Source organism: Erithacus rubecula (assembly GCF_903797595.1).
Source record: "Erithacus rubecula genome assembly, chromosome: 3".
NCBI lineage: Eukaryota > Metazoa > Chordata > Aves > Passeriformes > Muscicapidae > Erithacus > Erithacus rubecula.
Genome location: NC_136689.1, coordinates 41,076,761 through 41,148,403, shown reverse-complemented (window position 1 = coordinate 41,148,403; position 71,643 = coordinate 41,076,761). Strand labels below are relative to the sequence as shown.

General features: G+C 45.0%; 2 protein-coding genes across 7 annotated transcripts in view; one reads left to right on the top strand and one right to left on the bottom strand.

The window, feature by feature from the left end:
• The window catches only part of GASK1A (golgi associated kinase 1A), a 20,501-nt gene extending 8,568 nt beyond the window's left edge, over window positions 1-11,933 (top strand). The window contains exons 2-5 of the mRNA XM_079301235.1: window positions 2,294-3,112; window positions 7,255-7,377; window positions 7,645-7,748; window positions 9,013-11,933. Of these exons, the coding sequence (XP_079157361.1) occupies window positions 2,294-3,112; window positions 7,255-7,377; window positions 7,645-7,748; window positions 9,013-9,223 (1,257 nt within the window). The 3' untranslated portion in view covers window positions 9,224-11,933. The remainder of the gene's footprint in view (window positions 1-2,293; window positions 3,113-7,254; window positions 7,378-7,644; window positions 7,749-9,012) is intronic.
• A 16,485-nt stretch (window positions 11,934-28,418) lies between these two features.
• Window positions 28,419-59,356, bottom strand: POMGNT2 (protein O-linked mannose N-acetylglucosaminyltransferase 2 (beta 1,4-)). 6 transcript variants are annotated; one of them, XM_079301227.1, is made up of 3 exons: window positions 59,277-59,356; window positions 56,921-57,050; window positions 28,419-30,728 (listed from the first exon to the last, which is right to left on the bottom strand). In XM_079301227.1, exon 3 carries the CDS (start codon window positions 30,634-30,636, stop codon window positions 28,900-28,902), a length of 1,737 nt encoding a protein of 578 aa, XP_079157353.1. In that variant the 5' UTR covers window positions 30,637-30,728; window positions 56,921-57,050; window positions 59,277-59,356; the 3' UTR covers window positions 28,419-28,899. The 6 variants fall into 6 exon arrangements, with proteins under 6 accessions (XP_079157353.1, XP_079157357.1, XP_079157355.1 ...); XM_079301231.1 differs by lacking the exon at window positions 56,921-57,050 and having other exon boundaries at window positions 59,277-59,302; XM_079301229.1 differs by lacking the exons at window positions 56,921-57,050; window positions 59,277-59,356 and adding an exon at window positions 43,931-44,036.
• Window positions 59,357-71,643: the final 12,287 nt, after the last annotated feature.

Sequence of the window (71,643 nt, the reverse complement as noted above, 5' to 3'; positions counted from 1 at the left end):
TCCCCTCCCCAGAAAGATACCTAAGACAATGACTTAGCCATGTAGTTTGATGACTGGGACAGTTAATGCCAAGCCTTGAGTGACCCTGCTGGTGATCTAGGACAGGACATCCCTCTATGGACAGTCTCACCCCAGACTAGGTCCTTTCTGCTCTGGGAAGAGACAAAGCAGGGGTCCCTGGCAGGTCTGGCTGTACCAGACAGCCCCTGGCTCCTGGCAGAGGCTGGTGTAAACCCTGTCTGAAAAAAGCATTCGGCCCAGCAGATATATTTTGCTGCACTACATTGTATTTCTGGGAGAGAAGCAATTAAGTGAGAGCTATAAAGCTGAATCACTCCAAGTGCACCATCAATAGCTCTTGTAAACTGCATTAAATCTGGTCTTGGAAGGTAGGCATGGATGGAACACCCCTAGGGTTGGGACCAGTGGATCAGTGGCTCCTCTTACCCACCTCAGCTGTGTCTTTGCAAAGGATGTGGCTCCTCACCAGGGGGCTGTCTGAAGCAGTCTCCCCAAGCTGAAGACATGAAACTTGATGGATTTTAGGATAATGCTGTGTCAGCTTATAAGCTTATGCACTGGGGCTGCCTGGGGCAGCTGCCTGTGGGGCAGGAGTTGTGCTGGTGGTGGGTCCCTGTGGTCAGTGGGAGCCTGCAGTCCTAAAAGGCCCATGGCTGGAAATGCTTCTGCTTGCCCAGCTGCTTTCTGGAAGTTATTCTGGCTGTTGGCTCTCACCTCCCCAGCTTTTTAGCTGCTTTTTTCAAGCTTCTCCTCTTATAAACAGTCTCTTATCCCTTCTTTGGCAATATATTGTCCTGCTGTGTCTGCCATGGATATGCTCATGCTTCCAAAATAAATAATTGGGAAAAAATTATCTAGTTGACCATCTCCTTGACTTCCAATGTGGGTTTGAGCTGCTTGGAAATGCCTGTTGAAAGAAGAGAAATAGTGCCAAGGTGCTTTTTGTGGCTGCAGCCTCCTGAAGTGTGTAAGGCTGCCCAAACCAGAGTGAATGAGGCATGGGTGCAGCATGGCTCAGGGACTGGATTGGCATGGAGAATGCCACAGTGCTGCCCTACCACTGCCCTCTACCTCAGCCTAAATGGCAATGTGCTGTGCTTAGGGCAGCCCCAGCTGCTTAAAGGCAGTTCCTTAGTGCTGGGAATCAGAATACTTTAGAATTCACATATAGCATAGATTGGATCATGGACTCAGAAGGGTTTGGGTTGGAGGGAGCCTTAATGATGTCTAATTTGAGCCCATCTGTCATGGGCAAGGACACTTTCCACTAAACCAGGTTAGTCTGAGTTTCATCCAGTCTAGCCTTGAACACTGCAGGGATGGGGCCTCCACAGATTAATTGAGCAACCTGTTTCAATGCATCAACACTCTCACAGTTAAGATTTTTTTTCCTAATATCTAATCTAAACCTCTCTTTCCATTTAAAGCTCTTTTCCCTTGTCCTGTCACTCCATATCCTTGTGAAAAACCCCTCTCCAGCACTCTCATTGGCCCCTTTAGGCACAGGAAGGTGCTGTAAGTTCTCCCCAGAGCCTTTTCTTCTGCAGTCTGAACAATCCCAATTCTCTCAGCCTGTCTTCATAGGAGAGGTGCTCCGGCCCTCCAGGAGTTTACACCCTTTTTTCTAACACATAGCCAGTCACAGGTCCTGACTGACACTTGGAGCTGCTGTGCTTTTGCTGGCTACAGTGATGGGCAGAGCTCCAGGGGCCTTGTCTCAGCACACATTGAGATATTCAAGTTATGGGTTCAGTTCAGTGTGCCACCAGAATAGGAGCCAGTGAGGGTGCCCAGAGTAAGGTCTGAAAAATAAAACCTCTTAGGATCTGGGAAGTGTTCACATCTAGATAGGAGTTTGCCCTGGTTTGGTGGGGTTGTTTTTGTTTTTTCATTGGTTTTTTTGGTTTTGTTTTTGTTGTGTTGTTGGGGTTTTTTGTGGTTTTTGTGTTTTGGGGCATTTTTTTTTTTTCATCGAGTCTTTTTAAAGTGAAATATTTGACCATGAAAAGTTCATTGCCCACAAGGTCATGCTGTACCTCGGTGCTGCAGATATGGCAGCCTCTGTGTGGGGAGTGAGCCCTTGCTGTGATTTGCTTCTGACGGGACTGCAGCTGATTTCTGGCACAAATCATGGCACCAGCCATAAGCCCCTGCAGCGGTGCTGTGGAGGCAGCGAGTGCTAGTGGATTCTCTTGCAGGGATCACACACGCAGAGGGGCAAACTCTGCCTGCAGTGTCACTCCAGCATCATTCCACCCTTCTGTCCCCGCAGGCCCAGCGACCGTGGCGAAGGACGGGGATGAAGCCGCCAGCCCCGGCAGCTGTGGGGGTGCTGCTGGCCCTGGCCCTGCTGGCTCTGATCCACCTGCCCCCTCCCCCAGAGCACTCCCTGTTCCCGCTGCCGGCCTCGTCCCCCCCGGCGCCCCCCAGGGAGGCGGCTGCTCCCCTGGCTGCAGGACAAGCCCTCAGGAAAAGGCGCCCCGCGCCCCGCACGGGCCCGCGGCAGGAGCAGGCCCCGGGCCGGAGCAGGAGGCGGCGGGGCATGGAGGGGGACAGTGCCCCGTGGCTCTCTGCTGATGACCTCCAGAAGATGCGGCTGCTGTCCCGTGGGCGGGTGGTGTCCAAAGCCCGCGTCCCTGCCCACGGGCAGGTCATGCGGGTGCGGCTGCTTGCCGTGGGCGAGGCCGAGGGAGATGCCGATGGGGACGTCTCGGCAGCCAGCCCGGGAGGAGAGTGCCAGGACGGGCGCTGCGGGCTCATCAAGCGCCCCGGGGACCTGTACGAGGTGCTGGCCTTCCACCTGGACCGGGTGCTGGGGCTGAACCGCAGCCTGCCCGCCGTGGCCCGGCGCTTCGGCAGCCGCCTCCTGCCCTACAGCTACACCGACGGCGCCCCGCGCCCCGTCATCTGGTGGGCTCCTGACCTCCAGCACCTGGAGGATGCCAACAACGACCAGAACTCCTGTGCCCTGGGATGGCTGCAGTACCAGGAGATGCTGCAGCCCCACAGGCTGGTGGCCAGGGATGCTCCCTGCTCCAGCATCCCACACAGCGAGTGGAGCCGCCTGGCCCTCTTTGACTTTCTTCTCCAGGTAGGGCTGTGGTGATTGAGGCAGCCTGTCCCTTCAGCTGTGGCACCAGTGTTCCCCTGCACCTGTACTGTCTGACCATGGTCTCCTTCTGCAGGATCACACAGCTGTGGTTTCTTGGGGTGTATTTTTGTCAGCTGGTGGGGAGCAGCAGAACTTTGTGCAGAGTATGGTCCATGTTTGGGACTTGCAGGGGAAACAGGCAGGTTGTGGTGAGTCTGTTCTCATGTGGGCAAGCTGTTCATTTTGTGCTGGCAGAGGCTTGGGACATCCCTAGAGACATTCCTAGGGTATCCCTAGGGATAAGCAGCATGTTTTGCATCAGCCCCATCACATCCAAACTCAGGGATATGCTGCTGGCACTGTAAATAAGGAGCCCTGCCTTGGACAGTACTGCCTTCCTCCTCCTCCTCGGCATTAATAGCACTTAATCTTCTGTCTGGAAAATCATACCCTGCTGCTACAAGGGACTACAACAGTATCCCAGAGAGCTATCAGGTCTTGGAGGGCAGCTGTGAGGAGTCAGAAGTGATTTCTGTGGAGAAAAAGAAAGCCTGTTTAGGCACCTGGGGGCTGTTTATCAGACAAACGAAAACTGCCCGAAAGGACAAGTATTAATACAAAAAAAAAAGAAAGAAGGGAAGAAAGAAAAAAACCCAAGCTACTAAAATATGTTTTCCTTATTCTTTCTTCTTTTTTTACAACTGTGACTGGCAGAGGTAGAGCAGTTCTGGCTGGGCTTGAAAATATTTTACCTGAAACAACCAGAGAAATTAGAAGATTAACCAATTCCCTTCCCTAGGCCAAAATACCGCTGAGTGCAGTGGAAAGGCTGAAGCTGCAGGAGAAAGTATCCAGTTCTAAAGAGAGTTCCTCCTCAAGGGCTGAACAGTGCAATGATAAACTCAAGGGCAATCCACAGGTTCTCCTCAATAATTCTGATTGAATCCTCCCATGCAGGAAAATCACACAAAAGTAAAGAGCCTGCAGGATATTATAGAAGTCGAGTAGCATCTTTCAGAAATGGCTTTAGCATCTCACACCCCTGCTGGGGAAGAAGAATTTGTGAGATTTGAACCCTCTGGTACATTGGCATTGAAATCTTGGTAGTTTTCTTCAATTTCTCTTAAAATTTGGCTTCTTCTATGTTGATTTCTCTTGGTATTTGCCATAAGGAAACCCCCTACTATGTGCAAAGTTTTAGTAGGGGCAAAATGCCAAGCCTGGTAGAAAAGGGGCAGCTGCTGATGGCTTTGTCCTGTGTTTTAAAGAGGGCCAAAACCAAATGAACTCTGCAGCCATATCCTGCCATAGGACACCCTCTTCCCATCTAGGGGGAGAACAAGGAAACTTACCCTAGGAGAAGACATCCCAGGCTGAATCATAACTGGAAAAACTATCAGATGCAAGGGGATGCCCCAGGATGGGATAAGAGAGGCTGAAGGTGAGCTCCTAGTAGTGTCTGAGCTTGGATGGGAGGTGTGGCTCATGTATTTATGTTCTAGCAATAATGCCAAAATTCCCATAAATTAGAGATGTTTAGGCTCTGGAAATAAGAAATTAAAAACAAAAAATCAGGGGAGGGCCAGGGGAGGGAGGGCTTGTCAGCATGTTAGGGTACTCTCAGGATCTCCACAGCCATCTGGTCCCTCTCCTGGGGCTCCACTTGGACACCAGATCTGCCTCCATCTCACACCTCTGTGGGTTCAGCACCAATCCACCTCAGTTTCACAGATGCTCCTGGGTGGGTGAGTGGAGTGCTGAGCCTATTTAATATCTCTGTAATTTCTCTCAGGATGTCTTCACCTTCTGTTCAGCCTGCAAAATAACATAGCAGGTGAGAGAAACTGGCGTGCTGAGCTCTCCAGCAGGCAGACTGAGGAGATGTGTGGAGGAAATGTGATATTTTGTTCTGTTTCCATGTGTTTTGTGACAAGATGCTAAAACACTTTTTTTAACTGGACTGTCTCCCAATGAGAAATACTGACCTGAGTTCTTCATAAAACCTCAGAAAACAGAGAGTTTTGTGGGACTAATCCTTCTTCTCAAAGGGTTTTTAATGGAATGGCATGGAGATCACAATTAGAGTTTCCCTGCAACATCTTCTGCAGTGCCTGGATTCAGACTGAACCTATGTGAAAGCACAGCCTGTAATTGGTAATACTATTACACAGCCTGTAATTGTAATTGTGCTAATTACCAGGGTGAAGGGAATAGGCAGCCTCTGTGGGTCACTTGGCTTCTGTCTCATTGTCACCTATAGATTCCTTCAGGATCACTGAGACCTGCTCCAGCCCTCCCAGTGGCTGCAGGAGCCTTTCTGCACCCTGAGCCCTGCCTCCTGGGCTGGCATCAGTAATGCTGAGCAAATCAGTGAGTCGGACATTTTCCTGCTGCAACCAGAAAATGTATTTATTTTATATATATTTATACATATTTCATATATATTTAAAGGAGCATATATGTATATATATATATATGGGATTTTTTTTGTAAACAGGCCTCGAGAGTGGGATGAGGTGAGGCAGCTCCCCTACAGGGTCATGTGTTGACATGACACACAGCCATGGGGAGGTCTGTTGACAGCCAACAGGGTTCTGTCTGCCCCACAAACCACCCCAGAGGATGTACCAGCTGCTTCTGACAAAGCTGAGGAAGCCCCATAAATACTGAGGCCGGGTCTGACAGTTTTATATATATTTTTTTTTTTTTTAAACCCTTCATTCCTCCAAGGGTGTGGTTGAAGCACTGGAAGTTGTCAAGCAACCCCAGGGTTTCTGCAGGGAACTGGGATGGGAAGCAGGAGGTTTGACAATCTGGAGGACATGGAGCCTTAGCAGCACCTGCAAATGATTAAACACAAATGTAGCTAAAACAAGTCACTGTGGCCCAACTTAAATGTCAGGCATGCTCTGCATATGCACAGATTGCTTTTTCCCTTGCCAATACTTTTCCATTCATCTTTCCATTGAGAGCTGCTCAGGTTACCATAGGGATGGATGAAAGGCTGCATATGTGACAGGAACCAGATGAAACTGTCATACAGAGCACCAGGACTTGGAAAAAGAAATTCTTTTTGAGGTTTCAGACTCTAGGTTTCCTTGGGTGCTTTGTTGGTTTTTTTTATTCATTCATCATCATGCACATATTCCCTTCCTTTCAGCTGGAAGCACAACCCCTTTGCTCTGTGCAGCTACAGATTGTGGAGGTACCAGGTATCTGAACCCCATCAGAAAAATCATCACCTTTGTCGTCACCTTCTTCATGCCAAAGGGGTTTTCCATGTGTACTTCCATTCCTCTCACCAGTGTATACAGCTTTTCCATTGCACGTCTGTCTTGGTTTGAAGGACGGGTGTCTGCCAATAAAGGCAGAAGCTTCTTTTTGAAATGGAGAATGTAAACCCCCTCCCTTCAAATTATTATAATTTTGAAATTAAGGGGCTCTCAGGCAAAGATATGGGAATTAGGAATAACAGGTCTTTACTAGGAAAATTAAAATAGAAATACAGTATTACAAAGAAAAATCCCAAAAACGCTGACAAAGTCAGAATACAACCTGACACCAGTCAGGATGTTGGTAGCAGTCCCATTAAATGGTGGCTACAGTCCTCTTGCAGTGACTGATGTTTTTCAGCTGAAGCAGTGATCCTGTAGAAGGGTGCAGTTTTCCTCTGAAGGTCCAGAAAAAGGTCCGGCTTTCCTCTGGAATCCAGTGGAAAGAAAGTAACTTGCTGTCCAAAATCTCAGTTTTCATCTAGGTAGGATAGACTTGGCTCCTCCCCCTGGCTGGAGCATCTCCCAGTGGGATGATGTAATTTTATCAGTCATACAGTGGGACTTAATGGCCTGTTAACAGCAGATGATATCTTCCTGGAGTGAGGATGGGTTGTGGAAAAGACAAAGATGATTGCCCCATCTTGTCTTAAAGATGGCCCATTAGCAGATAATATGTGCCACGGAGGTAAGGATCACTGCCCCACCCGGCTTCAGCAGATGGTGATAGAATACACATTTCTGGCTACATCAACATCACCTGAGGATCCCTAGAAATGTTTTCTTTTCCCCTGTATAAGAACAGCTCACAGTAGGACATCCCCATCCCAGGCACATGTCCCTGCTAAGGTCCCCAAATGTCTCCTGCAGGTTCATGACCGCCTGGACCGCTACTGCTGTGGGTTTCAGCCTGATCCCTCTGAGCCCTGCGTGGAGGAGATGCTCCATGAGAAGTGCCGGAATCCAGCAGAGCTGGTCCTGGTACACATCCTGGTATGTCTCCCTGCTGTCTAAGAGCTACTCTGGGACTAACATGGAGGTTCCTGGGAGGCACTTGCAGGGCTGAGGTGGTAGCAAAGGGAATGTAGGTTCCCATGGTGATGCTGGGTCCCTGGTGGGACCCAGGCATGGAGGGACATAGATATTGACATCTGCTTTCCCCCAAATACTCTCAGGCTTTCTCACTGCATTAAAAAGCTGCCTAAACCCCCACACTAGTGACTGCATGGAGTGAACTTCTCCTTCCCATCCTGCTGGCAGGTCCGGAGGAGTGCTCCATCCCGCTTGGTGTTCATTGACAATGCAGGCAGGCCACAGCACCCTGAGGAGAAGCTCAACTTCAGGCTCCTGCAAGGCATAGAGAGGTAGGAATGTGCATGTGCTGAGCAAGGGCTGAGCTGGCATATAGGGGATGTCCAGCAGCCCTGTGTGTGCTCACCTTACTGCTCCTGGGGCATCCCTCTGAATCAGGACCATCTCCCACCCAGGACAGGGTGGGTGGCTAGGCTCACAAATACACCCACGTGCTCCTGCCCTGAAGCTAACTCTTTATTCTGCTCTGGGTAGATGATGGCAGGCTCCAAAGCCTGCTTCCCCGCTTTAATTGGCAGCTGCACAAAAATAATGAATAATCAGGTATTTCAGCATTTTTTGCGCCATTGCCTATGAGGCATTTTGGCATGCTAGAGTCCTCTTGATTTGGAATTTGTTTGGGTCTCTGTCTGATGGAGCTATCCTGCATGCTTACCATGGGTAGAGTTTTAAGCAGAAGGCTCTTCATCCTGTGTTCCTCTGGATAGGCGTTCATTTCCTCTTGAAGCAGCTGAGTGTCCCACTGCTCCCCTGCTCTCTGCTCTGCCTTCCCTGGATAACCCTGTCTTGGTTTGAAGGACAGGTATCTGCCAATAAAGGCAGAAGCTTCTTTTTGAAATGGAGAATGTAAACCACCTCCCTTCAAATTACTATAATTTTGAAATTAAGGGGCTCTCAGGCAAAGATATGGGAATTAGGAATAACAGGTCTTTACTAGGAAAATTAAAATAGAAATACAGTATTACAAAGAAAAATCCCAACCCTGACAAAGTCAGAATACAACCTGATACCCTGTCAATCAGGGTGTTGGTAGCAGTCCCGTTAAATGGTGTCTACACTCCTCCTGCAGTGGCAGATGTGGCTCAGCTGAAGCAGTGATCCTGTAGAAGGTGCAGTTTTCCTCTGAAGGTCCAGGGATGATGTACAAAGGTCTGGCTTTCCTCTGGAATCCAGTGGAAAGAAAGTAACTTGCTGTCCAAAATCTCAGTTTTTATCTAGGTAGGAAAGGCTTGGTTCCTCCCCCTGGCTGGAGAATCTCCCAGTGGGATGATGTAATTTTATCAGTCATACAATGGGACTTAATGGCCTGTTAACAGCAGATGGTATCTTCCTGGAGTGAGGATGGGTTGTGGAAAAGATAAAGATGATTGCCCCATCTTGTCTTAAAGATGGCCCATTAGCAGATAATATGTGCCACGGAGATAAGGATCACTGCCCCACCCGGCTTCAGCAGATGGTGATAGAATACACATTTCTGGCCACATCAACCCAACACAAACCCCTTCCCTGCCTGTCTCTCCTGCTCCCCCCCTGCAGCTTCCCCGAGGCGGCGGTGGCCACGCTGCGGTCGGGCAGGTTGCAGAGCCTGCTGCTGCGGTCCCTGCGCCTGGACAGGGAGCTCTGGGACAGCCAGGGTGGTGCCCAGGGGCTGAGCCCCCTGCTCCAGATCATCGACAGGCGGGCACAGATCCTGCTCCGCCACATCCAGGAGCACAACCTGACGGTGTTTGAGGACTCACCACCCTGAACTGACCTCCAGCTGGATCACAGTGCTGGCCCTGCACATCCCAGCAGCCATGGATGCACCTCATGCCCTCAGCATGGACATTGTGAGACTCTGTGCTGGTGCTGGCTCTTCATAAGGTGCTTCCCCTCGTCTTGTAAGAAGCAGATGGAATCACAGGGAGCAGGAAAGGTGGGGAGGAGATGTCTTCTAAGATAACCCACAACTGCTTGAGAAAAGCAACAGTGATTAATTTAAGACTGTTATCCATCTCAGCATGGGTTTTCAAAGGAAGGGCACATTTGTGAGGTTTTTTTTGGGTGCCTTCACTCACACGCACACAAATACACACACAGCAACTATGAAAACTGGAGGCTTAGACAGTTGAACAACTGACAGGAACCCTGGAAAGAGTTAAGGAAACAGTGGAAGAAGTCACTGACATTTCCATGACTTGTACTGGGCTTTTTGATGATGCCTTCACTACTTCCAAAACATTCCTGACAGAGAGGCAGGGGGAAAGCAGAGGGGGGCTTTCTAAATGGATTAAACGAAGACAAGACACTAGAGCTGAAACTCTGCCTTTCCCCCTGCAGCAGAGGTGATGTGTGCCTGGGAGTGTGGGTGAGTCACTGCCTGAAGCTGAGACTAGGCAGGATCTTGGAGCTCAGCAGCACTGGGCTGCAGCTGCCCTCACATAGACTATGGTACCATCCCCATGAGAGCCACATGCTCCATGCACGTGCCTTGGTGGGCCTGGGCTGCTGCCAATGCTCTCAGTGTTGGACTTGAAGATTTGAATCTCTCATTCACTCTTTCCCTTCACTGTCAGGGGATTAAAGGTAAAACTACCCCACTTCTGAAAAACACTCCTGGCTGCTCTCTTGGGCATGACTGCATGTAACTCTTCCCCAGGCTTGCAGAAATATGTTTTAACAAAAATGCCAGGCAATTTTAGCAGAAGGCAGTCAAGTGCAAAATGCTTTCTGAGCATGCTGGCACCTCCGGCAGAGCCCATCCTGTTCCTGTCACCCCTCAGGCTCTTGCTCAGCAGCTCACTCTGATGAAGCACAGCAGCATCCCAGCTAGGCAGGTCCTCAGGTGGCAGGACTGAGAGATAATTCAAAACCAAAATGAACAGGAGGAAAAAAGATGCAGAGATGGTCTCCATAATTCCCTGCAGTGTGTTTCCCATCTGAGGCATGCCTGGAGCAGCCAGTTCCTGGCCTGTGGGTTTATGGTTTGCCACCAGAAGGCTTTTTAAAGGTCTCCATTTCTCCAGTGTTACAGTCAGAGCATCCATGCTTCAGGCACTCCAATTCACTTGTGCCTTTGGAAAGTCTCAGTGAGACTGGCATGGGTAACCAGCTGCACCATGCTACAGCTGTACCATTGCAATAAGTTGAGAACAAGGAGAACAAGGCCACCCATGCAGTGGGAGAGGAAAAGCTAGGTATGGATACCTTCCCCTCTCCATCCTTCTCAGCACTGTGTCAGTTTGAGAACCTGCAAGGGGATGCTTTAACACCCATGCTGATAACAGAGGCAATTACCTTTTTTCCCCTTTTGCTTTTTGCTGAAGAGAGTATGAAGTGAGACGTGGGTGACATGAATCAACAAGCAAGCACGAGTGCTCTCAAGAAGCATGAGCACTCAGCATCACAGGCACAGCAGCATCCAAAGTGCCATCAGCTTGTTCCTGGAGTCCTGCCCTCCAATTAACCACAGAGAGCCTTTCTCCCAGCACTCTATCCACCCCGTGAATTATCACCCCATTTGCTGTGCCATGAGATAGATGACGGTCATGGAAACCCTGCTAAAGCCTGAATCATGGGGATTTATTACTGGGAGGTGAGCTTATCTTGTAAGCTTGAAAGAGAACAAAATAACTCACCCTGGGTCCTATGAAAAGCCATATCCAGACATGGCTGTGTATGAGTAAAGGATACTAAATGTAACATAATTAAATCAAAAAAATATGCTGGAAAAAACTGTGAGGCAACAAGAGCATTAGTTATGATGTACAGCATCAATCAGGGTCTTTATTTTTCTCATTAAAGTGAGAAATTTCATTAAAGGAGATGTTTTCTTCCCATGTAAGCCAAGTTCTCAGTGAGAATCAAGAGACACATGGGGGCTCTCAGCAGTGGCCAAAGCTGTGGTCATTGCTGAGCTGGACCAGCAGCTTTTGCCTTGCCTCTGGTTGCATCTGCTTGACCTTCACATTGCACAAGGTAGTGTTTTTTTCTTTTGCATTTCTTTAGATGTAATGTAAGTTTGCTGGCTAAACACATGTGGGAACATCTGGAAGCAGTTATACATATGAATAAAAATCCCTCATGATTTAACAAAGAGTCATGTATGGATAAATGAGAGAAGCAAAAGCCAAGATCTTGCTGAGACTGATCATTAATCTTCTCTAATTAGTCCATTTTTCCATGGGCTTGCCTATGTAAGCAGCACAGGCTCTGTACTGCAGTCATGGCTATTCAGAGGAATCCTGTGGACTGCTTGCATCAGCCTTTACCATGTTGGGTTTGGTTTGCTCCAGCTATCAACGTGTTGTATTTCCCATAACAAACTTACTTTTATGGTTACAACTACTTCATGGTTATAAATATTCATGTGGGGCCATGCTTGACAAACTAGATTTCATCTGTGCAGGGATGCTGTTTTACCAAATTTTACTGCACATCATCACACATTGTGTTAGGGTGTGGTCACAAAAAAAGACGGTCCAGTAGCAACAGCTAAGGGAAAGAGCAGTGGAGAGACAGGGGCTCCTTGACTGGGGGAATCCCTGCAGCACCCTCCTGCTCACCCTGGGCACTTGGAATGTGCTCTGAGAACAGCATTTGGGAGCAGGGCACGCACCTCCGCGGAGCTCCACCAGGAGGGAGCTGCTTCATTCCGCAGAGATGCAAGTGACACGATCCGTGTTTAACAGCTCTGGCTGTGCTCAGCCCTCCAGCTGGCAGAAAACAGGCAGGGGACAGATTGGCTCCAACCTGCTGAGCACACACACTCACACATGCAAACACGGTCTGTGTCACTGCTCCTGATCTTAACCCCCCAAAGCTGGTGATCCCCGGGCACCCCCAGCAGCCTGCTCCAGTGCTTTGCTGGCCTCACCCTCCATAAACTAAATGCCCATTTGCTGCATTTAAGGGCCGCTTCTTGAGCTGGACACAGACCACTAAGTGGTCTTTTCTGCAGCCCCAGCACTCACTGAGCCCTCCCAATGTCCAGGGATGACACCACTGGGGTGGCACTTGGGGGTGAGGTGATGACCCACCCTTGTGCTTCCTTCCCCTTGAGGGTGGGTTGTCACAGGTGCCCCTCAGAGACCCCACAGGGTGCTCTGCAAAGCCCACCCAAGCATCCCCGTGCCTCACAGGGAAGAAGCGTGGGCTGACTGCTACCTGAAAGGCAAGAGCTAGCAAGTAAATCCAAATTCATTGTTAAATCTCTGGATATAAAAATAATCTGGCTTTTAGAAAGCAATTTATTTATGCTTTCAGTACTTACTTAAATATTTATGCGAAAAAGGGGGAAAAAAGGTCTGCTCTGACATAGGGCTATTGTTGTAGCAACAGTCTTTGAGATTAATGGAAGTAAATTAGCCTGATGTTTTATTTACATCCAGAAAAGCAATAGATAAACTCTCCTTGTGATGGATTTTCTTCATTAGCTGGGCGAATGCCTAAGGTACAGCTCTTGACATTGTTTCTTCCATGCAGTTAGACAAACAGTTTATCAAAGGAATATAAAATTGTCAGGAAAAGAAGCAGATTAATGGCCAGTAAACTGAAGATCATTGAATTTATGATATAAGTAGCAGTATCACTGGAGCTCAAGAAATGGCTTATTAGATAAGCACCATGTACACACAGAGGGAAGTGCTGAGCCCCTCCGGATCTGCTGCACTGTCGGCAGCTGCTTCCCAAATCCCAGTGGGGTGGTCTCCACATGGAAAGCCTCACCTCCCTCTTCCTTCCCTCCCTTTAGGTTTGGGTTTGTTCTGTAACTCTCTCATTTGAGCTTATGAACACATTATTTCCTCTCAATTAAAAACCCTTAAGATATCAGAGATGATAACTTTGTCTTCGTATCTGTGCTGCTGTAACCATTTCTGCAACCTATTTTGGTAATTTTGGCTGCTTTTACACCCATGATAATAATGCCAATATCAACAACAATAACATACAGGATTTATGATTATTTGTAAAAAATCCCCCAGCATTAGCAACTTACAGATCCCATATGGCTTCTGCAGCAATTACCTGTGGAAGGATAATTATCTGCCAGATCAGGCAAATGGAAGAAAGGAGATGAGGAACCTGGGAGAAACAAAACATTCCTGGGGATGCCAGAGGGGCTGTGCTTGTAGGTTCCTGAGGTTTCTGCCCTGCCAGACATGGGCTCAGGTTTTCAAGCCTCAGAAGAGGGATTTTGGCTACAAGGACGACTAAAAACCATGAATTTAACTTAGCCATGAATCTTGGTGTCCGAGTGCTGTCTCCAGCAGGTGGCATTGGCTCGACAGGCCTTTTCCCAGTGCTTGCCAAGAGCGTCTTAAAAGTTTCATCTCTGGACTGGCAGATTTCAAGCTGCTAAAGCATCATTAAGTCCCTAATTCCTTTGCAGCCTAATCCGCCCAGCTGTACTTTATATCTCTTCACAAGCATCACCTTTTCCTCCCCCATTACTCTTTTTCCAGCAAAAATCTAGATTTATGGAATCAGTGTTGCTCCATGCTGGGAGCAAGACAGAACAAGTGGCTGCTTGAAGAACAAATTGCCCCCAGACTATCATCGTGTTCCTTGGGAATTTCCCTGGGTTTTTTTGCTTTGCTTCTGACTGAAGGACCTGCCCCACTTTTTCTCCTCTTCTGAGCTGAGCCAGTTTTTATTCCTGTGGACCACACTCAGCATCACTAATCCAAGAGATGACGTGGGTGCAAACGGATTTCTTGCATCTGGCACCCTGGGGGCCCTCCTGGGACCCTCTGCTGCCAGCCACAGGCAGGGTGCTGCTTGTGCCCCCATGCAAGGGCTGGTGAGGCAATGCATGTCCCTCCAACTTCTGACTGTGGCTTGTTTTTGAATACCACATGAGCTTCTTTCCCCTCCTCAGTCCCTGTCCAAGTTCCAGGTTAGGCAATCAGACTCACCATTTTACTTCCTTTCAGGATGGGAAGCTGAAGTTGGTGATATCTCTGCATCACCAGGCAGAAGGGAGGCTCGTGTCAGGAGAGGTGAGGAGAGGCAAGGACTGAGACATCAGCTCTTTTCTTTCAATCTGTGAGCTGTCTGGCCAATACCAGGAACTAATGTGTCAGTCTGCAGAGGCATTAATGCAGGAAAGGGGCTGCCTGGCCCAGCTGTCTGGAGGAGGCAGCATGTGGTGATGCCTTCAGGAAGCACCTGAAAGGGGTGGGTGAAGGTTTTGTCCCACTAGATGCTCAGCACTGGAAAAGCAAAGATAAATTCTCCATGGACAATATTTCAATCCTGTCCCCAGTCCAGAAAAATGAATATGGTGGTGTTTCAAACCAGGTACAGGGAAGAGGCCAAGGAAAACCTGAGTCCTGACTCTGCAGAGAAAAGGAACAGGATGTGCCCATGCAGGGGTATTTCCCTGGAAAGAGGTGAGCATGACTCCATGGTGCTGCTGGCCAGGCTCTCTGCTGCATCAGACTCTTCCAGTCCTGCTTTTTGAGTGAGCCTTGCTGCCTTGGATTTAGTGTTTGGCTGTATCTAAGAAGGGATGGAGGTTTTTATTTGGGATGAGGTGAGTGGATACAGTGGCTCGGGTTACACTGTAAATGTTGTTTGCAGGTTGTTTGGTTTTAATTGCCCATTCCAGACATCTGGGGAAAGTTTGGAGTAAGCAAAGTGTGTTACATCCCAGGGCTCTTTATGTACATAAACAATTGGAGGTTTATTGCCTTGACCTTCTCTAAAATAAGTTCTTGGCTCCTCTGAGTTAAATCTTGGAGGAAAAAAGGGATCTAATAAGCTGAGCTGCAGATTTGGGCTTCTAGTAAGCGCATCTAGGTGCCAACAAGATACCAGGAGGCTGAGATTTGCCACAACTGGGACAAATCTTTTTAAATGGCTTTTGTTCATTTCACCAGGGTCTACCAGCTCTGCTCCTTGCCAACAGTAAATAGCCTGGGAAGAGGGAATTGTGATTATATTAAATTTTAGGCAATTCAACATGGTTTTACTTGATTTGGAGTGTGAAGGAGAAGTGGCACGACATCTATGCACAGAATGGACAGGTTAGGTCAGATGCTTCCTGCTTTATTATCTGAGCATGAAACATGACATCACAGGGAAAGAACCATAATTAGGTGTTCCTAATCCTGCCCATTTGAGTCAAAGTTGTAAACTGTGAGGGCAGAGATCAAAGGCTTCTACTGAAGGCCAGAGCAATTTTCTGAGGAGCTAAACAGGAGGGTAGCACTCAGTGCCCAATGCAGGGGCATCATATCAGCTGCAGCCTCTTCCCTGCCTTTATTTCTACTCCTCTTCCAGAAAAGTGAAACAACCAGTATGTGGGAGATCTCTCTACTTCAGCTGGGCATGGCCTTTTCAAGCCTGATCACAGTTCAACAGCTGGGGGAAAAGCTCCAAAAAGGCACAGCTGTGCTTCTGTGGTGACAGCCCCTGGGCTGGGGCTTCACATCCTGGGGCTCTACTCCAGCCCAGCCCCAAGCTGTGCAGAGAGAAAATCTGCTCAGCCCTTCCCTGCCTCTCCCACCTGGTGATGCTTTTGCACTTACCCTTCTAAAAAATCTCATCTTCCTGAGGCACTTTGATTGCTCTAGGTAGACCCTGCCCTTTGTTGCCTGCAGCATTATCCCTTCCCTGCCCCTGCCTGCTGGAGCTGCTTCTTACATGCTCCACAAAGCAACCAGGCACTGTCCTCTGTTTTAATTGCTTTTGCCACCTCCTGACTTGGACTCACATTAGCTTTAGGGGATGTGGGGCAGGGGAAGGGCTTGGAAATAGGAAACATTTGGGTGCTGAGAGGCAGGGGAAGGAGGGTAAGCAGGTATCCACTGGCTTGCTGGGAGCAGATGTGTCAGTGCAGGCACCTGCATGGATATGGACAATAATTTCTCTGCTTTGCAGAGCTACAGCCTTGAAGTTTGCCTCTTTTATTCTGTAGGGACCACTGACTGCAGAAAACAGATGCCATCTGTCCACCGTGCCTTGTAAATCAGATTTTAATCATCTCAGGGAGAGCTCTGTCTCCAGCTGAGTGCTGCAAACCAGGTCTGCAGGAGTTACTCTGCAAAATTTACATTTCTGAGATAGGTTACTGATTAGGGCTCCAGCTTCATACCAGGGAGGCTGAAATCCAATTTCTCCTCCTCTCACAGATTTCCTGGCTGATGGTGGAAAATATCTTAGGCCATGCCTGAATTTCTCAGGTAAGTGCAGATCTGTTTCTCACCTCCCAGCTGACCTCCCTCCCAGCACACTCATCCTGCAGTGTATCCTATATCTGCATCCAGCTTGGGCAGGGAGGCTCCCATAATGAAGGACACCAGTAAGCCAGGACCAGGAGGGACAGCTCCAAGATCCAGTTTTCCTCCATGAAAACTGAAGCCACAGATTGCAGTGGTGCTGGTGTTGGAGTTTCTGTCTCCTCTGGCACTGCCAGTGCCTGATGCCCAGCAGCATCAGGCTGGATAATGTTTATTCCAAGGGCTGGTGCAGTGGGTTGCAGTGGGCAGTGGGGGAGAGAGGCAGGGAAGGAAATGGCCCAAGATCTGACTCTGTCTGGTCTTGTACAGCCCTTACACAGGTCTATAAGGTGAATGGTGTGTTCCTACAACAATAAAAGTGTGCTGCCAAGGATGCTTACAAGCACAGGTGAACTGTCCTTGTCCCTTTTTTCAAGTCATTATATATTGCAAAATCATTGCAGGTATTATAGGGAGGCTACAAAGCAACCTCTTAGTGAGTAAAGAATCAATAATTTGTTTTCTTCTGCCTTATATGAGAACAATACCATAAAATCATGTTGGTTTATTAAAAAAGCAATACCCTCCAAGCACAAATGGCAAGGCTGATCACAGTCTGTCTGTGGGGAGATATAGCTCTTTTATCCACAGCCTCTGTGGACTTATTTTTCAAGAAAGAGCTTAGCAAAGCCTCTAAAACCAGGGTTATTTATTAGTTGGCATTGCCAAGTTTTGACCCACATCAGAGGAACTTGCAGGGGCAGAGCAGATGGAGCCTAGCATTACCTGCTGGAAGCTTTGAAACAAATCTCTGCCCTTTCTCCTCCATTCTCAAAAAGGAGATTTGCCAGAAAGGATGGCTCCTCACAGAGTTCCCAAGTCACTCACCTCTACCATTTCACACAAAGAAGTGCATCCTCCCAGGCTGTGTATCATCACATCACAAGAGGGTGGTTACAGCAGCCATATCCTGGGACGAATCAAGTCCTGTCAGCTCATCAAAACCCAAATCTAATGGTTATAATGATGCTACCTTTAATTTTTTGAATGTGACACCATTAATCTCTTGCAAGGGTACAGGAGAAGAAAGATGCCTCATGCCAGCATCTTCTGACACACTGCAGAAGCAAACCTGCATCCTTGGTTCACAAAAGTAGGGGTAGCCATCATTCATTCTGCAAAAAATCTTTTTCCCCCACCTCTGAGGTGCAATGGAGATTGCAGCTGGGCTCCACATTAGTGAACTGGATGGGGTGAGGGCACAAAAGCAGCATGGCTTGTGTGGAAACCATTTAATGGGGAATGAGTAAAGGAAATGCCCCCTTGTCCCCCACCTTCCTGCTCCTCATACACCCTCAGAGAGCTGTTCTGTACAATATCTCCATGGAGGTGCTTGGGCTGGAGCTCTCTAAAGGTTTGGGCAGGGCTCATGAGGCTGGTATGAGATGTCTGATGAGCAAAGTCTAGAATTAAGGGCATAAAAGCTTCTTTGTAAGAAATAGGCTAATGAGGGGTAGTGTGGTACCCAGCTAATGGGGAGAGCCCAGGCTTCACTGCATAAGCCCCCCACAGTGCTGGGATTAATTTTAATCAGCACTTAGACAGGAAGAGAAAATATTCCCCAGCTTTTTCCCTTAAAGATTAAATCATTCATTCAGCCAACACCCTAATGAGGCACCAACATATGTGTAATGAATAGATAATTTTAAAATAGTTAACTTAAACATTATAAACACCCCCATCTCTGGTCTGTAGGTGGTGTTTGGGGAACTAGGCTGGAGCGGGAAGAAGGTGGAACACCCCCTTTCCAGAAGAGCAAAGGAGACTAAGATTAAACCAATTCTTGAGTTGGTTTCTAATGAGTCTGCTGCAGCTTTTCCATGTGAATCAAAGAAATTAAAATCCTTGGGCAAAACAAATATTTCAATTCAAGTCCTGTTGTCTTCCTATTCCCTAATATTTCCCCAAAATCCTTATTCCTGACTCAGATGCTCAGCCCAGTTTCAGTTATGAGGATGCTGGGACTGGGGGTCACACCTATTTCCAGGTGGGACTGTGTTGTCTGGAGGATGTTGGAATCATCACCTTAGTGGAGCCCAGGGAGCCCTCAGCAAGGCTGGCTTTGTCCTACATCCCTCCAAGGGATCCTTCACTTGTGGTACTTCTCACAAGCATCATGATTTCTCCTTTCTTTCTTCCTCTGCAAAGGAAGAGAATTTAAAGATTAAATCCCACTGAGAAATTAAAAAATCATAGGTCCCTTAAGACAAAAGGTATACAGCTAAACCAAACTGCACAAGCAGGGCTACAGCTTTTCTACATGTTGGGGGAAGTTTGGTAGGAAAGTATTTCTCAGTTAAACACTCTCCCTCTGGTTTGGATTAATAGCTTGGATCCAACTTCACTATTCCCATAACAAATAAATCTTAAACCATAACTAGCCCAAGAGAAGAAGTATCTGCTGGATGTCTTTTCAATGCCATATTTTTTTCCTCTGTAAAACATTCCTCTTTTAAAAGCTCCCTGGCTCTTCACAGCTTATTTTCCATGGATTTTATAGAGATGTCGGTACCAAACACATGCAGACAACTAAGATTCCAGGTGGGAACATGCACAAGATACATGTGACAAAAAGCATGAGGCAAGATGTTCCCAGGAAAGCAATGTTTAATTTACAGATTGTCAATTATCCATTAGGAGATCCAGACATATTCTTTTTTTACATATTCAGTTATTAGTCAAAATTATTTGACTCTACAAGACCCCACTGCCAGTGTCTGCAGCCCCTCTGCAACCATCTCGGTAACAGGCTTCTCCTGCCCAAGGGGATGGAGGTTTGGAATGGTTTTGGAATCTTCTCCAGCTCCAGAGAGGACCCTACACTGAGATTAAATTACCATTGTGTTGGAGCACTGGGGGAAGATATTAAACAAGAGCAATGTATTGTTTGTACTTCTCTTAAACTAATAAACAATAGATGTTCCCTTCAAAGGTAAAGGAACAGCTAATAAAACACTCACAAGCTCTGTCTTTCAACCCCAATAAAATCCCAGCCTGATGTCAAAGAAATCCTTAAACCCAAGCATAGGACTTGATGTTGAAACATCAGCCCCCTAACGTGAGAGGAATGCCCATTTCCTCAATGTGCATGGGAAAAGCCAGAGTTTGAAGGGCTTAATCTTTTGCCATCAGGTAGAATAAAATGTTTCACCTAAAATCTGGAAGTCATAGATCAGGTCTTTGAATGCCTGCAGAGAAGTCCTCAAGCAGTTCTTGTCTCCAGGTGTGGAATGAGTTTGGACAGATTTTATCTCCATTTTAGCAAAACAGAGCAAAACATGTTCTACTGCACCTTTTTTTTTTTTTTTACAGTCCCCTCAAATGAAACCCTTAATCAGGCCTCTTTTTTATTCATTACACTGTCTCTGAAGATGGGAGGAAAGAAAGGAAATGTGGAGAATAAAGGGGAACACTGAGATCACCCTCTTGCATGGCAGAGGTGCTCTCTCTGGGTAAAGAGCTTGAAACACCTCAAGGAGGAAATAACTCTGATAAATAATGGGGAGCAAGGCCAGCACACCCACAGGTTCTCCACAGTCCTTTGACTTGGCCAGGAAACAGTGGAAGAGGACAGGAAAGCTGCCATCAAATGCAGAGAGGCTTTAATCCCACTTTTGCAAACAGCCCAAGAGCAAACTTCTGAGGTGGGAGGTGACGCATCAGTCCCATCCAGACCTGGCAAAGCCTGGCCTTGCATCACTTGGTCCTTTCCCTGGTTTGCTGCTACTCTGCTGGCACCAGGGGAGTGGTTGATGAGAGCTGGCAGGAGGTTGGGCACGTGTTTGAAAGCCAGAGAGAAACAGGGAAGATGTGGCATTTATTGTGATGGCTTGGTACCAGCTGGAACTTTGAACTGAGCTAACTGAGGAGAAAATGGCTCACAGCTCAGGGACAAGGTGACCTGGGAGGATTGGCAGGGGACACCAGATGAAAACCACCACCATGTGCCAACCCCCTGCTCTCTCCCAGCCTCAGCCCTGGAGCATGACTCTGGTGTCACCACAGATGCAGCCTGGATAATGGGAAAACAGTGATCCCACTGTCAGCAGCATTTTCTTTTGAAGCCCTGCCGTCACACATGGGATCCCACTGTGACAGAGTTTGAGCTGCCTTCCTAGCTAAACTGGGAAATTATTCACCCTGAGCCACATCTCCAGGTGAACAGTGGCAACTTGGTATTGGTGATGCCCAGTCTCAAGCACCTAAATCAAGCTCAGTGAAGCAATCCAGAGCCTCATCACTTGGTGTGCTGTATGACCATGGCTTCCAGTGGGCAGGATGCTGAAAGAAACACTGTACATCAAGGTCTGAAATATCTGGAGCTCTTGGCAGCTGGAGGGCTGGGCTGGGGTAGCAGCAGGTGCACATCAGGTGGATGTACAGGTACTAGTGTGGTTATGTAAGTGCTTTAAATGAAAAGGGACAAAACCTATTAAAATAAATTGCACTGGGTTTATGCCTCTTGTTGCCTCTGCTTCAAGCTGGTAGATCTGCAATTAGTTTGCATTTATGGACAGTTTACATTTTTAAAGCTTCGTTTTTAAAGTTACAAAATGCTTCACCTAAAAACATGCATTTCCAGACTGCTTAGACTTTGTGGAGAGGAACAGGTTCCCCTGTGGGTCAGGCAGCTTCAGAGTTAAACAATAGACAGATCCCTTTCCCAGCCACTGTCATATTTTCCCTCCTGCTGCATATCCATGCAGAGGTAAGCAGGCTCCCAAGGCAGTGCAAGTGGCTGGAGACCCCCACTCTGGCAGAGCCCCAGCAAAGGGGCTGTGCTGGCAGTGCTGCACACGTGTTCCACAGAGCTCTGTGTCTTTGGTCTCTTCCCTGGTAAGCAATGACATTCAAGGGCCTGATTTTTGTTTGTTCCACTGCAACCCATGTGGTTGTTTACATGAAGGAAGGCGAAGAGTGTGAATAAAGCTATCAGACCAGAACAGGGACAAAAAAAGGAAAAGCCCCATGCAGCTACAGCTGGATGCCCTGACTGCACCTGGCTGTGTTCATGCATGTTTGCTTGCTTCTGAAGCTGCTGATCACCTAATGGAGATCTGATTTTCCTACAGATTATGTGGGATTGGCTGTCAGATACTCTTTAACTCCACCAACCCCAAGAGAGGGTTTCCAGGTAAATGGCTTGTTTGGCCTGGAGCAGCACAAACTAAGGTGCACTGCTGTTCCACATGGGTCACTTTGTGGGTCTTTTCCCCTCTGAAATGTTACTGCTTTGAAACAGAGCTGAGAAAGCAGATCCAAAAACCTTGCCTAGAACTGTGCAGTTTATTTGTGTGTGGTGCTTACCTAGGTGGAGCTACTGGTGAGGATGCATCAAACTGGCCACCAATACACTCTTGCTTTTGATGGGATGAGGATTAACTCAGCAGGAACAAAGTAAGAGCAGTAGTGCTCACCTTGGGAAAAACTGCATTGGCAGCTGTGTCCACCACTGTCTGGGGTTACATACCTGCCATCCTTCCCTACACCACTGCTATAGTAAGTGTACTCTGCTGGTCAGAGATTTCCAAAACCTGGGCTGTAAGAAATGAGTTGTTTTGTTTTGTTTTTTTCCTGAGAAGAACACCCAAATTAGGTCCTTGCTCATAAAGGTGATGACACCTAGAAGGGAAATGTGCAATGTAGAGAAGGAAGCTAACTGCTCTTTGATAGTTTTCTCTCGGCCTACCAGCTTTGCAGCACAGTTTTGGGAGGAAAAGGCTGCCCTGAGGTTTCCACTGAAAATTCTGCACTGTAGACAGGGAGTACAAAGCAGCCCCATCAATTTCCCAGCCCTTCCTCTAGCCTGGGAAAAGGGAAATGGTACAAATAAGTCACTGTTTAATCAGAATTCCCCCCTCTAGACCCTAATCAATTGTTGAAAATTGTTTCAGACCCAGTTTTGAATTGAAAGATAGCTCTGGAATTTAGGTATTTAATCAAAAATTCTCCCTAATAGAGTTTGGTTCTTTGGTTTTTTTCTTTTGTTTTTTTCTTTTTTTTTTTTAATTTTTATTTTTTGGTGTGTTTTTTTTTGATTGTTTGTTTTTTTTGTTGTTGTTGTTGGTTGGGTTGCATTGTTTTGTTTTGTTTTGTTTTGTAGAGGAAGGAAAAGTTGTTAGAGAAACAAAATGTTTCTCATAGAAGCAGTTGGGACATGTGACTGTGGTGTTTGGCCCTTTGGAGCTGTAGCAGAAATGTCTCTGTCCCCTTTCTCCAAGGACACAGCATCGTCCAGGCATCAGTATTAACCAGAGGATGTCCTACAGAGTCACCTCCTGCCCAAAATTTAGCAAGTGAGAGGTGGGAAAAGAACAAGAACCCAAAACATCTGAAGCCCTCACTCCCAGAGAACTGAATCCCATTCTTCCCCCTAAGCAAACAGCATTTCAAATTGCTCCTCTGAAGCATCATCACCATCCTGAGGAAGGAATTTGGAAGAAGAAGAAAGGAAAGTGATTTTTCACAGCTGTCTGGCTCTGAAACTGAAAAGTATTCATGTGTGGAGGAAAGCACCTTTCTCTGTCAGAAGGAAATAGATGAAAAATATGTTTATGAAATATGGAGGACAGCACTCAACTTCCATTGTCCTGCAGAAGCCCTGCTGTCAGGGCTTCCTGGCCACAGCTGGAGACACAGCTGTCTTCTCATGAAGCTCTCCCCCTGCTCCCCTCTGCCTAAAGTCCAGCTCAAATTTTTCATCTTCTAATGGCAAAACAGAAGATGGAATCTAGAGAAGAGCAAATAAAAAGGACAAAGTAATGGAGAATGCTGTAAATCCTTGAAACAGAGAAGCAGGATTGGGATGAGGACTGGTACAAACAGCAAATCTTGGAATCCCAAGCTAAGACAAAAGGCTTTGATCTACAGTCCTCTGCTGGTGTCTCACCCCCAAAATTACCACAAAGCAGGAGATCCACTGGAGCCCACACAGCAGCTGCTGCCTCAGTACCTATTTGTGGATAGCAACAGGGACCTGGCAGGTTTTTGCCAGGCAGACTGAAGAAGCAGGAGGAATTGACTCATCACAGAAACATCACAGCACAATGAACATCCACAGGACAACACTGCTGGAAACCCACAGCAGGAAAACAACATCTCTGCTGGGGATGGAATGCCTGCAGACTGTCCCACCTCCATCCACCTTACCCACAGCTGGCTGGCTATTGCTGGAGGCCAGGATATGATTAAAGCAAGGAGAGACAAAGGAGCAGGGAGTCTCTAGTGCAGGGAACAGAGATGTTACCCTGAGTGGATCTGCCTGTGGATGCTACACTATGCACACAGGGACATGGCTAACCCAGAAGGTAAATCAGGCAATTGGAGCAAGCTGTTTGAATACACACCCAACAAAGTGAAACTCAATTAATTTTAAAGGCAGCACATTTGAAAATGGCAGGACTAAGCAGCATTTAAAGGTGGTGATCGTTGCCAAGCTATTTCAAGCAAACAGGAGGCTATTCCATGCATCTGTTTGAACGTGCCAACAATTAATTTAGTAATCAGCATGTTCTGAAGGGACAACTTGAGAGGGTGACAAACAGGGCTGGGCCCTATATCAGTGTTAATTCACCATGGCTCTCTGTGCTGGAGCAGCCCCACATTAGCAGAGGGTTTGGCTGAAAGCCCCTCAGGAGGGACATGCTGGGGGAGGTGACTTCTCTTACATAAGGACGGTGATGTGCCTCACACACGTGCAGATGGTGATGCTTCTCAAACCACCCACTGCACAGATGGACTGTCAGTCATCACATTGAAAGCCATTCCAAGAGTGTCTACCCCAAGTCCAGCAGGGAAAAATTAAGTGCTCTTTTATCCACTAAACCTATCCTGCCTTACACCAGCACAGACATCAAAGCAAAAATATTATAGAAATAAGTCTGCTATTTATTACAGCTCAGCAGAAGAGATACAGTAATAAAGATGCTGAAGTTTCTATTTTGTTCAGTGCAAATTAAATGATGCGCTTATAGAATTTCTTTCACCCAGGGATCCCAGAGAGCAACAACCTCCTTGCTGTGGACTTGGACCAACTCCTGCCCTAAGGAGGCTAAAGACTTGTGTCAGGGCCCTTGCCTAGGAGCCATCTGCACCAACAGCCTACAGGGTGTTGAAATTAATAATACCCTAAGTGTCTTCACTTAATTTGGTCCTGTGAGGTGTTGGTGTCTTGGGACAAGAGACATCCACAGACCCGAGAGCACTGGACATGCAAAGCCCTAAGAGATGGAGGCCATAAAGTGGCTTGAAATGGAAGAAAGAATAAAAACTTTAAAAGTCAATAGACAGTTGTAACAAATAATCATGTCATTCATGTAATAAATTTAGCTCTTAGAGATTGAGGTGGTAAAGCCAAAAAAAGGTACTTTGCAAAGTCCCAAGTTACTGTTTTCAAGAGTTATCATTTACTTAAGAAAAGGATCTGTCACAAAAGAATCAGGAGAGGGGAGAGGAAGGAGACAGAACCATCTCAATTTGAACTCTGCAGACCCAAATATTTTGATTAACAATCTCCAGTCACCTTCTGGAGCTGTAAAACCCACCCTGGGTGACCAGCCTGGGCTGCAACTACCCTATCACTGCCTGCCCCTACCAGCCATGGAGGTATTACCATCAACCTGCAGCTCCTGCTCCAACACCTCACGGCTCCAAGCCCTCCATTCAGTTCCTCTTCATCCTCATACATGTCAGTAAATGCCCTCCCACAGCTGCTGGCTGGTCCTTGCACTTGGGCTATTTAGAAGATCTGAAATGGCAGACAGAGGAAATCCTCCTGGGTAATCCATCTCTTTAAGCACGGACAAACCCAGCAGCAGTGAGTTCAAGACCAGCATCCTGCATTGCCCCCAAAGGGGTCTGGACTTAATCCCACATACTTCTCTTCTTCCAGGACAGCGTGGCCAGACAGCACCAGAGAGCATAGGGTATTCCCTTTGGGAGCAGAAACAAATGATGCAGTGCTGGAAGTTCCAAGTCTCTTGCACAAAGCAATTTGTCAGGAGCCCCACAAGCTCACCCAATGAAAAAGCTCTCGTGGATATCAACCAATCCAGCTCCAGTCCTGCCTTCCTGCACACATGAGAGATGCAGCCTCAGCCCCTGTGCACAGAGTCTGCATTCACTATAGGACAGAACTTTAAATGATGCCAGGCAAACATTCCTTCTGATCCATCAAGAAGTGGCACTGACAGAGAGAAGCAAGGGAAACAAAGAGCCCATGGGACAGGGAAGGTCTGGGGCTGAGAAATGGAATGGGCCTGCAAAGCACTGATGGCAAAGTTATTAAAAGGAAGAAAATTTCCTATGGAAAGCTGCCAGCACTCCAGAGCAGTCCTTGAGGTAGTATAAATCAGTGTAACATTACTGTGCCCAATTTATGACAGCTACAGGCTGCACCAGGGGCTCTCACTCCTGTGTGCTCTGGCAGAGGAGAAATTCAGGTGTAGCAATGAGGTGCCAGCACACTTTTACACTGGGTAGGTGTTGGAGGCAAATGGCACAGCACATTTTATCACCAGCACAACTTCAGTGTTCAGCTATCTCAGAACTTGGAAAGGAAAAAGCCCTTCTTTTTTTTTTTTTTTTTTTTTTTTCCCCACCTCTTAAATTACTCATAGCACTGATGAGGAAGACAGAATCTGAATGCACATTTTTGGAAAGCACATTTGATTATCTTCTGGAAAAAAACGAGTCTCTCTCTGAACACGACAGACTGTTTCATGCCACAGAAACCCACATATATGATACTTCATTGCTCTGTAGCCAATTTTGTTGATTAGTCATTAGGATATGAGAAGAAAATAGTTAATGTGCTGTAACCAGTCTGCAAATGTTATAAAACCTGCAATCATATGGAACTAATTTTAAGTGAAATGAGATGATCTACAAATTTCAGGCAAAGGATTACTACAAAAGGCACAGAGGAAAGCAAATAGAAAAGCAACAAGCAGATCAATATCCTGCTGAGGACGAACAATGGTTAGGAGAACACAGGCAGCTCACACACCCAAAGAAAATTATTTTTGAGAACTGATACAAAATGAATACTGACTAAATTTCAGATGTCTGAAGACTGATTCACTACCAAATAGGATACCAACAATACTACCTTTGCAAGAGCCAGCAGGATGGCCACTGGCCACAGGGCTGCCTTCAGCTTGAATGGATGTGAGGATGCAGGACTGCTGCAAAACCCTTCTGTGAGTGGGAGCTCATCAGCCAGAGAGTTCCTGGGGAGCCACGATCCTGCAGGCTTCCCTGAACAGCTCACTTTCACTGTCATCTTTTAGGAAGTCTTTCTCACTCAGCTCTGACATATATGGTGTGGAATGTGCAGCCACAGGGAGACTTTGGGGCACAGTTCGAATACTCACTTCAGCAAGAAGCCCATTTTGTCCTAAGAAAACAAGAATGGGAATATTCCCATATCCCTTTAAAATATCAAGACTAAAAGGTTGGCAAGGTTACAGCTGCAAAGCAAATGTAGACTTTGGGACTCATGTTCTGTTTCTTCCCCTCCTTTAAATCATAAACACATTTGAAAACAAAGCAAGACATAATGAAAATGAATATACAGAAGTAGCACTTGCCTGAAGGCCCAATGTTGTGCTGTGGTGTTTTGCTCATTTTTCAATCCTTCTGTTTCTTGTCCAAATTTGTACCGCCACATGTACTCTCCCTCTCCTTAGAACCCATATTTATAATCCTGCCTTGAGATGCTCTTCTATCAGCCCAGAAAGACATTTATCCTACTCTTCAAATGTCCATCCAGACCTTGGGAGGAAGGTGTGGACTGGGAGGGAAAGGAGAAGTAAGCACTTTTCCTTTTGCTTCAACACTGGTTATAAATTATAGAGAATGCAAATATTTATCAGGGAAACATCTCACACTCCTGCCCCTTTCCTTCTACCCTCCTCAAGAGCTGCACTTGTGACTCAGAACTGTTTTCCAAAGACAGTGCCATTTAGGGTCCCCAGCTAAAGCAGATCTGAGCAGGATCAAGTCCAAAATAGTCAGTGTGTTACCCTGGCAATGAAGCCAGATTCTGATTTCAGGGAAAATGAATTCAAGTATAAACTACTCCCCCCATTGAAATAACAGAGGTGTGAGTGCCATCAGCCTGATCCCTGCTCTGGCCAATCCAATGCCCTGGCACACCTACCTGTTTCCTGCCTGACTCTGCTTCCTTGCACCAGCATCCAGGATCACCTGTGCACAGAAAGCTTCCCTTTGCCACCACCCACCTATTCCCTAGCAAAGCATATACATATTAGTAGCTATTATCAACAGATTATTATGACCAAACACCAAAAAAAAAAAAAAAAAAAAAAAAGGATTTTCTTCAGCAGATTGTTGTAAATTCAATCTCTTCCCCAACAGCTCTCCCAAATTACCCCACTGCATTCTCACACACCTGTACATAACTCACAAAATGAAAACCTCTAAAACACAGTAAATTATTTTATCTACTTCATCCCTTCTACCTCTTATCTGTTACTACAACCTTTTGCAATAGGGATGCAGTAAAATCTGATTTTAAACATGAAGCTGTAGTCTGTAGTCATTCTCTTCAGTCAATATATAAACATAGGAAACTACAGATAAACATTTTGTTACAGCAATGGACAAATCTATTACAGTAATGCTTTAGACAAATAATAAAATGCAAAAAAAACCTGATGAAGTTTACTGCAGTTTAATGAAGGCTCTCGTACAAAATCTTAAACTCAAAGTTACAGTCAAGAGTTACTAAAAAATATAACTTACAATGAAAAAGCTGATGAGAATTGCCCACTTAGCCATGGAATTAGCTGCGCTTTAACGCTGCGCTTAAATAGTCACCACACAATAGGAACAGATTTAAATCACGACCAAGGTACACACAATTCACTTCCATTCTGTTTTCAATTACATGTATTCAGCATGTAATTTAACCTGTGGAAGTTACTCTCAAGAACACGGAGGTTTCTCTTTTTTTTTTTCCCAAACACTCACTGGAAATAAATACCATTGAAAGAATACATGTGGAGTGCAATAAAACAGACACTTAGGCACTGGTACAGTCTAGTCCTCTTCAGCTCTCTACAAACTACAGGACAAGAAGTTTTAAACCACAGATGGAGTGGAGAGCAGGTTAGAGCTGTACAGGTAGTGCAGCACGTTATGTACTACACAAGAGCACATCTGCAAAAGGTCCCTGGAGATTTTTGTTGAAGATGCAGCGTATCCACACCAGGTATATCGTGAAGGGCTTAATGTTTTCTGAGAAGGTGTGATTCTGATGAGACAATATATAAGGCATATAAGTGTTTTCCCCTTGCTCTTGTATCCACACTTCGTATTTTACTTCTCTGACCTTGAGATACCTCAGATTCCAGGGGATCTGCCAGGACACAGCAAGTTTAGCTTCACTCGTGCCCTGGACAGAGGCCTGACACTTGGCATCCCTCACTTTGCCAGGGTAGAGGCTCCCAGACCACTTCTGCTTCTTGGGTCCGGGCTTAGACTTCACAGTCTGCCTGATGACGTGTATGAGGGCCGGGATGTTCACCTTCGTGTCCTGGTAGGCGCGGAACAGCCACTCCGCGTTGCGGCAGCAGAGGTGCCGCGGCACCTCCGTGCTCTTGATGATGCGCTCCTGCTCGGCTTTGTCCAGGTGAGCAATCCCGCCCTGATCCCAAGGTCTGTCCGGGTAGGTTACGGTGTCTTCCCTGTCCGTGTTCTGCCAGGCAATGTACTGCAGGTCCATGCCAGGAAGGGTTGCCAGGGTTTTGTAAGGGGTGTAGTGCTCGGGGTTAATAGCATATGGGAAGAGCTCCACCACGGTGGCCCCTCTTGGCAGGAAGAGCGACATGACTAATTGGGCCCCGTGCATGCTGACCAGCATGGACGCATTGCTGATCAACCGCACGATGTCAGAAAATGAATGCTCCTCCAGAGAGACGGAAATGGTTTTCATCTGAAACTCCTGAGCAAGAGCCAGGATTAGTTCTGCCTCATTTAGGATAAGTCTGTTGATTGTCCGACTGAACACTACGATGTACTCCTCGCTAGAGCTTTCCTCCAAGCTGATGTTCAGTTTCTGCATCATGAATTTGGTGAACTGCCTGATCTCATTACCAGAAACCAAGATGTTAGCCTTTGGCCCTTGTGGCTGGACAAATCCGTACTGGTACCAAGTGGTGATTTTGGATAGTCCTACATAGGATTTGGTAAAGCAGAGGAGCCTGCCCAGGGTTTTAAGCTCCTCCCTGAGGAGCGGCTGCTTGTTACTCAGTAACTTGTAGAGGTCAAAGTGAACACCTTCATTCCACCCTTCCATGAAGAAGAGTCGTGCCTCCAGATCTAAGTCGGAGAACTGCTGCATGGTGTAATAGATGGGGAGGAGGTCGTCATGAAAGACGTGCATCAGGTTGTCTGGGTTGAACCTGTTGGCAATCAGCGCCACGTCAGGCACAAAGACCGGCTTTGGCATAAATTTCAGTGCAGCAGCTGGCAGCTCCACAAAGTTGAAGTACTGGGTGTTGTGGTCTTCCACAGAGGAGAGGTCGAGCAGAGCCGGCTGGAACCTCCGGGAGCCCAGGTTGGGCAGCATGACGGAGGAGTTGCTGTGGAAGTAGATGAACTCCTCGGCCTCGGTGGAGTAGCAGAGGGACTCGAAGCGGCAGATGCGGTCCGTGTGCATCCTGCCAGTGCACACCATCCTGGTACCGTTCTCCACCAGGGCCTGCAGAGCTGCATGGTAGTCAATCTGAGCCTCAGAAAGTTCCTGAGACTGGCGCATGAGGAGCAGCTCCTCCTCCACCATGGCAGCATGATCGAGCAGTTTGATGTATTTCCACAGCACGGCAGCGAGGATGGACACGAGCAGGGCATTGAACACAGCTGCTATGTTCATTCTGTACTTAGATCCTAGCAGGATGACAGGTGGGGAATGCAATGGAGAGGGAACACATCATTAACACTCTTTGACATGGTGAGGGCAAAGACCTGTAGAAAATAAAAGAGAGGAACCATTTAAACATCAGGCTTACAGCCCCACCATAAATCATGTTTTATGGATTATTCAAGAGAGTTTAGACTTATTTTGGCAATTTTCCCCCCTTCCTGGGAATTAGGGGAAAAAAGAAAACAGTGCCAAAGCTCTCCCCAAAACCGAAGGGAAAAAAAAAAAAAAAAAAAAAGCAGAACTGGGAGCTGTTCTACAGGAAGGCTCATCTCTCATTTCCATTTCTATGCTTTAGAAGAAGAAAATGTAAAAGAGTTTAAGGATGAACTCTGTCAAGATCTGTTAGAAAGAAAAATATATTCTCTGGAACTCTGGATCACTCTGCTTTTTGCAGACCACTCCCACAGTGAGAGGAAATAGCGCACTACAATCACTGGGCCATCTCCACTGGGAGACCAAGCTCCTCCTTCAGCTCTGTGGCTGACAGCACTCGGCAGTGCCCTCACCTTCACTGTGCAGGTAGCAATAGCTCCAGGAATATTGCCAGGACAGATTTTGCTACACTCCAGTGTGCAATGTGAACCAGTGAACATCACATTCAATTTCATTTTATCAAGGGGTGGGGGAAGGACTTGCAGGTCCATGGACTGCGCTGAGGGAGAATCCCAAGTCACTAGGGTGTTGCTCTGGCTGTAACCCAGGATCAAAGGCTAGGAACTGCCATCGTCTTCCAAAGGAAATATTGGCATGGGAAAGAGGAGAGTCCTGCTCTTTATGAGAGGAACGGATGTGTCATTAAAGCAATCAAACCTTCATTTAGTAGAGTCTGGCTCACACAGCACAGCCAGCCCTTATACAAATGATAAGTTAATGCATTTGAAGGGTTTCACTGCTGGCATTTTCCCATCCCAACCTGAGAACCTTTTCTGTGCTGCTCCAAAGCCTCCCTGGCTCTTCTTCTGTTGGAGCCTGCCACTGTTCTCCTCTTATGCAGAAACACTACTGGCTTATATCAGAGTATTGATTTTAACTTCAACTGTGAACTTCAATTGAGGTATTGATTCACCTACAGAATTTATGGGCTTCAATTTTCATTATGCATCAAGATTCACTGCTAGTCAGGGTGTAAATAATTGCACCCGTGACTCATAGGGAACTTTAGGAAGGGAAATTTCTGATTAGTATTTACCCAAATAGATTGTTTCTAGCTGTGATTTTTAAATGTAGCAATTTTGAATTTCCGTTGGTGCAAATGTGCCATGGGGGGAAAAAAAAAGCAATGTCTCAAGCTGTTCTCAACATGTTCTGACATCCCAAGTATCCTTTAGCATTTTAACCAAGAGACATTTGTACATGGTAATGTGGAGGAAGTTAGTCAGGCATGTTTGGGACCATAGCAAACACCTCCTCTACTGCCAAAGGAGTTCCTTTGAAAACAGCTACTGCAACTTAAAAGCTTCATCCTGCAACTTGGAACTGAATGGAGAATCATTCATGGAACTGAATGAAGTCAGAAGGGATTCCTACACCTCATTAGATCCCAAAAGCCTGGGAGATCTGTCTTAGGAAGAACTGAAGGTACATGGGGGTCTAGAAAATGCCAAAGAAACTAGTGCTAGCAGTAAGCCACACAAACTCAAGAGGTAATCTCTGGTTATCTGAGCAAGAAATTAATTTCAATTTCTAGCAACTTAAACAAAACAAAAATGAACTCCACCTCCTTTGGTAAGTAGTCTAAAAACTGCTTCATTTAGAAACTCCCTAAAAGCAAGCAACAAATTAAAAATGTGTTGTTTTGATTTCAACCATGGAAAAAAAGGAAAGGGACCTCTGTCCCAGTGGTTATCTGATACCAGGCAGGATCAACTCTCTATATACCATGCCTCAAAGGTGCTTCTCTATCTCATTCTCAATACTCATTAATCTCTTCAGCCAGTCTCTATTGAGAGAGGCATGAAGGACTGTGATAAACTCTTTTCTAACACTTAGCCTTTGTTCCCACCACAGCAACTTTAGCTGGGTCTTGTTCCAGGTGCCACAGATATACCGCACAGGAAAATGATGACAGTCACATCACATCTCAATCTGTCCTTCTCTGTCAACAGGGGATGACTGCTGCTCCTCATGGCTGTGCAACTCCCAACCATGGCTATTCCATGGACAGCCTGGAATGGAACCCCACTGGGAACAGCAGTACATCCCTCAGGGTCTGCTAATGCAATCAAACCAGTTTTCAGGAAGAGAAATTTTTGATGAGGACAGATCTTGAATTATTTTCCTGGTACCGACTTTCAAAGCTTTATTTTGCTTCTTCACTGTCTTTGAAAAATGTCTAATGGTATCATCCAATTCTATACATAACCTCTTCACTACAAACGTCTCATCTTGTGAGCACAGCTTTAAGGGACTTCAACAGCATCAGCAAGGAAAGGCTGGAGCCCCAGCAGCCATGTGCACAGCCTGATAATCAGTACATGGAGGAGACCTTTAACAAGCAAGTCCCCTGCTGCAAGCACACATTTAAAGGAAGGCCAGTCTGCAGGCATTGTGAAAGTGAACTTCTCTGGGTCAGAAGAACAAAGCACCTACAAGTTCAATTGAGTCAATGTAAGTTGCAACAACTTGGCAGAGGAGGGAAAACCACACAGCTTCTTTATTATTCCATTATGGCAAGGTGAGTGTGTATGTGTGGGTGTTTCCAAGGAATAAGAAGCCCCATAAAAACACCACTGATACCACCTGGATTTCATGGACGTTTTGGTGGTGGAGAGCTCTGCTGACCATTAAAAACCCCCTGAGCCAAACAGGCCTCCCTGAAAACAGCCTGTCCAAATGTTTCACTCCTGACTGATTTGTTCTCTCCCCTCCAGCCCCAAGGGAAGGGCAAAGGAGGCACTTCAGAAATGCAGCCTGATGGATGCAGCTGGTGTTCAGAGGTTAGCAATTCTCATTTCAGACTGCCACAGCCATACCTGCTAAATGGGTAGGAATGAACAACTCAGATTTTTAGTAAAAATCACCTGCAAGGCCCTTTTCTGCCTCTTCCCTTATTGCAGCTCTTTCACTTCCCTGCACTTTGCTGAAGTATGTGTATGTGCTTTAGCCAACCAGGTGTCAGGAGTATATGTTAAATGTTATCAATGCTAAAGTAATCCATCTTCATTTCTGTTCCTTATGCCAGTTCCTAAATCCTGATTCATACTGCTTGGGAGAAAGCTTCTTTTGACGGAAGCGAACAGTGGGACGTGGACAGGAAGGGGTGTTGCAGGCAGAAATAAAAGGAGAATTTCACAGGTACTCAGAGAACTGTCTTAATTCTTTGCCTGTTTTCCCACATTTTATCATCCACCTTTTTTTCAATCTGACACTTTCAGTGAAAACAGACCTTACGAAACTATAATTTATGGTCCCTCAGGGAACGATAGAGTATAAATAGTAACAAACAATCCCACTGTTGGCTTTCATGTACCCCAGAGAGGCTGCACCAAGGGAGTAAAGGCAAGCAATCACTCTCCATGTCCCCTGTTCCTCAGACCCCCAAGCTGAGGTCAGTCATGAAGTGCTGTCAGCAGCAGTAGATCTGGGCCAAGAAACTTTCCCAAGAGGCAGAGGGTAACACTGAAACAGGTGAAAACATTTAGTTTTCCACCCGAAGAGAGCTGCTTCACAATAAAAGAATTCATTACTCAATCTCTCTCATGAAATGGGTCTAGAGCTGCCACTCCCACAGTGTCATCACAGAGCATCCTAAGAACTGAAAGGCACTTGCAGAAGCAGGCCAGACACACTGCTACTTTTCTTAAGAGCACAGATGCTTTCTTTCTACACAGAGGGCAGCCTCTAGGCCAGCCACCCCCCGAGCTGCCCACAGACTCCCTCCTCCCCATCCCTACCACATTCATCCACCCTCTTGCTTCCCAGTGACACTGGGATAACCAGGGCTCTGCTCCACGTGAGTAATATGCCCCAGTTACCAAGGAAATCAATTCGACTGACATTCTTTCACTCTCTGCTTTGAAATGCTAAAGCACCATCCTTCAGCACCAGGAGACACAAATGATAGACCAGAGCCAAGCCAGAAGAGACATGCATGTAAAAGCTGCACAGAGCTTCTTGCTGCCAAGCTGGCAGAGGGCCATGATGCCCCATGGGAGGGGATGGGATGTGCCCTTGGGGACTCCTGAGAGGAGTGGGCTGCAGGGGAGCAGCAGGAGTGAGAGAGGCAGGTAGAAGAGGCAGGGTTCCCTGGCAGTGATGCTGACAGGGCAGGGGGCAGCAGACTTAGAGCCAGACATGGAGTTCAGCAAAAACACAGGTGTGGAGCCAGCTCAAGACCATGCAGGGGAATTAAGAGCATATCCTGAGGCTTGTAGCTCAGCCACAATGGATGCTGCTCCAGCAGCAAAGAGCCTGTGGGAGGCACTCTATTTTTGGTCAGCTCATCTTTGCTCTTTTTCCAAGAGTTTACAGGCATGAAAAGCTTACCCCATTTTCTTCTTCCACCCCCATTCACATAGCAAAAGCATCACAGTTTCATTCTCACAGCTTGGCTACTTCTCCTCTAACTGGCAGTGGCTGCTGGTGAGCAGGTAAAGTGTTCAGGAATATCCATTTGGTGTGTTCAGCAGACACTCCTGGCAGAGCCCTCCAGTGTCTTGCAGCTCAATAACGCTCTCATGCGAGTTTGGACACAGCAGCACCTTCTGCCTGTTAGCTACAGGTTATCTGATGTATTAAGCATCCTCAGGAAGTGGTAATTTCACAGGAAGCATAGATGGAGACACTGTTCTCCATCTCCTGTTAACATGCCTAGGAGATCAGAGTGGGTGGGATGAGAGAGGAATTTCCACTAATAGGCAGTTGGCATAAAAACCTGTTTGGATTCATTTAGGAGATGAGTTCTGTTGTTCTTTTTTTAATTGTGAAGCTACAGTAGGATGAATCACTAAAGCTATTAATATGATGGACAGTGTTCCAAATCTCTTCTCCATTTAAAAAACTGCAATTTAGGTAAGAAATAGGGAGAAAAGCTACAAAACCCACATAAAAATAATCCCAACTACAAAGAAGAGAAATATACACCCCCAAAGGGTGAAAAACCAAGAGCTTGATTAGGGAGAACAAGGGTGAACAGGGTGACCAGCACACCTAAAGAGGGGTCACCTATTCTTGCAGATATTAACAAAATGAGAAGTGCTGTTTTATTTATTTAGGCCTTGATGGACTTTTGTTACCAATGCCTGAACATTTTCCAGGCCAATGTTCAGTTTCCCATAGCTACAGCAGGCAAAAAAGCCTCATAAAATGGAAAACCAAAAAAGTATGAAGGAGACACATTTCCAGAGAGAATCACCACTCTGTGCACAGAAGGAAATGCTTCCTCATGGAAGCCAACTTGGCTTTGGCCCAGCTGGTCAGCTCCTGTGCACAGCCTGCCAGTGGAGGCAGGGTGTCCAGACAGAACCCACAGTTCCCAGAAACACAACACAACTGGAAGTGGACTGGGGCTGCCCTTGCCACAGGAGTTAGGGCAGAGCTGCAGGGGCAGGAAATGGGCTTCTTGCTATGGTAACACAGTGGGAGGGGTAGGAACAGATACTCCCTCCTCAAGGACATTTTCTCCATCAGCATTCCCCACACCTGGATCCATCTCTTGCTAGACTGGATTTCCCGGACCAGTACAGGAAAAAAATGCACGCAAACATCATGGCATTTTGCACTCCCCCTGCAAAATGTCTTCTGCTCTTTCTCCCATTCCTGATGAAAGAGGCTTAGCCAAGGATTCAGTGTACGTCACATATGCAGTTTTAAATACCTAGTTCATTCATCCTTAAAACAGAAGTTGCTAGAAGGCAACTTTCCCAATTGGAAGGAGGGGGAGTTAGGATTCAGCAGCCAAGAATTTGCTTTTATTCTCATCTCTGTCACAGATTCCCAAAGAACTAGAAGCAAGTCAATCCCCACAGCCCAAAAAGCTGTTAATCATCTTATTCACTCTATTTATTTAATGAGATACATATATCTTTCACAGTACATAGCATATTAAAGCAACGATGGTACACTGAATGATTGATATACTGGAACATTTTCTTTGTAAAAAGCAGCCAACTGTAGAAGTGCTGACTTTTTAAACAGGAAAAGAGCAGATTCTTGTAGAGGGAGTAAGCCCAGCAGTTAAAGATAAAAATATCATTACTGAAGCCTAATACAAAGAAAGGATATGAAAAATAAGAATATCTTGACTATGTAGTCTCAAGAAAAACAGTTAAAATAGAGTTTTATTCAGAAAAAAAAAATCAAAATGTAACAATATATTTAAGAAAACCCTGTCTTATAAAAACCTTATGTACAGATAGTTGTGATCAAAATTAGGTTCATCTTCAGTTTTTATGGTTCAGCATAAGCGAAGAATAGAAAGCAAAACCATAAGTCTTTCTATACAAGACTGCAACCAAGGACACTGATGCACTGTGCAATGGTCCCTACTGCAAAAGTACCTTCCATATGAACAGAAGAAGACTGGCGGCCACAGAACACCTCTCAGCTGCACTTATGGATAGAAAACCTAAGTTAGCTTTCATTTTGTTTCAGAATCTGTGAAAGCTGGGACAGGAAGAGATTTCCCAATGACTAGCAGCTATTGATTTAATATTTGTTGATACCCCTGTATTGATCTACAACCTAACTGGTTTAAAAAAAATTCTAACACTAAGCAGTCATGCATAGAAGCAAGCCACAAAGCTGAGCTAAAAGTATAAACCAAAAAAGAATACTTCTTGGGCTTTTAAGATCTGCATTTCCATGTTCTCCATCCATAATGGAGTATGAAAACCTTTCCTCAAACAAAATCCCAGACCTCCAGAAAATTTCCCTAAAAAAGATGCATTTCTGATAAACAAGCTTGAGGCAAGAGATGTAAGAAAAATGAGCTAAGACGGTGGAAAAGGGAAAAAAAAAAAAAAAAAAAAAGGGTATGTCTCTCAGCCCCTCAAGTCTTGTTCACCTTCCAAGAGTCCCAAGACAAAAGATGGAAACACAAGTTACTCAAAATTGCCATGGCTAGACGGAGGGGAAAGCTAAACAGGCAGAGTTCATTCCAGCTGATCTTTGTTCACCCGAGTATCCCATTGAAACCTATCTGGTTACATTGTCATTAACAGCCCTGTTATATGAGTAAAAAACCTCTCGTTTTTCCTGGTCTCTTGCTTTTAGTCTGCAAACAAGATACCTTTGTCAGGAAAAAAAAGTGTCAAGAGAGCAGCAGGTTTATCTTACTTCAGTGCTCTGCCTAAAGCAAAGAGGGAGCGGGGGTGGCTGAAGGGAAAATTTACTAATGCTGCAAGACTGAATTTAAAAGAATGTGATGCGAAATCCCAAAGTACTGAACAAATGATCTTCAGCTGCTCCAACTGTGCCTCTGGGCTTTAGCTGCCATTTGTATTTTATCTACCCTTTCTTTCTGTGCTCTCCAGTGGGCAGAGTACCTGTGTTATTCGGGTACTGGGACTGGTGCTTAGCAGCATTTCCAGCTGAGCTCTCCCCGCTTTCCATCAGCACCGTGCCCAGGACCGCTCCGGTGTGCTGCAAATCCTAAGCAGGAACCAAAATTGTTCGGCCAATAAGAACAGTGAAAATCCCTCCTTGGTTACCACAAGCTCCACATTACCATGTTTTTAGGGGAAGGTTAAAAAAAAAGTAATCCCTCAGTAGCACGTGTCCAGCAAGAAATACATTTCTGCAAACGTACAGAATTTAGTCCGTATCTGTGATGTTTTCCCCGTTAGACTTTTGTTTAAAAATGATAAAGCAAACCACTAGTCAAACAAAGAGGGACTACAAAGACGTGGGATTACGAATGGACTACTGACTCCCTTCCCACATGTGCACACACAGAGGGATTCAGTGTGAATTTGCATGGAAAGGGAGAGAGAGGAGATATCATCGAAAACATGCCAACCTCCCCCCTCTCCTCAGTACACTGCAAGCAGGACTGCCAGTAAAACTGAATTCAGAGCCGTATGTGATCAGCACAGCAAACACAGCACAGTTACAATGACACCCAGCAAAGAAATGCAGTAATTCCGAGCATCTGCAACCTTTTAGTCTGGGAAGTACCATCACTGGTAGATCAGTGTTTCAGCACATGCACGCATACCTGGTGTTGCTAAATAACAGGAAATGCTATCCGGTGCCCCTCTTTTCACAGGAGAAAGAAAAAAGAAGACACCTTAAAGCTATGCTTTGCAGGGGAACGAGCACTCTCCAGTCCTCTTCTTTCCTCACCACCACAAAGAAAAAGCAAGAATCCCATCTAGGAGCTCTCGGCACCGTAACCCGCGCACCATCTGCAGCCTGAGCTACCTTTCTCCCCAGGTCTGAGCATGCTCTGTGTGCCGGCGGTGTCCTATCGCTCCAGCTGGCTCACCTCAATTTGTTAGCCTCCCAGAGGTCAGCCTTGCATGCAGGATGATTTGCTGCAGTATTCCTGCAAATCCCCGACGGGCGGCCACACTGAAACAAACACCACCGCGCTTTTCCACGGAGCCGAGCATGTCTCGGGAGACAGGCGGCAAACTGCTTCGGCGAGGGGGACAGAAATTTAGAAATCCTGCTTGTGAGGATCATTAACGCCACCGCTACTCCAAACACTTCACACAAAAGAAGAAAACAATAGGAGAGAAAGGAAAAAATGCCCCTTGCTTGAAGACGTGAAAGCCTTTCGTCATGCTTTCTAGTAATTCCCTTGGCACCAGGAAAGCAATTTCCCAGCTGTGATGGTCAGCAAATGGCTTAGAATTGAACAAGGCTATGATTGCCCTCCTTCAGAGATCCAGGGAACAGCATTTGTGTACTAAAGTGGGGTTGTTTTGTTCGGGCTTTTTTTTTTGTCTGTTCGTTTGTTTGTTTTGTTTTTTTTGTTTTGTTTTGTTTTTTTTTTTCATGGTGGAACAAGTAATTCCTAAACACAAAGGCACAGAAATTATCCAGGACTTTATAAGAGAATCTCCTACTGCACACAAAGTCACGGAGGTGAGTGCCTTACACCAACCTTCACAGCAAAGCTTGAACCTGTGGGGACTGAGCAGCTTCATGAAGATGGCAAACAAGACAGAACTGACTGGGAACTTCCAGTTCTTATCCCACAATGGGATCTACATGCACATCATAGCCCTCCAAAAGGCTCAGGGCACAAAGTCACACCATTAAACACAGGAGTGCAACCCCAGCCCTGCAGGAACACTCCTGCAGGCAGATCACAAGCAAACATATGAGGCTGTGTAAATGTGCTGCATGTATATTTGCAGGACACATCTTGTTGAATATCTGTCTGTGAAGGTTCTCCCTTTGAGACCTAACAGGTAAAATAAGAAGGATACAAAGGAAGAAAAGTTCTCTAACACCTCTTCCCATGTGCTAAAGGTGGACTTCAAACTACAGCATGTGCCTATGCCTGCCCTGAGAGAATGAATCTCTGAGAGACACTAGTCAGTCACATTTCTCTGGGGGAAACAAAAATGAGCAAATGAGCCCACACAGTGCCCTCAGCCTGTCCTATTGGGACTAAGGAAATCCAAAGTCACCCTTCTCTTTTTAAGACCATCTCATTGTCCTGTTGCCCTCTGAATACAAAGATGTTGCCTTGTGCGGAGTAAGTCTGCTATTTTTCCCCTGAATTTTGAAACTCTAGGAGTGGAGTTAGATTAGGAGCTGACTTCACTTGAGAAAACACGTCTTGACTTTGTGCTTTCTGCAGTTCAGAAAGCTCCACAGCATGCCCCACCTGCCACTGATGCTAACAGGAGCCTTTCCACTGACCCCACAGATGCTGGTTAGCAACTTTATCAGTGGGATTCTGGATAACCCAGACACATCATGTTGGTGTGGTCTCTTTCTCTTAGACAAGCTTTTATTTTTCTGCAGAAGAAAGGACAACATATACAGACTGGTCTTCTATTTATGAATAAGCTTCTTCTTTACCTCTGGAATGAATTATATTATATGAATTATATATATTTCTTAGGTGCAATTTATTACAATGCATAGAGTTAAAGAGTTTAACGCCAGTCCTGAAGAGGGTCCTGTTTGTCAATCTGCCACATCACAAAGCATAAAACTACATCATTAAGGGGTGGGAAGGAACCATGATCAAATAATTCCAGCAATTGTGAAATAATAACTGTCCATTTCTATTGCACCATAAGGCATTAAGTGTGGCAGTCCCAAGCTCTTCACAGTCAGCACCTACAACAATCTGGTAAGGTTTAAATAGGAGGTCTTGGCTTAGAACTAAGAATGTGATGAATATTTAATACCCCTCATAAAGTTGCAGCCTTCAAAAACAGCACCACATTTTAGAACTCCTAAAAAGCAGTAGAGCACAAACAAAACTCATCAAGCTAGCAAGGAAGTCTGAATAGATCCCTCTTGGTTTAGGGCTGACAAAGAGCAGGTAAATCATTGTTTACTGAATCTTTTCAGTGCACATATATGTTGCAGAGGAGCTTGCATCACACTGAGTCACAGCATTTATTATTTATAGTCCCAGAAGGACTCTCGATAAGAAATTATTCTTCTTGCAGTGGTTTTGAACCAAAAGTGTATTCAGTTTGAGAGCACAAAAAAAAAATTATGCCTGAACTAACAAAAATGTCTTTGTACTGATAAGTACAAAAAGAACACAATGGAAGCACTTGGTTTCTGGACACCAAGACTGGGAGTTCACACAGAGAGGATGATATTTTGATTCTGTAGAAGCTAAAATTAAAACTTATGTCAAAAGGACCAGGACTTCAGCCAAATATTTAAAATTCCTAAACAAGAATATACTTTGATGGGGTAAAAGGTATTTTTCTGAAGAATATCTCGGGGGCCAAACTCCACTTTGCCCAAGTGCTTCAAGAATGACAGGCTTAAGAGAGAAATTAATAGATATTTATTCTCCTCTGCAGATACTTGCATGTTTTATACATACAAAACATATATTTACCTGCTATCTGAATTTTTCATATGCTAAATTGCTCACTCTGTTAGAGTGAGCTAACTGCTCATACCTATTAGGAACAACCCTAGCAGCATTGCAGGGACACACTGGCCTGCTCTGCAGTTGTATGCAGTGTGTGGAGGCAAGAAAGGTGTGGCAGAGTCACCTGCAAGCTCCCAAGGCAGGAGACGGCTTTGGTAGCTGTTCTGATTCAAGTTAGGTGTCACTTGTGCTCTTTCAAGTTCCCATTTTGCCATCAGTAACGACAGGTCAGCAGGGTAACAGAGATAAATCAATTCCCTCTCCTACAGCTTTGCCAACTGCACACCTGCAAATGTAATTAGTGCCAATGTGTCTGCAAGGGAATCTGAGATAATTCATGCTTATAGGAGCAGTTTGGTAAGTCAATGATGTTCAGCAAGACTGACATGAGAAACCAAGGGTAAAACATTGCCTGTAAGATGGTACAGCCTCACCCTGGTGCTTCCCACAGTTGCTATTTGTTCACTGTTTTTGCCCAGGCAGCAGGAAGATCATCTGCCCTCTTTCAGATGGCACTTCACCTCAACCTCACCTGAGAAACATCTCTCATTTTACAGACAAAAAAGCTGTATCTGTCAATGGGCTCTGGGTGGGATGTACCACACCTACATCCATTAATATGGGAGCAGCTTCCTGTCAAAAATCTACCAACAATCAAAGCCTCTTGTGTATTCCAAGGCTGGATTCATGAGCTTCAGGGCTCAAGACAGAAGCTGGGGCCTCCAAGACCACAACTGAAAGAATAAACATGGTAAAGGACAGAGAGAAAGAAGTTACCAGCTCTGTCCCTGCTGCTCTCAAAGAGCTGCTGGAGGAATAGCCACAAGCCTGACATGCTCTGCTCCCCACACACCTTCCATTCCTACCACACTTGCTGTGCAATAGGTCCAGGGGCCTCCTGCAAGCCTGGGACACCCCCCTGGACCAACAATTTAGCCTCAAATTGGAGGCCCTGTCAGAATGACCTGTCCTGGGAATGTTGGAGGAAAAGGAAGAGAGTCTCTTTTCCTATTGAAACAAACAGCAAGTCTAGCAGATATCTTAGGAAAATAACATGTTAATACTACAGCAAAATACAGCTATTGAAAGGAAAAACACCTCTGAATGTGAACATCATAGGGTTGCCAAGGTATGGAAAAGAAGAGACATAACAGAAATACAAAACTTGGTTTTCAGGAACTGACAGGCACTTAGATCTATAGGGGTGAACATATAAAAACTGTGTGGAAGTATCAAAAGGAAGGGCTTAAGAAGTCCAAGAATTTGACTGCCTTCACTGGATTATGCAACTGGTTTGCAAATGTGCTGCAATTGTTCCAGAACTGATGAGAACACCTCAGTTCACAAGCAGGATTACAGGAGGGCTTCAAGGATCAAAGTCCAGGACTTAGGTGCCTTCCAACTCAGAATATTCTATGACAGGACCTTTTCCTGAAGCTGCCTTTGTTCTAGCCTTCCACTTTTTCTATATTCAGAGACTTTGTGCTTTCTTAAAAACCTTGAGAACCCAAACCTACAAATCAAAGTCCTAGTACTTCATGGAAAGAACTCCACAAGGAAGCAGTAACATCATTTACAGTCCTGATCAAAACAGCAGTTTCGATCCAAGCTGGAGCATGTGCTTCAATTAGCCAGTCTCTGACAAATGCCTGGAAGTAGCCAGAACAGCAGCATGACAGGAAAATAGTTCAGAGCCAAGCTAAAGGAGAATCTAAATCAAATCAGGGGAAATAAAAAGCTTTTCTGCCATTTTGAGTCCCATAATTGCAAACTGATAGTTTTGCCTCCAACGCCCCCTTCAGCCACACCTGTACAACACATCCTCACATTTCAAAAGATGCAGCCAGCACATAACCCAACCCTACTCCAAGGACAGCAGTGTACTATTAACAACAGATAGGAGCACAGGACCACAGGATACCCTCCCTGCAGTGTAACCTTTTAGACCAACTCTAAGGGAGCACAAAACATCCATGTTCTGGGTGGAGAGCACATTCCAGGGCTGCTGACAGTCATATGAAATTTCACAACAGAGCATTAGGTCTCACAAATCGTAAAATAACTTCTACAGGAGGAAAAAAAATGGAGGTTTCTGACAGCATAAACCATAGGACTGAAAAATATCAGCTGGCCAATTAAAAAAATATGCTAACAACCGGGTTTTGATTAGTACTTAAAAATCCCAGTCTGATTTTCCCTATGGAAAAGAAGAATGCTTACCTGGTCCCTCATCTGATTACAGCATTATCAGAAGGCCCAGAAGAGAAGTAGTAACACATGGCTGCAGGCCAGGCATTAACTGTTGCTCTGAGGGCTACTGCTGCTACTGACAGGAGGGAGAAAGCAAATGAATCACCTTTCTCAGCTTCAACATGAACCACTGCACACAATAGCAAAAGTGTAATGAATACACTGAATTAATTGTAAAAACCCATTTCAACTCCTCCAGGTGTCGTATGCAACCATTTACAGTTCAATACTTAAGAAGAGCTTCTTTATGCCTTCAGCAGCTTGAAAATTCATGCAAAGACTATTGAATCTAGGCATATTTATCAAGGGCACAGCAGCAGGAGGAAGAAATCCAAGCCTGACCTGATGGAAAATTTTTGCATTAGACTTGCTGTTGTATTTATCTGAATATTAATAAAAACCAAGGCGGTTAATTTTTTCTCCATTTTTCCCCCGCCAATAAATCAATGTATCATTTCCATACAAGCCCTACTTGTGACCCACTTGTATGGAGGTTTTAACACCCCCATAAATAGATTATATGACATTCAATACACACAAAAAGGTGAAAGTTTCTGAGAAAAAGCAGGAAGTATCTGTTGAAAGAGGAATACCTGCAAAACTACTGACACAGTTGCTATTCACCTGTGGCCCTTCCATGATAGGAGATTCCTTACCACACCCTGCCAAAGCAGCTCACTTCTGTTCCCTTCCTTCCTACCAGCAAGATCTGCCACCTCAGTTGCATCAAATGCTGAGTCAAGTCTTTGGCAATGAGAATCTCTTCAATTGATGTGCAACCTGACTGCCACAGAGAAGAGCAACACCAGCCAAATAAACCAACTGCTGTTTGAGACAGCTCCAGTTAAAAACATCTGCCCTCATTCACTTTGTACAGCTCTGGATCCATGTGCTGATATTTGCAAAGCCAGGAATAGAGTGGTCTTTCAGCTACTTTACAGAGTATTTCAAGAATCAAGGGCTCTCCAGGCAGCTTCCTACATCAGGATGTGCTTTTCCATCTCTAGGCTTCTGCTGGCATTGATGCAGCCACTCCCCAGAGAAGCCAGCCAGCACAGGGAGGGCTGGAGCAGGGCTGAACCCCCTCACTAACAAAGCATTCCTAAAATGAGCCATAGTAACAACGTAAGTGCTGTCACACCCAGCAGCCTCAAAGAGGAAGGTCTAGTGACCTTGAAGACAAGACTAAAATATACATATGTATTGGCAGTGAATCCTATCCCAAGTCTGGAGAGGTCAGAGATAGAGGACATTTACAACCTTCCTGCCTTGGCTCATCCTGCTTCACCCCTTCTGTGGCAGCATGATGTGCTTATAATCTGACCTGGAGGCTGACAGAACAATCTGCTGAGGTAGCCAACCCTTCTTTCCAGGCAAAGGGATTAAAGCTACAGCACAAAAAGCTTCTCTTGCAACTACGAAGACACAAATCTGCACATGTGTTACTGCAGCAAGTCTGTGGAACAAGAAAGCACAGAAGTCAGGGATTGAGGACTGACTAGAAAAGAACCATCTTGCTGAGCGACTTAAAAATAACCACCATTTCTTTACCATCGAGGTGATGAGCCTCTAAACTAAAGCCCAAAATATACTGAAATAAAAGCCCTCTCATTTGATATATTTAAGGCTTAAAAATAAGCATGTATGCAAGAGTTTCAATGGGACAATACATGCACATAAATTAAGCAAGAACTGAAGAACTTTGTGTATAATAGCTTGCCTTGTGACCTCTGTGCTAAGTATATATATATTTGTATATAATACATATGTATGACTATTGCAAAATTCATGTAAAAGATTACAATTAAGACAGAGGCTACATATTTCTTCTATGTTTATACCCACATTAAAAGATGATTAATCAGTGATTTTATACATTCAAAGAAGTTAATTTCAATGAGCTGCTAGCTTCCCAGCTTTGGCTTTATATTTGACACAATCATAACAGAGTCAGAAGCCAAGATGCTGCAAAGCCATATATAAATGTGTATGGAACTGTCCCAGGCAACCTTACAGGAGAAGGAAAGGTGAGAGCAACTCCAATCTTCATTTTCTATTAACTCTCAGGTAGTAAAGAACAAACAGCCGGAAGCAAGGAGCAGAGGTAAGAACAAATCATTAAAAAGTGATAAGCACCAAGGACTCTAACTTAGCTAAAGGCAATAAATGCAGACACACAGAGAAAACCACATCATGCCTCCTCAAAATGAATCTGGTCATATAGTTTTAGTGCTGAGTAAGTGACTGCCTCAGTGCAACACCACAGAGCCTGCTAGAAAGGACAGTATTTCATCTGTGTGCTTAGATAACCTATTTTCCCAGGTGTGTCTCTTCCTTCTTCTAGAAGAGAAAATTACACAGCAAATTAATCTTTGTGCACCTTTTTATTTTTTACCACTCCTCCTCTTCCCTCCTGCCACACCTCCTCTCTATTCTGAAAGGTAAGCAGGAATATACTGAAATTAAAATAAATGACAACTGAGGGAACAGCCTGAGTCTGGTTTGGCTCACAAAAGTGAGTTTATGATACAGATGAGTCAGTGCAAAAAAAGAGGTCATGAAAGTGCTGTCACACACCTTTCTGGGGACAGCTTTTTGTCCACACAGCTACAGATGAAAGCCTCATCTGCTCAGGGAAACTAATTTTCCGGTGCAAAGGGATTTCAATTTACAATCCACCACCATCCCACTCAATTTCCATTACATGTGGCCAGCTGGGAGAGGGAAAACAACAGCGAAGTAAGACCCAAAGCAATTCACAACGCACTCATTTCCAATGCATCAAAGGCTTTACCAGTGAGTGTTCTGCGTGATGGACTGTGGTCATTCCCTAACTACATGTGACTGTCTGCTTCCCAGAAGCACATGCAAAACCCCATCACATCCAGGGAATCATTGACAATACACAGTGCATTCCTCTTCTGAAGGGGGAGTGCAGTTCCTACACACAAACTCATAAGGGTTTTTTTTTGCTGGACAGAAGAAGGGACAGAGGCAGTTGATTTCAAATTCCTTCAAGCCATTTCCAAGGTTACATAGACTGTGCTTAAGTACTTCATTGGTCACCTGTGATTCAAAAGTCACATACAGCTTAAAACTGCACAGGAGTCTCTGAGCCTAAAGAAACCAAGGTCTAAATTCTCAGTTGAGTACCACTCTTAGAACAAAACATTCACATTAGTACAGCTGTGAAGAGAACTGAACTGCCAAGAGTAAGTGTTATTCAGCCAAGAGCAATCAAAATTGAGCCATAAAACATAATGGCTGAAATTTTAGCACCAGAAGACATTAAAAACTCACAGCATGGCTTTGAGGAGAATGTAGCAGAAATATCCCAAACAGTCTGGTTTAGAAGCTCTGAGACGGGAGAGCAAAGATTACTTTTCAGTAAAAACCCACATGGTTTATTATCAGAGAACATAACCAGATGAGTAAGAAAATCTGTGTACAAGACCACTTTATACAAGGGGTGCATAGAGCATAACCAGAAAACATGTCATAATTTCTTGATGTCATTAAAGCATGGTCCTAATATACAGCTCTAAGCTGAAGAAAGAGATGGTTCTCTGAAAAAAAAAGTAGCCCATGCCAAATTTACACAAGGACTTCCAGTCAAGGACTCAGATCCCGTAATTCAGCTGCTCTTTGCTTCTTGAGCAGGAAAGAAGCCAGCAGATCAGACTTTAGAGACATCTTACCCTGCTAATTACATGGTAACAGCTTAAAACAGAGATTGTATCACACCCACTGTCTCTTGAGAGCAAAAATACAGGTGTAATCAAATTGTTAAGGTAAAACAGTAAAAAGATGGAAAGGCAATTAACATCATATACAAAGAAATCTTTGCAACTGAAAACACACTATTTGTTTTCACTGAGAATAACATTTCTCAGCTGAACTTTGACAAGTAACCTGGGTGGTACAAAAACCAATTTTTCATAAATACGAGAAACCTCTTCTGTTATCAAATAAACTCTTATTCCTCTCATCTTTAATTGCAAACTCCATATATCCCACCTCCACACAAGAACCAAGAAATCCTTATTTAATATCAAAATGGTCCTTGGCCCCTTTTTATGCACATGTGGCCTTCAGAACATCTAGCAGCTGATGAAGGGGCTCCTGGATGCAACTGAGCAGAGAAGTCCAGCTGCCAGTGAGTACCTAGATCTCTGTTGCAGTTTTATAAGGCAAAGGCCAGAGGAGACAAGAACACTTGCATCTGTGTTTTGAAGGGAAAAGCTGAAACATTTTACAATGGAAAAGGGATTGGTTTGGATGTGACAATTGTGCAGTGCAGCCTCTCACAGGTATGACAAAGCAAGCTTTGGAGTACAAGATGGTCAAAAGGCAATGAAAGCTGGAGGCAGGATGGGAAAAGTTCGGGAAACTTTTCAGTTGACACTGGAAAAAGCCTGAAGAGATGAAGGGGCAAATTACTGAGCTCTTTGCAGTTGTAAGGAAAATTTCCAAGTTAACTCTAAATAGCCAACTATACTGAAACTCAGGTGTGTCTCTTCTCAAACCTAAAGAAAACAACTCAAAAGAATTAGGAAGGCTTAGGACTAAAATAAAGGGAGGGAAGAGAAGAAATAATAGGAGGGGAATAGAGAACAAAAAAAACCACATACTTTGACAAATGATGTACAACAGAAGAATGTGCAAACTTCAAAGACTGTTCTAGAAAAAAAAAAAAAAAAAGAGACCAAACAGGGAGATTATTTTTTGATCTGTATTTATCAATAAAACACCAAGAAATTTCCAGTCATGAGCTTGAAACCTCATTGCAATGTATGAAGTAAACAAAATCACTTAAAACACAGGAGAAGAATGTGAGAATTTCAGTGCCAGCTGCAATGCTGTTGGATCAGCTGATGGTAATTCAGTGAAACGGATACTGTAAAATCAGTGCATCAGAAAAACTCAGCCTCCATCTCTCCTTTAGAGTCTTAAGGATGTAAGAGGGATGACATCTAATTCAGTACCAAAAAGCCAAATAAAAACATTTCCATCAGCACACAAATATGATATATCACCTCCCAGTTAGAAAACTAGCTCAAATCCATGAGGAAAGAAATAGATGACTTCACACTACCAGGAATATGTGGACAGCAACCAGAGCAGAGAACACACTGCATCCTCAGAAAGCACACGACATCAAATACAAAGAAGCAAGAAACATGGTAAGAAAATGAACTATAGGAGAGGAAAGAAAACAGCTGAAAAGAGCACTTCCACTAAAGGACCAGAAAAAGAACCAGATAGAGAAAAGATCATAGAATCATAGAATATGCTGAGTTGGCAGGGACCCATCAGATTGAATCCAACTCTTGGTCCCACATAGAATATCTCCAGAATTACCATATACCCCAGAGCATTGTCCAAATGCTTCTTGAACTCTGTCAGGCTTGGTGCTGTCACCACTTCCCTGCGGAGCCTCTTCCAGTGTTCATCCACTGTTTGGGTGAAAACTTTTTCCTGATATCCAACGTAAGTCTCCCCTGACTCAGCTTCAGGCCATTCCCTCAGGTCCTGTCACTGGTCATTAGAGTGAAGAGATCTGTACCTGTCCCTCCTTTTCACCTCCTGAGGATGCTGAAGACCACAATGAGGTCTCCCCTCAGTCTCCTCCAGGCTGAACAAAGTGACCTCAGCCACTCCTCACCAGGCTTCCCTTCCAGACCCTTCACCATTTTCATTGTCCTCCTCTGGACACTCTCAAATAGTTAAATATCTTCTTTACATTGTGGCTCCCAAAACTGCCCCCAGCACTCAAGGTGAGGCCGCTCCAGTGCAGAGCAGAGCAGGACAATCCCCTCCCTTGCCCAGCTGGTGATGCTGTCCCTGATGCCCTCCAGGACAGGGTTTGCCCTCCTGGCTGAGTTATTGAAAATTATTTTTTAATTATATTTGAATTATTGAGAATTTCTACATATTTCCCTGTTTACTAGGGAGGAAGAGTTATGCACTCCCATGTAACATCCTCAGTCTCTTCTAGTGCTTCCACCTTCTAGGCTGAGGGGCTGCAGTGCTGTATCACCTGCTAAGAACAAGGCTCTCTGCTCATGGTTAGCAGACACAAGCAGTGTGAAAAGTGAGAAGTGGAGGGATGCACTGTAAGGTATCAAACGATCAGGACTTCCATAGGCATCAGTTGTTGAGGCAAGGACAGCAACTTGGAACAGCTAAACCTGCACTACCCTCAGACTGCTCTTCAAGGGGACAGGAAAAGGCTCGTTCTCTTATCCCACTTCAAGCCACTAAAACAAGCCAAACCTCCTTTCACAGAATGAGCTTTGCTTACCCCACACAGCGTGGTGCCAGGTATATATACCCAATGGAAGCAATGCTTCTGCTTAGATTTAAGGATGTGCCTAACTCCTGGCTGGATCAGCACTATCACACACACATCCTTGTAGGGCCAAGGATTTGCATTCTTACACATCTTTAAACTTTCCAGGACATGTCATTTATCATTCTGACTGTGATAAAGGATGGCAACACCCTGCTCGTTTATCTTTCTCTCAATACACTGCAGAAAACAAAAATAGATTTTTTTACAACAAGGTGGAGGACATTGTTATCACGCTCCCTCTCTGATAATTTAACTATAGCATAACATCATCAGGTTTAAATTAGAAGAAGGAAGAAAAGACTTGAAGAAGAAAAAAAAAAAAAAGTGGGGGAAGCAACATTTACTGCAAAAGAAAAAAACAAAAAAATCTGTTCACGGATCACATCTGAAAAGAACATCTCTATTAAATGTGATTTCAGAAGAACTGACAAGAATAAATCCACGTGCAGCTCCCAGTGTTTCAACCTAAACATGGAAAATACACATTATTCTGAGTTTATAAAGGGCTTAGTTTTATCAGTATTGTTTATGCACATTTTCTTGGTTCATTTTAGACATATTGCAAGATATGACTTGGGTGCTCACTGATTTTAAAAGACAGCAGCTCCCTATTTTTAAATGTTTCTGAATTATATATGGGATGTGTACTCCTTCAGACAAAGGAACTCTGATAAATGATGTTCTGCCTCTAGCCAGGTGCTTCAAGTAATCTCCACGTTCCCACCTCTTCATCACACGAAGTAAAGATGAAGACTGCACAACGTCAGTCACTGCAGACCTGTTCAGGTGCTGCCTCTACCTGAAACAACACAATCCATGTGTTGAGATCCTCATCAGTCTCCATTATCAGAAGCTGAAATTTTTGCTACAGGCAGGGCCTGAGAGGGTATTGACTAGGACACATCCTCCACAGCCAGCATTATGCCAGACTGCATCCAGCTCCTCTCACAAGTTTTTCTTGATGGGATTGCTCTCCTTCCTAACTGACTCTCTCTTTTATGCCTGGCTAAGTGATTCTGGCTGCACCTGTGGTCTGCAATACATTTAACAAACAGCACAGTGTGCTCCATGACCTGGCTGCTCCTGAGCCATGTGCCTGCAGGAATGCTGCCTGGAGCATTAAACCCATAGCACGCACTTGAGCGCACACGCCCCATTTTGGACCCGCTTCATTACCCTTTTCTCAGCAAGACTGCCCAGAGTTAATTTAATGCATTTAAGGACTGAAGATCAGCTTTGCCACCCTGCAGTGCTATCAAACATGTTACAGGCAAAGGATTTGGCCATATTCCATCTATGGGGTTTCCTTCTGAAAATATCTGAGCTGATGCTTGAGCAGTATGAGAACAGTGCTCCATGCAACACAGACCACCACCACCACGGAGTGCTGCTGTGTCTTTACACTGACCCTTGCATACCCAATCCCTCCGCTATGACAGCATAGCAGTGGGACCATTTCCAAGACTCCTTTTCTGATACTTTAGAAGCATGGAACAAGAGTGGAATACACAACAGTGGTCCCTCTCTCAGCTGCCACAGAAGGGCACTTGCAGTGCCCAGACCAGGAAGCAGCAAAGGACTCACAGGAATAACTACAGGCAAGTAAATGCTTTCCAGCTCCTTCCTCAGCAAGAGCCTCTGAGCTTGGGGACTGTCATCTCAAGATCCAAAATTTCCATGGAATAAATCTTTTTCCTTTTCAAGGCTGACTTCCAACTTCACCAACACTTGGTTAGGCAGGATGCAATGAGCAGGAGGCCTGGTATAACCAGGACAGCTTTGAGAGAAAAGGGGGTGAGTCTGTGTTCAGAGCCACACCTGGATGTGCCTTGGCAGTGCAATCCCTCCTCTGTCTACAAACAGGCTTCCTCCCAACCCATTCAGAAATACCTGTACTATGCTTTCTACCAGTACTATATAAACTAAAAACCTTTAAAGTTCAAACACAAATCACTTCTTTTCTGATCTAGCCAATTGAAAAATGATGAATGACAACAAGTTGTGAAATTTATCTTGTCACCAGCCCATAATTGCTACTTGGAGCTTCAAATCATGGCAGAAAAAAAATGAAGAACAAAACTGAAATGCTTATAGCTTGTTGGGATTCTGGTTTACAAAACAGAGCATTATCTTTGCCAGTGTGTAAGGAAATGCAATTGCACTGTGGACCTCTGCATCAAAAACCATCTACTTTAATTAATTATTTGAGTATTACACCAGCAAGAAAAGAATTACTGTAGTTATTTTAGAGTTACACATTGCTTCTATACATGTGACCTGTCTGCAAAGGTTAATAAGAATTTGTCAAAAATCTAAGTTTATTTTACTACAAAATTATTAGGATTAAGGATTAGCATAATGAGATACTATGATTATCAGGACACCCAATGGTATCCTAATAAATAAAAAAATATTCTGAGATCTTTCTAAAGAAGAACTGTAAAAGGATTGAGGAGTAAAGGATGAAGAAAAGGCTGCATTTTAAGTAGATATGAGATTTTCTACAGATGGAGAGCTAAAGATAGGGGAAGACTACAGAGCCTAATGTCAAAGAAAAAAAGATCAACAACAAAACTACAGGTGGACTGCCAAGACCTTCCAAGTAAAATTATAGTACTTTAGGTACACTTGGTTTACAGCTCACTCATTCACCTTTCTTCACTAAAAAAGTCACTCATAAATACCAGAAATAAAAGCCCACCAATCAAAAGCAATCAAAGTTACATTTTTAAAGCTAGCTCTGCCCCTCTGTTCTTCCCCCCAGGCTTCCAACTTCCCATCTCAGAGCTGTCAGTAGCTGTCAGCAGTTCATATGAGAAATTCATCTGAACATACAACATAACTTGACAGGCAATACATCAGAAAACCTAGATGTGACAACAGTAAATTCCACCAGATGGTCCTGGATCATATCTATCTATTAAAAAAATTCTGACTGAAAAAAATCCTAACCACATATAAGCAGAGCTTCTGAGGAACGGGGAAAAAAAAAAAATCTGGTACATGATTCACCCTTTGTCCTAACCATGCCAGAAAACCAAATATGCAACAGCTCCAGCTTGTCCTGTTCATTACATCTATATGTATATTTCATCCTTCCCTGAAGGAAAGACTTCTAAATAAAGATGCCTCTCCATTAAAGGCAGTATGTACTACTAACAATGCTGCTTGTCAATTGAGAAATTTCTGTCAATGACTCTGGAGCCTGGTCTTGCTCTAGTACCAGCCTAGTCTCCAGGATCACCAAAACCATGTGGTTAGCTGTGAGAGTAGCTGCAAACTTGAAGCACATGCAAGAGTCCCTGCTTGCCACCCTTCCCATGTCCCTGTTGCTCTGGCAGGCAGCAGATTCTGTTTGGGTTTAGGTTTCCTGCAAACTTCATCAGTCTCTGCAGTGACTCTCTTAGGAGAAACCTTGGATTGCCTTGTCCACTGTCAGTCATGCAAGTCAAACACTGAGTGTCAACTACCCTCAATCCAGGTAAAACTGCCTTTGATCCATGTGAAGTACAAATCACATTCCAGCAGGCACGACCTGCTCCAGCCTCAGGCCTAAAAGGAACAGTGCTGTGGTGGGCACAGGGTCAGAGTGGGGACACTGTGCCACCCTCTGAGAGATGAGCACAGTCCCATGGCAGAAAACTCCAGGCTCAAAAGCAGCTCTGTGGCTATTTCACTGATGCTGTTCTCCAGGTGAGCACCACCAGCCTGGCCACAGCAGCAGCTCTGCTGTGACAAAAGTGACAGGCCTCTGAAAAGTAAATCAAACTGGAGCAGGCTGTCACTGCTCAAGTGGGACCCTCAGGGACACCATTCCTTGCTCCTGTCCTGCCCCTGCCTTCTGCAGCTGTGTGGAGACACGTTTTGCTCTGTGATAAGTAGTTGTGTGTAACTGCAAAAACCTACCATGTGTCCTTGTCCTCCCATGCTTAGAAATAAAAGGTATTTAGTCAAATATATTTGCAATTAGTAAAGCAAACAGACATGAATCTGAATGCACAGAGGGAAGGAAGACAGTGAAGGATGTGGTGTTACTTTATCATTGTTTAATAGGACAGGATAGTCCTCCAAGTCCTTTGGAAATTTGACAGTTGCTTTGAATGCAAAGCTGTGACTGTGGTAGAAAGCAGATCTACTCCCTGTCAGTGCACAAGCTGCACTCCACAGCTCAGGGCTGAGGAAATCTCTCTTCAAGCCAGTGCAGCAAAATCAGTTTCCACCAAGAAACCAGACTGATTCTTTAACCAAGGAGTAGCTCTGTGTATCACACATATCTTTTTTCCTTCCCCCAAGGACAGCTCCTTTCATTATAGACTCTCCTTTGCTGTTAATGGAAGTACACCTGTTTCCTGAGTGAGAAACACCTGTGTGTGGGATTACTCCAGTGCACTGTTTATTGTCTCCATCCAATCCATTTCACAATTATCACCTTTAGCAGAGAGAGAAAGCTACTTTTACATCATAGACCTGAGAACAAAAAGGTTATGAAAAAGCCAATTCCCCCTCCTCCTCGAACTACAACAAGGAATATATGACTTTTCACTGTGCCTTTGTCATTTTGACATAAAAGAAAAAGTCAGTGACATTTTCAAGTTTTGTTGTTGTGCACCAGTGGGGTTTCAAATACTGCAGAAGAACATAATTACATTTATAGACACTTTTGACTGGAACTTAAATGTTGCAACAGCTATAACAGTCTCTTAGAGATAAGAAAAATAGGAATTTAGCTCAAAATGTATGCTCTGATTAAACTGAAAATGGACACCACCTTTTTACTGGAGTGCCTTTTGGCATCTAAAAGTTTTTTTTATAAATACTAGACTATGATTTTCCAAACCATCAACTTCCTACAGAGAGAAAAATACACATCTTACTATTTATTCATTCTCAGCTGTAATACTGTCAAAGAGAAGGCATAACATGTATTTAATAAAATTGATAGAAAGTCACTTCCTCCCATTCTGATATTTAATTATATCTCATTAGAACAGCAAAAAATGGTGCAAATCAAAGTCCATGAATCAGCTGTTTACTTTATTTATTTATAGGCATTTATATAGTGCTCATCACCATAGCAACCAGGAACCTTTTTTCTTCTTGTTCAAAGGAAAAGTTGTAATTTCAAAATGTGATCCTTTGATGTCACAGTGCAAATAGGTACTTAGGTCCTGTGCTGCAAACCCTGTAAGCAAGTGCATGAAGTACATGAACCAAGTCAAAGGTGCAGTGAAAGAGACAGAACCAGAAAGGAAAAATAAAAGGAAAGGAACCATGAAACAAGTGAGAAAAAGGGAAAGAGTAAAGAGCTTTTTTATGAAAACCCACAATGTACCATGTTCCACAATAAGCCATGATCACTGCAGTACTTTTGACCTGTCATAACAAGTGACTGGTTCATGGAGAACAGTCCAATTAATGAAGACCAATCAGCAAGCTCCAAATTCATCCTGAGGACACTGGTGAATATTCTTAAGAAAGTCTTTCTAAAAGGATAGTGGCTTAAAAATGAGGCTGCAGAGGACTGTCTCCCTTTTGAGAACAGGGAAGTCAGGAGCCTCACTTTGACTAGTACTGTTTTTTGATCCCCCTGCAATTACGCATTACCAAATTCCCACAGAATTAATAGACCTTTTTAAAAATGCCATCTGCTCACAAAACATCAAAGAAATGTGTAAATTAGAACACTGCTCCTGCATACACCATTATAGAATTAATTACTAGGTATGTCCTGCAATTGCATTTTCCTCATGATACTGCTGGGAACTTTTCTTCAGACCCCCAAAAGAGACTAAAATTGGTTTTACACTATTTCATTTGGTTGCTTCCCTCCATTGTATAGATGATATACATACATTAACAACATAATATTTCAGATTCTTCTTAAAGCTAATGACCTTCTAATTGGGACAGAAAGGAAAAAAACATATCTTTGGTCTATTGTAATTTTGTTATATAAGAGACATTATCATGAATATTTCCTCAAGACACCGGTATGTGAAGTTATTATCTTCAACTCTGTATTTAGCTTGATCCTAACTTCCTCATAAGCCAATACTGTCCAAAGCAGTTAAATAAGGAGTGTTCAGTTGTTCCTAAACTAAACGCATAAATCTGTACTCAAGACTGGTGATTATTCTGTAGTCTTTTTTTATACTGTATTCTAAATAGGGCAGAAGCTGCATGTTTGACAGCAGGAAAAGTGACAAGTTCCTTATCTGGAAAAGCACCAGCAGGCACTGTTATCAGAGCAGACCAGCTCTTTTAAAGTGGATTGATGAAGCTATTTTTAAAAACACCTAATAACAGCACAGAGGAGACTCTGATCTCTGCAAAGGTGAGCCGCACAGCTCGATACTCCTGGGAGGCAGCTAATGAAACTGAAGCTTGTCATACACAGACTGCGTCCAGTAATTGGCTCTGAACACAGGCGGCGGAGCCTCCCCCGTGCTGAGCTCAAAGCCCCGCTCACAGCTTGCGCCAAACACGGGCAGGGCTGGGCTCACAGGTGTGAATGGCCCTCCCTCCCCGCCCGTGCCACCAGGCACAACCTGCGTGCTTGCAAGGCAAAGAAAGAAACCTGCCTTCTTGCAGCCCCTCACACCTACCAGTTGGCTTCCAGGACAGGGAGAGACAGCTGTGCAGGGAAGGTACAAAGTGGTGTTGGAGCAGGTGGTGTGCTGCTGGAGAAGAAGGGAACACGTTCTGCCACAGAAGGTGAAGGGAAGGGGGGAAGACCTAAAATGAGAAGGAAGAGAGTCCCATGTCATGCATTCACCCAGCACAGCATAACCACCAACAAATGGTAACCCTCAGTCAGTGCTCTGTACCAAGAGTGCAAAGTCCCTTAGGGACTGCCAGTGGCTTCCCCAGGAAGGCAGCCAGAGAAACAACAGAGCACCACTCATCCTCCCAAACCCCCACTGACCCTTCCTAGCCCCACTCTTCCCTGACCTCTGTGGGCCCACAGATCCACTCCACTTCTCAATGTGAACTACAACACTGAATTCTGCAACCACCCTGGAAGACAACCTAAGAAAATACTGTCCCACAGTGTGAGAGTCATCTCTGTCCTCTTGAGGAAATGTTATCTGCATAACTGAGGATCTCTGATCTGGTTCTGACTCTGTGATTTAATGCTCTCCTTTGCGCCACCTTCTTTTTCATGATTCTTCCTGCCTCCCACTACTTCCTAGAAAAATCCACTCTTTCACAGCCTAGATAAACTCTGACTGGAAAAGCCATTTTAAATAGAAAGCAGTTTCTTCTGCTGAGAAAAGTCATCTATAGCTCTGATCATTTGATTGTTTTACTTGTGGAAGATCTCTAAGTCTCTATGTTTTAAAATACCTTCCAAAGACCTTGCTATGTTAAAGCACAGGCCAGATACATTACAAACTCTGGGGAGCAGCAACTGAATGTGGGCTGATGTCATAGGGAACCATTTAAACCCACAGCACTTATGGAACACTTTAAAGCAAAAATTTTTAAGAGAAAAAGGGTAAGAAAAAGGGGAATGACAATATTCAATTTCCTTCAAATGATTGAAGAAAACCTCAGTAAGTTCACAATGAGATGCAACTCAGGAGATTGGAAATTTAACTGGAAATAGATTTCCATATAGTAAATCCATTTTGCACATTGCTTAATAGAGAGTGGGCTCTAATAATTAGTCCCAAAACATTACCCAGGCACCTAGAGTGCACGTTCATGGCACACTTCACAAGTGTTGGTAACTGAACTCCAGCTTTGATGACAGCTAATTAAAACACAAAAGTGACACTCCGAGTAAAACTGCCACCTTGCAATCATCAGCCGTTCAAAATGCACTCTGGCAGAAAAGCAGACTGCAAAGCAGCTTTCCTCTATCTAGTTCACGCATTTGGTATCTACCACGGTTTAGAAAATGGCATTGCAAAATAAGCACCCTGTCTTACAGCTGATGTGTTTAGCATAAGTCAGATTTGTTTCAGGGCGAACGTCCTTGCAGAGAATAAGAGCTCTGCTGGTTCCCAGCTAAGTCAAGGCTTGAGCTAACAAGCTAATCAATCAGTTCAAGCGTTTTGAGATTGCTCTTAAAAGGAGCTGTTTCTGTTTTATTACCAAAGTCAGCAGTCACTGTTTAAAAGTCAGCATTTGTCACTAGTTACCCAACTATGGCAGTGGTGTGAAAACACTGATACATTTCCTTGGCTTGAGCAGTTGTTCAGATACAGTTCTTATTCTCATCACCAGAGAAGAGCGTGCCTCCCGGGTTTATTTATTTTTCCAAACATGTAGCCTTTAATTTCACAGCTTATTTAAACAGTGGGTTAAATGAGGAGGGCTGGAAGGAAGCAAGGGGACCCAGCAGACTCCGGAGAGCCCAGCCGCGGAACATGCATGTGCAACGCATCCAGAGCTGACACAGGCAGGAGAAACTTTTCCACCATGCTTAGTCAGCACGCAGTAACTACAAAGGCGCAGGGAGTGACAGATAAACCCGGCATCCGTATCCATCGGGGCCAAACCCGCAAATCCATTGCTAAGCTTTTAAAGCCGAAGGCAGGTGTCGGGGGGCTGGGGGGTGGTGTCCCAAGGCACCCAGCCATCAAGGAAGCCTGTCAGGAGAACAGAACTGCATCTTTACCTGCCCCACTAGCTTTAAACCCGCTGCGCCTTTGACCTCTGGGGAGGCTATCGGAGTTGTGAGCGAGCGCTGCCGGCAGGAGCAGGCACCGCTCACCCTCACCGCGGGCTGTGCGCCGGACCGCTCTCGCTGCCCGCCTGTGCACAGCCCCGCTCCGGGAGCCTGCCCGGCTTGTCCGCCTCCCGCCGCGGGGTCACCGCCGACCACGAGGGACACGGTCCCGCTCCGCCCCTTCCCCATCACCCGCTCTCCCTTCGGGAAAGAGGCGGCAGCCGCCCCCTCACGAACCGCCCCCTGCGGGTGTCCGGGCCGGCCCCCGCCCCGCGCCGCCTCACCTGCCGCCCGCGGCAGCGACCGCCCCGCGGCCCGGCCCGGCCCGGCCCCGCCGCCTCCTCGCCCGCGGTGTCCCCGCCCGGCGGCGGGCGGGAGCGGGGCGGGCGAGCCGCGCATGCGCGGGGCGGGCGAAGGGCATTGTGGAGGCTGCAGTTCGCGGGGCCCTCAGGGAGGCCGTCCCGTCCCCGCGTCCGGTGCGCGCCCTGCACCTGCTCCTGTCCCTGCTCCTGTCCCCGTGCCCGGTCCGCACCCTGCACCTGCTCCTGTCCCCGCGTCCGGTCCGCACCCTGCACCTGCTCCTGTCCCTGCTCCTGTCCCCGTGCCCGGTCCGCACCCTGCACCTGCTCCTGTCCCTGCTCCTGTCCCCGTGCCCGGTGCGCACCCTGCACCTGCTCCTGTCCCTGCTCCTGTCTCCGCGTCCGGTCCGCACCCTGCACCTGCTCCTGTCCCTGCTCCTGTCCCCGCGTCCGGTCCGCACCCTGCACCTGCTTCTGTCCCTGCGCCTGTCCCCGCTCCTGTCCCCGTGTCCAGTGCACAACACTCTGCACTGTTCCTATCCCTGCTCCTGTCCCCGTGTCCAGTGCACAACACTCTGCACTGTTCCTATCCCTGCTCCTGTCCCCGCTCCAGCCCCGCCGTTCAGCGCACACCCTGCCCCGGTGCCAGCTCCCACCCCTGCTCCCGTTCCGCTCCCGGCTCTCTTCCCGAGCTGCCCTTCTAGGCTGATCGGTTTCTTGGAGACCCCCTGCTTTTCTCAGCCGTCTGCGCTGCCCACCTGCAGCTCCTCGTCTTTCTCCTAGATCTCCTCCAGCCTCCACAGAACCATCAGATCATCAAGGCTGGGAGAGACCTTTGGGATCATTCAGTCCAAGTGTCCACCCAGCACTACCGCTGTAACCCCTAAACACTTCACCCAGCACCAGAGCCAAGTGTTTCTTGAACACCTCCAGAGATGGTGACTTCAACACACCGCTGGGCAACCTGCTCCAATGCCTGACCACCCCAACAGTGAAAATATTGTTTCTAATAGCTTATATGAAACTCCCCTATCCCAGTTTAATGCCGTTTCCTTTAGTCTTCTCATGCTAAACATGGCAAAAGAGACCTGTCCCCACCTCACTGCAACCTCCCTTCAGGAGGTTGTGGAGAGCAGTGAAGTATCCCGAGCCTCCTCTTCTGCTGTACCTCCTGTCATCACCCCTCACTGTCCTACCCCTGTCCCTCTGGGTCCCTTTCTCACCCTCTGCCTCCCCTGCCCGACAGGCTTCTTCCTTGCTGTCCACATTCCTTGCATTGAGGCTTTTGTTTCTTATGGGAGCTTCCCATTTCCAAGCCCGTACAGAGCTCTCACTCAATGGGAAGGACAGATGGAGGTTTGGTAGCATCTTCCACCTTAGCTGGTGTTTGCATGCATAGCTAAATGCTCCCAGAGTGACAGGACTGCTAAACATGCATGCAGGAATTTAATATAAAAGTTTAACCGCTGAAAAGTTTGCTCCTGGAAAGCTGATAATCTTTCAGGGGAAATCAAATCTAAAAGCTCAGTGCTCCTTCCTCCAGCCTCTTTTTTCTGCCTTACAGATTTTGTAGCTAATAATCTGAAGAATCAACTTGTGTTAGAAGAGATACACACAAGAACTGAGGGTTTTCATGAATGCTTGTTGCTACTTAAAATTTAATTTCGTTACAGTCTCTATGAATTCTAGTGTTGAGCCCCTGTGGCTCAATGAAAATGTTGAGCTTCTGAGATTTCTTTTTCAGTTTGTTCAAGAACTATTACACTACTGAAATCCATTGCAGGAGATACCATCTACACTGTTTCTTGTTAAGTTTCTGAGTTATAGTTCAGCCTTTGATAGACTTCAGAATGCTGAACCCACATCCCTTTAACTAGAGCAACAGTGCCTAATAATCATTATCATCATAATTTTCATTATTTCATTGGCTATTTCACTGGAATAAAAAGTCACTATTTCAACAGTGTTTAGAGATATCCATTAATCTTCCCAAAGCATTTGTGAGCAGAAATCCTGACTAAGATTTCACAAATACCTGCTTGCATATTCACATAAATGTCATCTGCAGTGCTACTTTTCCTCCTTGTTATGAAATATTTAATGAACCAGTCAAAAGCCAGACACTACAGTAATTTGAATCAAGTGGCCAGTCACGTATCACAGACGATGAATGGCTAAAACACAGACATAATCATTCAAGAGAAAAAGAACACCCAAAAGCTGAAATGCGTTTCTATGAAATATTCATAGGGTTGTGGTGATTTATTGTCATGTCTGCTTCAGAATAACCTGCAATGGGAAAAAGAGCATAATCTGATAAACTTTTCAGGCAAAGCAGTTCATTTGTTATTCCTGGAGTAAGAAGTCTGTAGGCTCACATCTCTTTAAGCACATCATCTGTACGGGGTAGGGATGAGTTTTCCTTAATGCAAGGTTTGACAGGGGATACCTACTGGAAGCAGAGTGAACATGCTAGTGGCAGAGACAGTCCCTTCAGGTGCTGAGACATAGGTGCCTAGTGCAGTTTTGGATAGTTTAGATAGATGCCCAAGACATCTGCACAAGAAGACACTGCCTGGCCTGAACTTGAGCTTCAATGTAGTGTCGCAGTTATATTGCCCAAATCACTTCTGATGGGACCATTCAGGGAATAAATCAGCTTTTACAGACACAGGCAGAGGATGGGAGCTAGAACAGTTAAGTCACCCTTTACAGTTCCATAGACAGAACTATGTCTACAACTTGAAGCAAACATTGGAATGTTTCCAACCTATACATCCTCTCCTCACATCACCTTCTATACCTGTGCTATAGCTCTCTCTGTATGTACAGCCTCTTTGAATGAGCAAATACCAGAGGGTTGGGTCCTGGAAGCTGAGTCCACCCTGCAGAGTCACTGGTGTGCCTGCTCATGAGCAACAACACATGGGACTGCAGCACTCCAAGCCTTGCTCAGCTGAAGTCAACTAGATCCACTGGCTTCTTTGCTGTGTGTCTCTGTGTGAGGCTGCCTCAGCTTTTTTGGCCATTTACCTAATACCTCTGCTCTCCCTTTCTTTCCACTACCTCTGTGTGCTGCACAAATTGTGGGCACTTGTGTGCTTGTCCTTTCCACAGCAGGATGGTGGGAAGGATCTATGCAAGCTGTTGGTAGGATCCTGCTAGGATTTAGCCACTCGGATTTTTTTAAATGCCAGCTTTGTAAAATGCATTTGGTAGGGGTAGTGGGACACACAATCCCAAGGAATGTAGCAGTCTGCCTGTGGTATAATCACAGCTCAGCAGAGCTTGCTGGCAAACCAGCCAGTATGTAAAACTGGATGAGCACCAGTGATCCCAGTCCTGAAAGAGGTAATAAGCAATATCCATGGAGTGTGCTGCTGCCTAATCATCCTGCCAAGGAAAACCGTTTTAGCCAAAAACATCAGTGAAGCCATTTGGGACTGGAGGCACCATGGAACTCCGCACATCCGCTCAGCAAATGCTAAATGCAAGCAGCAGAGAGAGCTGAACGAGGGACTTTGAAAGTGTTATATGCCTCAAACCTCTCTTACAAATTTATGTAATTCACTCAAGAAATTATACATATTCATGTCATTTTACCTCAGGACTGTGAGTTTGTTTGGAGGGCATAAATGCTTTCTTGCCTCCAAAGAGTAAGATTTCATTAAACTGTCTCTCTTTTGGAAAAAGCTAACAGTGACCCCAATATCTGCAGTACCTGGCAGCCAGTAATAGCTGTATCATGATCAGTATCTGCCCTCTAGTAGCAATTTTTCACACACTGATGTCAAACACATGCAGGAGTGAAAAAAAGAAAAAAAAATCTGCTGCTGAGCAATGCTGCCACTGAAAAGACTTGTGCCTATGGGGCAGTGAGGACTCTGGGTATTCTGAAAGCACAGCTCTGATCCCAGTGTTTCACTCCTTAACCCCAAGGGCTGGATAATTGCTAGTGTTGCCAAAGAAGGTTAAGGCTTTGTTTATCTTGTTGCAGGTAAAATGAGGAGAAATGAGCATATGTGCTGCTAAACAGGTAAGCAAGCATGGCTACTCTAAACAAAGAGAGATCAAAAAAAGACTTCTAAGGATGACAGCTAAATATATCCACTAGTTTCATGGTGATACGAAGAGAGCAAGAAGAATTCCCAGGCTCACAAGCAGGACACCAACCCCTGTTTCTGCTGCTAGCAGTGGGATCCCACTGAGCATGGAAATGAGCAGCACACAGCAATCTGCACTAACATGACAGCAAAGCAATGGAGAGAGTAGCTCTTTCCTAGCTCCTCCTGGAGTGGTGGCAGCTTCTGCTTGGTTTTTGGAGTGGCCTGCTTAGTTTGGAATGCAAGCAAACACCTGATTTATTTAGCCATTCACTATTTAACAACATGGTGCAGGCAAGCTATTAAGCGATAAGGAATTTTTCCTTGTAACAGGAAATCCATGCATATATGGACTTGAAGTAGATGTTTCTGTTAAATATAGAAAAAGATTTGCACTAATCTAAATTCAACTAAGTATAAATCTCCCATGAAACAAAAAAGGAATAGGTGAGTACCAGTGACAATGAATAAAAAAGACAGGGAAATTGAGAAATCAATTACAGTCGGCATCAACAGATGTGCCAAAAGCTCCCTTGTATGACAAAATGACTGTCTCATGAAATATTAGCAACTATCCAAAAGTGGGAAAGTGTGAAAATCTTGTTGCTGTATAAATTATCTAAGACACTCCTGCCAATTATAGACTTTCTGTGAGGAAGAGAGACATTGGTAATCATGACAGCATCTGTGTTCAAGTGTCATGTGAATATTCTCGGGCGATTATTCAAATCAATCATTTCTTGTCCATGTAGGAAAGATTCATCACTCTTAGTACTTCATGTCACTCAGCAACTGAATTGATGGTGCTCTGCTATCTGTGCTGTTCTGTAGTCTGCCAGTTTAAGGTGATAGCACTGTCACATATTAATTGCTGAGGTGAAGAGCTGTCCAGCAGAAAGCAAGAGACTGTGGGCCCAGAATTCATGAAAAACATTACACAGGTGGTCAGAGACCAGCTCCCTGCTGAACTGAGCAACGTCCCACCGAGAGGCATTTTTGGAAGTGGCAGGAGCCACTGTGGCAGGGCATAAGAAGGCTCTAGATGGAGGGGGAATGTGATCAATTAAATTGCTCTTCTTCCACACAGGGTATTTATGAGACCTGCTAGCCATCTCTTGTCATTACAAATCCTCCAACTTCAGTGCCTGGCATCCCTGTTCACTGAGAATGACTCCCATATTTGATAATGCTCTTGCCTCTTGCCCTCCCAGCCCTGTGTGTTCTGACCTACCCTCTCACACCTGCTGTTCTGCATAAAGAGGGCCTCCTATCACCACAACTTCTTCCATTTTCCTACCCTTCCTGGCAGGAATCTGGTCTTATCTTCCTTTTTGTATATCATGAGGCATAATTTATCAATTCACTTTTTTGTTTTTAATTAATATGCCCCATCTATTCCTTCTGCCTCTTCCTGTAAACTATGCATGTATAAAGGCTGATTCCAGCCTGTTATCACAAGGGGACACATTAAAGCTGCAGATTTGCCTTTGCAAAGCCTTAGGCACCTGATTTTGTAAATTAAATAAAGTACAATCGACGTGTTGCTGCTAAAAGTACCCAGTATCAGCTGGGTTTCAATACCACAGGGCTTCCCTCCTTCTGTTTGAGAAACAAAATTAACACCAGTGAATGGTAACTTGAAATGGAATTTGTGCTTTAATAAAATAACAAAACGAAGTCTTCACAGAGGAGTAGTTTCCTTTTTTCTACATGTAAGCATTTGTAACAAAATAAAAGAGTGTTTAACTCTTCAGGCTGGTGATAACAAATAAAGATATGGTTCACCTCGACTTTCACATGCTCTGCCTCTCTTTTCAAAGAGCTTCCTTCCTTTATTCATGAGCTCTTTGGGGACAGGATTTTTAACAGTTCTTTCTGCCAACTTGTGGTTACCAGAATATTTGCTTTCCATTTTTTTAAAGCGTGTATTGTAGCTCCAAAGTATCCATCTGTAACTCTCTGAGAAATATCCAATAGCTTGCAGCTAGAATATATTCTGGGATGCCTAGTTTGTCACTGGTTAGCTCAGATGCTGAAGTTTAACACCTGAATTTCATCAAGATGAGCAGTCCTTTGAAGACCCTCTCTTCAGTCATCTCTTCCAGGTCACCCCACTGAAATGCTGAGAGATTATTGACATTGGTACTGAGCTGTGACCCAAGAGAGAATTTTTATTTGTTTTTGCTTTAAGGCTGTTTATGCCACAGATCATCCTCACTCTTTGGATCCCTTCTGCATCTCTGATGAGCTATGATGCCCTTCATTCACATAAGGTTTTGGCAGTGCATAGCCTATTTTTAGGAAGTGATTTTACAGGAAAGGAATCAGTTTTATGTGTTACACCTCTATAGGAGAAGTGTGAGGTCTGGACATAGAAGATATCTATTCCTGCTTCACTTGATGGTTGAAAAGTCCAGCCTCTTGCTCTTTCTATCTGCTTTTTGTAAGGTATGAGCTTTGCCCCAGTGTAGCATAGCCTAACTTTTGTCACCTTCATTTAATGACATGGATATAAAACAAGGAGGCATTATACCCCCTCCCAAGACTGCAACTTGAGATCTGTGTCCATCCTGCAAAATAATGGGAAACATCACGCCTAATGCTAAGAAATCCTTGCTTTGAACCCCAGTCTTCCTTCAGGACAATTACTCTCATTTTCAGCAATTTGTTTGTTTTTGCATCCACGCACAGACACTGCGGTTCCAAATCCAAGTGGGGATGAGTTGCAATGATTCCTCTGCTTCATAAACCCCAAAGTCCACTACCTGGGGAAGTGGTGGTCATTCCATCCTTCTCCCACCTACAGAGGACTCCAAACTATCTGGCTCCTGCCTGAAAGGGTTCAGATCTTTCTTCTCAGTGAGACCAAATGCTGTCTTTATCTCATGCTCTCTTTATCTCTTACTCTGAGGGCCAGACTGACAGAGAATGGAAACTGGTTGTCCTGCTTTTCAGGATGTTCCTGTCCCAGGCCAGCCAGAAGGAAATGCCAACTACCAATCCTTGTGTGGCATTGTTTTTAAGTGGGAATGTGTGGTCCCAGTGGACTTTCCCACCACTTAACTAGAACCTTGCTCTCCTTTACAGGACACCTAGGTACCACAGAAGTGGATTGGGAGAGCCAGGCCAGGTAACAATGCAGGCTTCCTTGTTGGATTCTGTCTGCCCCAGGAAGTATGTTCCTATGATCTCAATTTTTAACTAGCACAGCTAAATAAATGAAAACAAGGCAAAGAATAATGTTCCACTTCTCTGGGAGCACAGGGTCTCAAGGATGTAACATGGATTCAGCATCTCTCTGTTTGGTGGAGAATTCATACAAAGGATGGAATAGACCTCTCCAAGGCAACAGCAACAAAGGTAGTCTCCTTTCCTTTCCTTTCCTTTCCTTTCCTTTCCTTTCCTTTCCTTTCCTTTCCTTTCCTTTCCTTTCCTTTCCTTTCCTTTCCTTTCCTTTCCTTTCCTTTCCTTTCCTTTCCTTTCCTTTCCTTTCCTTTCCTTTCCTTTCCTTTTCCTTCCTTTCCTTTCCTTCCTTTCCTTTCCTTTCCTTCCTTTCCTTTCCTTTCCTTTCCTTTCCTTTCCTTTCCTTCCTTTCCTTTCCTTTCTTCCCTTTCCTTCCTTTTCCTTTCCTTTCCTTTCCTTTCCTTTCCTTTTTCCTTTCCTTCCTTTCCTTTCCTTTCCTTTCCTTTCCTTTCCTTTCCTTTCCTTTCCTTTCCTTTCCCTTTCCTTTCCTTTCCTTTCCTTTCCTTTTCCTTTTCCTTTCCTTTCCTTTCCTTTCCTTTCCTTTCCTTTCCTTTTCTTTCCTTTCCTTTCCTTTCCTTTTCCTTTCCTTTCCTTTCCTTTCCTTTCCTTTCCTTTCCTTTCCTTTTCCTTTCCTTTCCTTTCCTTTCCTTTCCTTTCCTTTCCTTTCCTTTCCTTTTCCTTTCCTTTCCTTTCCTTTCCTTTCTTTCCTTTCCTTTCCTTTTCCTTTCCTTTCCTTTCCTTTCCTTTCCTTTCCTTTCCTTTCCTTTCCTTTCTTCCTTTCCTTTCCTTTCCTTTCCTTTCCTTTCCTTTTCCTTTCCTTTCCTTTCCTTTCTTTTCCTTTCCTTCCTTTCCTTTCCTTCCTTTCCTTTTCCTTTCCTTTCCTTTCCTTTCCTTCCTTTCCTTTCCTTTCCTTTCCTTTCCTTTCCTTTCCTTTCCTTTCCTTTCCTTTCCTTTCCTTTCCTTATCTTGTAGTGCAAAACACATAACATTTGCCTGCATATTTGAGCAGGGAGTTCAGCTCCTTCCATTCATGTCACAGCAAGACAGAGCATCTCTCAGACAGAATCATTTCCCAACTCTTTCAAAGCACCACTGTCTGTGAGCATGCCCCAGCTCTCCCCTCATACAGTTTGTGCTGACAGAAAAATCATCTCCATCTGAAGCTGCTCCATCTCCCTGCAGCTACAGCCCCCCGTGAGCTGCAGCTGCCTTCCCCCTGCTCCCTCACTTACAGATGACATATCCCATCTCATTTATATTATTAAAATGATTTCCACGGGGTCACCTTCTGCTTCACGCCTGAAATGATACAGAAAATTAGGCTCTTCCTCTTGTGCCACTTGGATTTAAATTGTAGATTTTAAATCTGTCCTCACTTCTCGATCCTTTAATTTTCCACAGGCAGCGCCACTGCAGCAGCAACTGCTAGTGACTGCATCAGATGTTGAAAAAAGAGAAATCACAGGAGCATTGACTCATATGATGCTATGATGAGTGAGGTGGATAATAACAAACATGCAGCACTCTGCTCACCCACTGGGTCTCTTTCCATTTTCTTCACAGAGAACCTAAACAACCTGCTGTGTGGAGTATGAAAAAGGTTGTATCAAAAGGACATCTGCACATTAGTGCAGCGATTAGCTTGTAGAGGAGCACCCAGTTGTGAAAGGGCTTTTATCTTCCTTTCCACACACAGAAATGGTGTGTCACATGGAGGGATGTTTACACCAGACCCGACATCTGGTGGGACTTCTCGAGCATTTCATGAAGAAATATTTCCTTGCAGGTGAGTTTGGCAAAAGGCATCGGGCTGTTTAAGGTAAAGGGCTGGACGTTTTTAGGAAGTGTAATTGCAATTACTGTGTTTCACAGGTAAAAATGCTGCCAAGAATGAGTAGTTCTTGGTATGGGATACATAAAATACAGTAAATATGCAAACAGATACCTTGGAAATTGTGTCTTTCACTTAAGCTTGATTTAAATGTGTGAATTCTCTTCAGCTTTCTGGTATTTCCTAGTCTTTATCATTGTCTTTCTTTATTACAGGTCTGAAAGAAGCTGCTGCCATATGGAGAGCTGGAGCAGCCAAGAGTTATATTCACCAGCAATGCACTATTCAAAGCATTTAGAAGCTGCCAGTCCTCATGGTCCCAGACCAAAGCTAACCCTTGTAGCAGCACTATTAGGTTTTCTTGCTTCTTTTTCCAAGTCAGTTGGCACTCTCTTGTGAAGAACACTGTGTCAGATGGTCTGAGGGGTTAGTCCTGATGGCAATTCCTATGCTAACTCAGATGCAGCTGCATCCCCAATTACATTCAGTTTAGGGGAGAGAATAATCCTCTGCATTTTTTCACTGTGTGCAGTGCAGATCTGATGGGTCTCGCCTGAGTACTGGAGCAGGGATGGAAGAAAGGAGGAGCTTTTGCTCTTTCTTTGGGTGAATGACTGAGCTATTCCACAGAGAAGGCTACAAAATAAAAATTAATCCAACTCTTTCATAGCAGCTAGTGACTAAATGCACAACTGTTTAAAGAAGCACTGGCTATCTGTTCAGCCTTCCTTGCAGCATATCCTTCTATCCAGAGCATACTCCAGAATGTGGTTGGGGAGTGAGACAGGTCAGAGACACTGGAAAGATGAAAGCTATTGGATTAGCATTTTTGTCTTAGGGCTGTAATAGAAATCTTTAGTAAGCAAAGCCAAGGCATGAAAATCACATTGTAGCTTGAAGATGAAGTCCAATTTTGAGCTGAAATTCACTCCCTTTATCTGTCTCAAGGCCAAAGTATGCACAGAGACTCTGTAAGTCCTATATTCAGGGTGTTAGCAGCACATAGATCCCTCTACTGGTTCCTCTGTACAAGAATGAATTGGATCCAGAGCCCAAGGACAAGCTCATGTCAGAGCACTGCTGTAGGTCATGTTTTAAGACAACATTACCAGTTCCAAAATCAAAGATTAAAAGAAAATCTGACTGGAGGAGTGCTGACACATTCTGAAAATTTAGAGGTGAAAGGGATCTGGGGTCTTTTAATAAACTGTTATAAAAGTAAAATTGCAAAATACCACTCTTCTTCATGGAAACCTCAAGGCATGTTCCCAACTTTGAATCTAACTTGTAGACTGTATTCCTCTTCTGTTTCCTTTTACAAGACATAGTGAAATTCTGCCTCTTACAGAAGGTCCACACAAACTCCTCTGAGCTGTAAATATCTGATTCTGCTGATGGGACTCTTATGGACAAATTTATGCTACAGAACATTTCTTCAAATACAGAACATTTCTTCATATTCTTCAAATAGCAGATGTAATGGGTGCAAGGATAGTTATAGCCCAAAACTTTCAACTGTGCCTTTGGTTCTAGGATCATTAACTCCTGTAGGATTACCCACCAAAGTGGTCTTAGTTCTCTAGTCACCACACAATCTGTTCAAGGACAGTCTTCATGCAGAATAAGGAATGGAATAGGGAACCACAGGCAGCACTCTGAGACCAGGCAGCCTCAGCCAATAATGCCCCCTACTGATATTTGAACAATTCCAAGGCAAGAGATATCTCAAAGAGCTGGCAATGGCAGCAAGGCTGATAAAAGCAGAAAGAATGTGTGTGAGGAGCACAGACAGGTGGCATGAAGGTCTGGACAATTAAATGCATAGCACAGAGGAAAGTAACTGCTCAGGAAAAAATCAGATTTTGAGAAAAGGCTGGTTTGAAGGTCTTGTATTTTAGGGCGGAGGAGTCTCAGTAGCTAAAAGTTAAAATCTGGCATTTCAGCTGCCACAGAAGCACATGGACTGTCTTGCTCAGGACAAGGGAAATGTAGACATGGGCTGCTAGGGAGCTGCAGGGGCACCATGAGCTGCTCCTGAGACGTCTGCAAACCCATATAGAGGTAGATCTTACATATAGACCATGGTCACCTCACGTGGAGTGAAATTGAGACGAGATGGCAGTGACGTGACTAAGGTGCAAGTGTGTACGGGTAGGCAAATTACTTCTTTTCTAATTAGGGTTTCTGTAATGCCTGAGTCCTCTTACCAGCCCAGCAGTTATAATCCTTTACAGCCAAATGCTGACAGCAATTTCATTGCCTGTGAACCGCTGCTTGTAGCAGCTTTGCTGAAATGTGATGTCTGAAACTTGGGTTGCTCTGTTTTATGTTCCATTATTATATATAGAGCAGGTATTTCCAGTGATTCCAAGGAAAAACATTTTATGTTTGATACTGAGTATCCGTATGCTAGGAGTTACAAACTTGTATTTTTAAAATTAACATAAAGCTCAGATATTTTAGCAAAAAGACTGCTATTTCGTTTCCTCATCTTCCCAGGAGCAAAGTCAGCCAATTACATCCACTGAGAGCTGGCCAAGGCTGGGAAGAGCACTCCTGTGAACCTCCTGTGAGATGCAAGCGACTCTGGGGCTCAGTGGAAGGTGCTGTGCTTCCACCCACACACCTTCAGCAAGACTTAAATCGTCCTAGGAGCCACATCTGTGCACAAAGTACAAGGGTGAGTATGTAATTTGCTTGTCACGCATGTATCCATGGTCTAGGAGGGAAGAACAGGAAGAACAGCCTCCTCAGCCACAGAAAAGCTGCTTGCTCTCTGGTGATCAGAGTGAGGAATTTCAGTCAATGCAGTCCTGTGGACTGGGAGCCTCAGGGCAAGAGACGGGACCTGGCTCTGTTGCTACCCTCGGGTGAGTTACATCCTGTGAAAACACAGCCTGTGCTTCCAAACAGCTTTTTCCTGCCTATAGACTTGCTTAGGGAGTGAAGGTAACTTCCTGCTAAGTTTGGTGTGCCAGCCTGTTAGCATCAGACGAGACAGCATTTGCAAAAATAACAAGACGCCTTAACAAATCCGAAAAGTGAGGTTGGATTTTACTGTTACCACCATCCAAAAAAACACGGTGGATCAGTGTGCCCTTGGGAATACATTCAGACAGTGAAATCCAGTTTCCTTATCATGTGCAGTAAACACTGTGAAGTTAAAACCCTCGGT

What these genes read in the sequence shown, in the direction of transcription:
- POMGNT2 (XM_079301227.1), bottom strand. Translation starts at nt 30,636, where the DNA reads ATGAACATAGCAGCTGTGTTCAATGCCCTGCTCGTGTCCATCCTCGCT.